At 43.3% G+C, this 72,089-nt stretch overlaps 2 protein-coding genes across 3 annotated transcripts; both read right to left on the bottom strand.

Annotated features, from left to right (window-relative positions):
• Nucleotides 1-55,556: 55,556 nt before the first annotated feature.
• On the bottom strand, nucleotides 55,557-60,690 carry LOC127316909 (phosphoribosylglycinamide formyltransferase, chloroplastic). The gene is made up of 5 exons (XM_051347385.2): nucleotides 60,227-60,690; nucleotides 60,014-60,125; nucleotides 59,381-59,557; nucleotides 55,936-56,062; nucleotides 55,557-55,800 (listed from the first exon to the last, which is right to left on the bottom strand). The coding sequence occupies exons 1-5, from the start codon at nucleotides 60,552-60,554 to the stop codon at nucleotides 55,687-55,689; spliced, it is 858 nt and encodes a 285-aa protein (XP_051203345.1). The 5' UTR covers nucleotides 60,555-60,690; the 3' UTR covers nucleotides 55,557-55,686.
• An 889-nt stretch (nucleotides 60,691-61,579) lies between these two features.
• LOC127316907 (uncharacterized) lies at nucleotides 61,580-65,832 on the bottom strand. Of its 2 annotated transcripts, none has more exons than XM_051347383.2 (10): nucleotides 65,571-65,832; nucleotides 64,686-64,932; nucleotides 64,353-64,565; nucleotides 63,760-63,840; nucleotides 63,578-63,664; nucleotides 63,384-63,479; nucleotides 63,221-63,274; nucleotides 62,125-63,126; nucleotides 61,994-62,033; nucleotides 61,580-61,916 (listed from the first exon to the last, which is right to left on the bottom strand). In XM_051347383.2, the coding sequence occupies exons 2-10, from the start codon at nucleotides 64,923-64,925 to the stop codon at nucleotides 61,768-61,770; spliced, it is 1,962 nt and encodes a 653-aa protein (XP_051203343.1). In that variant the 5' UTR covers nucleotides 64,926-64,932; nucleotides 65,571-65,832; the 3' UTR covers nucleotides 61,580-61,767. The 2 variants fall into 2 exon arrangements, with proteins under 2 accessions (XP_051203343.1, XP_051203344.1); XM_051347384.2 differs by having other exon boundaries at nucleotides 64,686-64,926.
• Between the last annotated feature and the right edge of the window lie 6,257 nt (nucleotides 65,833-72,089).

Below are 72,089 nucleotides of genomic sequence, written 5' to 3'. Positions count from 1 at the left end.
GGCCACCACACACTAGGGCCGCGCGGGCCCCTCCTGGGCCGCGCCGGCCTAGTGTGTGGGGCCCTCGTGCCCCCACCTGGCTTGCCCTTCTGGCTCCGCCAATATTCTGGGAAAATAGGACCTTCTGCATAAATTCCGAGGATTTTCCTGAAAGTTGGATTTCTGCACAAAAACGAGACACCAGAACAGCTTACGCTAAAAACAGCGTTAGTCCGTGTTAGTTGCATCCAAAATACACAAATTAGAGGCAAAACAATAGCAAAAGTGTTCAGGAAAGTAGATACGTTTTGGACGTATCAACTCCCCCCAAGCTTAGCTTATTGCTTGTCCTCAAGCAATTCAGTTAACAACTGAGCGATAAAAGAACTTTCACGAACACATTTGTTCATATGATGTAAATATTCTCATGCTATGGCTAATACTTAGGCAGTTCATAATAAGATACATGCAAATAAGATCATCTAATAGCTATGTCAATCATGGAAAGGTACCAACAATTAATAATAAGCATCATGAATCATGTATATAAGCAGGATTGCAATGTTCATAAAAGAGTATGATAGAGTGGTATCTCGCTTGCCCATATTTGATCAGCAAAACATAAATGCTCAGGCACCTCTGAAGTTCATAGAAAGACTAGAAATAGTGATTGTCAAAGATAAAAGCATCAAAGTTATACCACAATCAATCATATTTTGAGACAAGCATATTACACTAAGAATGACAGTTGTGCTCTCAAGAAAGTACTCAAAGAAAGGATGGAGACTCAATGTAAAAGTAAAAGATTGACCCTTCGCAGAGGGAAGCAGGGATTAACATGCGCTAGAGCTTTTCATTTTTATAAAGACAGAAGTATAATGGTTTTGAGAGGTGTTTGTTGTTGTCAATGAATGGTAATGGGCACTCTAACTACCTCATCAACCGGACTTTCAAGAGCGGCTCCCATAAAATTTTATTTTTGGGTGGCACTCCTTCCAACCTTGCTTTCACAAACCATGGCTAACCGAATCTTCGGGTGCCTGCCAACAATCTCATACCATGAAGGAGTGCCTTTTTATTTTAGTTTTATTTAGATGACACTCCTCCCCACCTTTGCTTTCTCAAGCCATGGCTAACCGAATCCTCGGATGCCAACCAACAATCACATACCGTGGAGGAGTGTCTATTTATAAATTTATGAAAGTTAGTTAATTGGGGCTGGGAACCCCGTTGCCAGCTCTTTTTGCAAATTTATTGGATAAGTGGATGTGCCACTAGTCCATTGGTGAAAGTCCGTCCGGAGTAAATGACAAGATCGACAGATAAACACCACATACTTCCTCATGAGCTATAAAACATTAACACAAATTGAGGAGCATTTTGAAGGTTTACAGGTAGCACATGAAAATTTACTTGGAATGGTTTGAAATGCCATGCATAGGTATTTATGGTGGACACTTTGGAACAACTTGGTTTTCATGTGTTTGGAGGCACGAGCAGCGTTCCCGCTCAGTACAAGTGAAGGCTAGCAAAAGACTAGGGAGCGACAAATCAAGAGAGCAGTAACTATCATAATCATGCTTGCGGCAAAATAAATTAACTGAGGCATAAGAGTGATACAAGAACTCTGAAGCAATGTAAATCATTGAGGCTTAATTGACTTTTGTTCAGTCATATGCATACGTGAGCATGTGCCAAGTTAATTCAAACGAATTATTCAGAGGAGGATACCACAATATCATACCTATTTATGAATAAAACAATGCAAGCAACATCCATGACATGCTACTCATATTAATAAATTGGAGCTTAACATCAGAGATCATGAACTACTAGACTTTCTTAAGTGACATATACCTCACATGAACCAACCAAGCATTCTCACATGGATGAGTATATGTACAAAAATGAAAACAAATAGAGTTCATACCAGCCTCTCACCACAATCAGATTGTCGTAGATCGTCATTATTGCCTTTTCACTTGTGTAGCTTGAATAATATGGAATGAAAACCACGCTCCAGCCACCGAAGACCATTGAACTCATAAAGAACTTTACAAAACCAAAGAAGAACAGCAAATATTTTTGGTGTTTTCGAATTTGAAACAAGAACAAAAGGAAACAAGCAAACAAAGCAAAATCTTTTTGGATTTTCTTATAGCAAACCAACGATAGCAAATAAAGCAAAATGAAAGCAAGAAACCAAAATAACAAATGGTAAAGAGAAACAACAGAAATATTTTTGGTCTTTTTGTGTTTTAGGAAAGAAACAAAATAAAAATAAGAGAATGAAGACTAGAAGAAACACATAAAAGCAGGATGACAGAAATCTGCCAAAACCTGACAGCAGTACAGAAATCGATTTTTACAAAAATCTTCCGTTGCTCAGATCGAAAAGTGTTCAACTAATGAAAGTTAGATAACAACCTGGGGAACATGCACAAAAATTGGCAGCTCAAAATAACGTTCTGGCTGTGCGCACGAATTTTTCTAGTAACAGTCCAGAATCTGTTTTCAGGCAGCACCTCCCCAAATATCATCTCCCTCTCATTAGAAAACCACTCAAAGAAACTAAACAAGTATATACAAGTATCCAGCAACCATAATATACAAAGAATGAGTGATGCCGGTATACCTCCCCCCAAGCTTAGGCTTTTGCCTAAGTGGAGATCAATCCCATGGTGCCCATGAAGTAGCACCTTCGTAGTACGACAAAGATGGATCATATTCCGGGTATGTGCTGGAAGAAGCACCCGGATATGTGACGGTGTAGTTATAAGAGGGCTCGGCATCCTCGGAGTCATGCTGCTGGTGGAAGCCTTGTATCTTCAATTGCTCATCCACCTCCTCCTTAGAGCGCGACCATGGTTTCCTGTCAATACTGAACAAATCTGGCTGCGGCAAAAGGATTTCCCTTTCTTCCCCATCAGCAAACAATATTCTATAGACAATGTTATCTAAACTAGAGTCGGCCGTAACAAATTGGTGACTCTTCATAGCAGCAATATCGAGCCTCACAGGGGTTATTTTTACATCAGTAGGGTCAAGAGGAAGCTCTAAATATGCTAAAATGCGCGAAGCAATAATTCCTCCAAATATAGGCCCCTTGTTAGACAAGCGGCGAGCAACAAGAGCACCAAGATGATAAGGTATGTCCCCAGTCAGTGCAGCAATTAAGAAACCAAGGTGATAGCTAGATATGTTACTAGTGTTCTCCCTACCAAGGATGTTAGTGCCAATGTAATAAGCAAAATATTTAATGGCGGGGAGTTGAATGTTTCTTATCTTGCCGCGCTGAATGGTGCGATAGTCATCATTGGTGATCCCTCGATAGAGCTCCAGCAATTCCTTGGGGTTGTCCTCGATCCTCCTTTTCTGAAATTTTTCAACAAACAATATAAAATCTGATTTGGTGACATAGAATTGAGGGAAACTACCATAGGAACTTGCTAGAGTACTAATCATGCATCAAAACTAGTTTCTATCATTTAGAACAAGCATGCAAGCTCACTAAACATGTTACCTACAGCAGCAAAATATTCAAGATATACTCCACCAAATAAAATTCTACTTGGATAATTGAAGGAGTCACATACCGGAGAGCAAATGTGCCAAATTTCAGACAGAAATCTAGGCTAAGCAAAGAGATCGAGAAATCTGGAGCTCTTGAGCAAAAACGCGAGTGAGAGGAACCTGGTGCGAGTTTTTTCGGGAGAGAAAAGAAAGTGGGAGGAAGGGATGATGAAGTGGGGCAAAGGGGGACCCACACACCAGGGTGGCGCGCCCCCCTTGCTGGACGCGTCGGCCTGTGGGGTGCCTCCCTGGGGTGCCCCACTGGTCATCCCCAGGTGCTCCCAGGTGCCTCGTCGAAAAATAGGACCAACAGTATAATTTTTGTGAATTTTTTGAAAACTTTGAAAAATGCACATTTCTGGGTATTAAGTTTATTATTACTGGCTAGGAAATTTTTTGAAATCTCTAACTAACTAAGGAACTTTACAAAACAAGAGTGCTACAGCAAGTAGAACAAGTGGAGGAAGAAAGAGATGTTGTTTACCTCCTCTATGCATATAAAAAGTATTTGTTAACAAGGTTGATCAAGTCTTGCCACCAAATAAATTTTACATAGCATAAGAAGAAATAAACCTCAAATCAATCATGTTACCTTGAATGGTATTGATATGGATCCAATCACAAGAGTTTGATATTCTTCTTTAGGCTCACATATAGGACAATCGATAGTTCCAACTTTGATAGTTCTCACATTTGAAATTGTATTAACTCCACATGCTTTCTCAATCCTCTTGGGAAAATAAACGGTATGCTCCTTGTCATCAACATTGAAAGTAACTTTTCCTTTATTGCAATCAATAACAGCCCCTGCGGTGTTAAGAAAAGGTCTCCCAAGAATAATAGACATATTATCATCTTCAGGCATTTCCAACACAACAAAATCAGTTAATATCAAGCAGTTATTAGTAACTTGAACAGGAACATCCTCACATATACCAACAGGAATAGCAGTAGATTTATCAGCTATTTGCAAAGATATATCAGTAGGTATCAACTTATCTAAGTAAAGTCTCTTATAAAGAGAAAAAGGCATAACACTAACACCGGCTCCCAAGTCACATAGAGCAGTTTTAACATAATTATTCTTAATAGAACAAGGAATAGTCGGAATACCTGGGTCGCCAAGCTTCTTTGGAACCTTACCATTGAAAGAGTAATTAGCAAGCATAGTGGAAATCTCCTCATTAGGAATTTTCCTTTTGTTAGACACAATATCTTTCATATACTTTGAATAAGGAGGCAATTTAATAGCATCAGTCAAAGGGATTTGCAAGAATAAAGGTTTCATCCAATCACAAAATTTATTATAGTGTTCCTCTTCCTTTGATTTTAGTTTCTTAGCAGGAAAAGGCATTTGCTTTTGAACCCAAGGTTCCCTTTCATTACCATGTTTCTTAGAAATAAAATCTTCTTTAGTATACTTTTTGTTTTTAACATGCTTTTCAGGTTCTTCTTCAACCTCTTCTTTATCAGGAGTATCATTCTTATCATTATCTTTATCATGTTCATTAGCACTTTCAGTTTCAGCATCAGAAATAGAAATACTATTAGGATCATTAACAGGTTCAGAGGATTCTACAACATTCTTATGTTTATTTTTCTTTATCTTAGATGGAGCACTAGTTTTAGTTCGTTGAGAATCTTGTTCAACTCTTTTGGGATGTCCTTCAGGATATAGTGGATCCTGGGTAGAAACACCACCTCTAGTTGTTACTTCATAAGCATGTTTTTCTTTAGAATTATTTCCCAACAAGTCATTTTGCACTTTAGTGAGTTGATCAATTTGAGTTTGAACCATATGAAAATGTTTAACAAGCATCTTAACATCATTGGAGGTTCTCTCCACAATACCATGCAATTCACTAATAGCTCGAGAATTTTCCATTAAATGATTCTCTACTCTCATATTAAAATTTTCTTGCTTAACAATATAATTATCAAACTCATCTAAGCATTGAGCAGGAGGTTTCGAATACAGAATATCTTCCCTAGTAAAGCGTTGAAGAGAGTGTACCTCAATCATGGATGAAGGGGGAGTTATCTTACATAAATCTTCTATAGGAGGTAAATTCTTCACATCTTCAGGTTTAATACCCTTCTCCTTAAGAGACTTCTTCGCTTCCCTCATATCTTCATCATTTAATTTAATCATACCCCTCTTCTTCAATATCGGTGTCGGGGTTGGTTCAGGTGTAGTCCAATCATCATGATTCCGGCCTATTTTAGCCAATAATTCTTCAAATATTGCCCTGGAGTTCTTTTCCTGAAAACACAACCAGCACAACTATCCAGGTATGCCCTAGACTCAATGGTTAGTCCACTATAAAATATATCAAGTAAATCATGCTTTTCCAAATCATGTTCAGGCCGAGCTCTAATAAGAGAGCAAAATCTCGCCCAAGCCTCAGGCAATTTCTCTCCATCTTCCTGGTCAAAATTATAAATTCTCTGCAAAGCAATATGTTGAGCACTAGCAGGAAAGTATTTCCGGAAGAAAACATCAAGCAATTCTTTTGGACTTTTAATAGAATCAGGTGGCAAACTATTATATCAAGTTTTAGCGTCATCCTTTAATGAGAATGGAAAGATTTTAGCAACAAAGTAAGTACGCTTCTTTACATCATCAGAAAACAAGCTACTCAGAGTAGATAACTCAATCATGTGTTCAACAGCACTTTCTTTTTCAAGACATTTTCACAAAAGGGTGTTTTCTCAACAATAGCTATATGAGATAGATCAAGAGAAAAATCATAATCCTTATCCTTAATGTTTATAGGAGATGTGGCAAATTTAGGATCAGAGACAGTTTATATCTAACAGCATGTTCTGCAAGCAACTTTTTAATTTTTCTTGCATCAGTAGTAGCATTGCATTTTTCAATAAAATCATCATCAAGTTCCACATAATCTTCATCAAGATCATCACTAGAATATTCAACAGACTCATGTGAATTAACAGGTGTAGCAGCATTTTCATTAGGAGTTTCAGTATTTTCAATTTGTCTAGACTTAGCAATTGTAGCATCTAGAAAAGATCCTAACGAACCATCATTATCAAGCACAGCAGAAGCATCATCAAAATTATAAGAGGAATTTTCAGATTCAGCAAGTATCAACATTTGAAGCATGTGGTGGTGAAACAAGTTTACTTATCACAGATGGTGAATCAAGAGCAGCAGAGGTACTCAGAGTTGTACCTTTTCTTGTAGTGGATGGTAATATGGCGACTTTAGTATCGCGAGGTTTACCCATGATGGAGAATTTGCAGCGAACAATACCAATCCAAGTGAACTTCCAAATAAAGCTATGCTCCCCGGCAACGGCGCCAGAAAACAGTCTTGATGACCCACAAGTATAGGGGATCGCAGCAGTCTTCGCGGGTAGTAAAACCCAATTTATTGATTCGACACAAGGGGAGACAAAGAATACTTGAAAGCCTTAACAGCGGAGTTGTCAATTCAGCTGCACCTGGAAACAGACTTGCTCGCAAGAGTTTATCAAGAGTAACGAGTTTATAGCGATGGCAAGAGTGAAATAACTGCAGCAGAGTAATAAAGACAGCAGCAGTGATTATAGTAAACAGCAGGATTAAAATACTGTAGGCACGGGGACGGATGAACGGGCGTTGCATGGATGAGAGAAACTCATGTAACAATCAAGCAGGGCATTTGCAGATAATAATAAAACGGTGTCTAAGTACAAAGCAATCAATAGGCATGTGTTCCAATTATAGTCGTACGTGCTCGCAATGAGAAACTTGCACAACATCTTTTGTCCTACCAGCCGGTGGCAGCCGGGGCTCAAGGGAATCTACTGGATATTAAGGTACTCCTTTTAATAGAGTACCGGAGCAAAGCATTAACACTCCGTGAACACATCTGATCCTCACATCACTACCATCCCCTCCGGGTGTCCCGATTTCTGTCACTTCGGGGCCATTGGTTCCGGACGTCGACATGTGTATACAACTTGCAGGTAAGACCATAAACAATGAATATCATGATGAAATAATAACATGTTCAGATCTGAGATCATGGCACTCGGGCCCTAGTGACAAGCATTAAGCATAACAAGTAGCAACAATATCATCAAAGTACCAATTACGGACACTAGGCACTATGCCCTAACAATCTTATACTATTACATGACCAATCTCATCCAATCCCTACCATCCCCTTCAGCCTACAGCGGGGGAATTACTCACACATGGATGGGGGAAACATGGCTGGTCGATGGAGAGGCGTCGGTGGTGATGATGGCGATGATCTCCTCCAATTCCCCGTCCCGGCGGAGTGCCAGAACGGAGACTTCTGGCTCCTGAGACGGAGTTTCGCGATGTGGCGGCGTTCTGGAGGGTTTCTGGCGACTTTGACTTCCTCCCGTGCGTTTTTAGGTCGAAGGCAATAAGTAGTCCGAAGGAGGGCGTCGGGGGCCAGCCGAGGCCACCACACACTAGGGCCGCGCGGGCCCCTCCTGGGCCGCGCCGGCCTAGTGTGTGGGGCCCTCGTGCCCCCACCTGGCTTGCCCTTCTGGCTCCACCAATATTCTGGGAAAATAGGACCTTCTGCATAAATTCCGAGGATTTTCCTGAAAGTTGGATTTCTGCACAAAAACGAGACACCAGAACAGTTCTGCTGAAAACAGCATTAGTCCGTGTTAGTTGCATCCAAAATACACAAATTAGAGGCAAAACAATAGCAAAAGTGTTCGGGAAAGTAGATACGTTTTGGACGTATCACGCGGGTGCCTCTAATAATGTGTGTGTGCACTCGATCGATGATCCCTAAACCTTAAACCCTAAAACCCTAATCCTTAAGCCCTAATTATACCCTAAACGTACACCCTAAACACCCTAAACACACTAAACCCTAAACCCTAGACCCTAAACCCTAAACACTACACCCTAAACCCTAAACACTAAACACTAAACCCAAAACCCTAACCCTAGACCCTAAACCCTAAACCCCAAACCCTAAACCCTAAACCCTAAACCCTAATTAACCCTAAGCCTAACGTACACCCTAAAACCCTAGCTAGATAACCCTAAACCCTAAATCCTAATTAAACCCTACATATATATAGGCCAACGACACTTCATTGCGCATCAAGCAGGCGACCAACTAATTAATTAGCGCTGATAAATTAATTAACTTGAATTTTGACAAGTTCTCTCGAATGAAAACACATTTGATTAATTAGTTGCCTCATAATATATATATACAATTAGTGTGCATGCATGCGCGCATGTCATACCTTGCACATATCATTCGTGCATATATTCCAATATATATCTGAACATATTCTTGGGGATATATATACATTTCAATCTCTCTCTCGATCTATATATCGTTGGTGGCCAAAATTAAACACACACTTATATACGCATGCACTTTATGCGCAAAGGCGCGGGTGCCTCTAATAATGTGTGTGTGCACTCGATCGATGATCCCTAAACCTTAAATCCTAACACCCTAATCCCTAATCCCTAATTATACCCTAAACATACACCCTAAACACCCTAAACACTAAACCCTAAACCCTAGACCCTAAACCCTAAACACTACACCCTAAACACTAAACACTAAACCCTAAACCCTAACCCTAGACCCTAAACCCTAAACCCCAAACCCTAAACCCTAGACCCTAAACCCTAATTAACCCTAACCCTAACCCTAAAACCCTAGCTAGATAACCCTAAACCCTAAACCCTAATTAAACCCTACATATATAGGCCAACCGACACTTCATTGCGCATCAAGCAGGCGACCAACTAATTATCGCTGATAAATTAATTAACCTGATTTTTGACAAGTTCTCTCGAATGAAAACACATTTGATTAAGTTGCCTCATAATATATATACAATTAGTGTGCATGTGCGCATGTCATACCTCGCACATATCATTCGTGCATATATTTCAATATATATCTGAACATATTCTTGGGGATATATATATATTTCAATCTCTCTCTCGATCTATATATCGTTGGTGGCCAAAAAACACACTTATATACGCATGCACTTAATTTATGCGCAAAGGCGCGGGTGCCTCTAATAATGTGTGTGTGCACTCGATCGATGATCCCTAAACCTTAAACCCTAAAACCCTAATCCACAATCCCTAATTATACCCTAAACGTACACCCTAAACACCCTAAACACTAAACCCTAAACCCTAGACCTAAACCCTAAACACTACACCCTAAACCCTAAACCCTAAACCCTAAAACCTAAAACTAAACCCCAAACCCTCAACCCTAAACCCTAAACCCTAATTAACTCTAACCCTAACCCTAAAACCCTAGCTAGATAACCCTAAACCCTAAACCCTAATAAACCCTACATATATATATATAGGCCAACGACACTTCATTGCGCATCAAGCAGGCGACCAACTAATTAGTGCTGATAAATTAATTAACTTGAATTTTGACAAGTTCTCTCGAATATATGAAAACACATTTGATTAAGTTGCCTCATAATATATATATACAATTAGTGTGTGCATGCGCGCATGTCATACCTTGCACATATCATTCGTGCATATATTTCAATATATATCTGAACATATTCTTGGGGATATATATTTTTTTAATCTCTCTCTCGATCTATATATCGTTGGTGGCCAAAACACACACTTTTATATACGCATGCACTTTATGCGCAAAGGCGCGGGTGCGTCTAATAATGTGTGTGTGCACTCGATCGATGATCCCTAAACCTTAAACCCTAAAACCCTAATATCCCTAATACCGAATTATACCCTAAACACCCTAAACACTAAACCCTAAACCCTAGACCCTAAACCCTAAACACTACACCCAAAACCCTTAACCCTAAACCCTAACCTGCACTTTGTGCGCGCAAAGGCATGTGCCTCTAATAATGTGTGCGCATTCGATCGATCTAGTTTTGATTAATCATAGCACACAAATAAAGAAGTTGTATTTGAATCCACACAACCCTAATCTAAAACACATAGCCCCTAACATGCATGGCCTAATTAATTGACCCCTTCTCTCTAGCTAATTAGTGGAAATTGCACAAAATCAAAAGGGGTCCCTCACTAATTATACATATATATCTAGATTGTGATAAACTTTTGCCCCTTATTTGGTGGATGGGTGCATCTTGGCATGTAAAACAATTAATGTTTGCAAATGGCGTTGTCAAAATTTATGTACAAATGATTTCTTTCCATCCAAAGTGCATAAAATGGGAGTTTCAATGAAGAAAGTACAAATAAAACAGCTCAACATGCCTCCACACCCCAATTTTCACACGAAGTAGAGCATATTTAAAGGACAATTCCAGAGTTTTACTATTTTTCAAGCAACTTTGCTAATTTCCACCCACTCACATGACTTTATGTTGATTTAACGAAAATAGGGCGAATTTAAACTACATGGGCGGGATAGTTTGAATTGTGCGCGCGGCAAAGGGAACCACCTATTCCTCAACCTTGTGCACGGCAAATTACACACGCAACTCCATTAAACACCACCTACCGGGCGGCCCGGCCGCATGACCCCCCACCCACCCCTACACAACTTATCCCCGTCCGTGCGAAGAGCTTCCCCTCCCCGTCCCGTCCGTGCGAAGAAGAAGCTTCCCCTCCCCGTCATTCTTCTCGAGACGCACCGGCGGTCAAGTTGATCCACGGTAGGGCTGCTATCTCTAGCTCAATCATGCATCGGGCAAGACGGCCTAACGATTTATATTTTCTTGATGCTGCTAAAAAAAATCGTCAGTATGCTCGAACTAATTGGCACTTTATAGTTTTCCGCTCGATTTGTCCTCGATCAATTTGTTCATTTGCGTGGGCATATAGAGTCGCTCTGCACTTCGATCCGTTAATTTGCTGAAATGCCATGGCAGAGTTTTGTACACGATCTGTTTGCTAAAATGTCGATGGGCATTTTTTGTTTTGTACTCGACATGATTGCTGAAATGCATAATCATGTAGTATAGTTTTGTACTCGATGGATATACATTTCCTACTTCGCCTTAAAAATTAATCACCAACCATTGTATCTCATAATTAAACAGATGGACAGAACTTGGATACTGCATGGACACTTGTGTTCCCCTTCATATATAAATGGTGTTCAACCCTTTATGGGGTTTATTAGAGCTCATGAAGGTCACAACCTGGACGTGTATGCCCGCGCTGCACATGTATGAATGGTGAGAAGAGGCCTCACCATGTAGTGGAAGATCATTTACACATTTTTGGGATGGACCGCACATATGTTAGGTGGGTTTATCATGGTGAACCATATAATGATCCTTCAGCGGGAGAAGCAGATCTTGCTCACACTGTACGTGTGCTGGCATATGTAGTTAATTATTTATATTGATGCTGCCGCTGTTTCGATCAATAGTTTGCATTGCTGTGCAAGGTTCTGTACTCAAATTTAACTTGTTGCAGATGGATGGACGGGAAGGAGAGAAAAAGCGCTTGCTTCAGGAAATGGGTTTCAGCTCTGGGACATGTGATGTGCCAGATGAGAAGGTAAATATGTAAAACGACATTTGTTCAGGTTGCATCCCTTAGATGTTTGTCTAATCTGTTGATGTACTAATTGCAGAAGCATAGAGTTGAAGAGGTCTCTCAGTTTGATGGGAGATTTGAAGATGAATCTTAGTTTGATGCACCTGTGGATGGTACTGATGACGAGCCTTTCATAGACGAAGGTCCTGCACCTGAGATTATCCAGCCTACAGAAGGAGGCCGTGGACCGAGTACACAGCTTTGCGTTGAAGTGGATGCACGCCCAGAGATCATCAGGGGCGTCCGGGTAGTCTCAAGACCACCCAGCCCTGATGCACCTGTGGATGGTACTGATGACGAGCCTTTCATAGACGAAGGTCCTGCACCTGAGATTATCCAGCCTACAGAAGGAGGCCGTGGACCGAGTACACAGTTTTGCGTTGAAGTGGATGCACGCCCGGAGATCATCAGGGGCGTCCCGGTAGTCTCAGGACCACCCAGCCCTGATGCAAACTGTTGAGCTACTTTATGATTCGTACTCTTATGTTCTGGTGCTGTAGTATGTACTATCTTTGTTATGATTTGTACGCCTTTGGCGCTAGAACTATAATTAAGCATTCAGTGGATGATCGCGTTGCAAAATTTGACACCCACACAATCAGTTCATCGTATGAGTAGTAGCACAATTACTTCTACAGCCAGTCCTGCCAGCGCATTAATTGGTAGCATGAAACACTTTCAGGCACTCCCCTCTGATTCATATTAATTGACTCAATTTTGTCTAGATATGGATGTATCTAGATGCATTTGTTAACTAGACTAACAAACTTGAGTCAGTTAATATGAATCGGTGTAAACCGCCCAAGTCCTCGAGCAGCTAGTTTATTGACTCTGGACTCCAAGCCTCTCGCGGCAAGCCATCGACGAAGCTTTGACCAGATCTTGGCCCGTTTTTTTTTTGCGAATAGCAAAGCTTTGACCAGTTCCTCTCGGGATACGGCACGCCGGTGAGCTTGCACGGTTGCCATGAGCACTTTCCGGCGGAACTTCCTCTGCAGCGCCCTCAAGCCGCCGCTGCGAGACAGCACGCAGTGCCTCGAGGTGGACGGAATGGACGAACTCGGGATCTCAGGGCGGGGGGTCTGCCTCGTCCCGGAACGATCTCCAGCGGGTTAACGAGGACATGCATGGTGGCCAGGGGATTTGGTTTTTTTTGTTGTTGTTTGAGCTTGGGATTTGGGGTTTTTTCGGATAGGGGAGGAGGAACCGAGGAAGAGGAAGGAACAGCCCGCGTGCTTGGCGCGTGGCAGTGTGCTTGAATTTCGAATTTTCGTGAAATGTTTCATTTCCCCGCTACAATTCGGGGGGTTTGTTGACGCGCCAATGTGTCCCGCCGGGGAGGTTCAAGTGAATTTGGGGTGCCACACTATGGGCCCCAGTTTCAGTGAGACATGTAATGACTAGTCACATCAGTAAGTTCACTGTGTAATAAAATATGTTACCCCTCCCCTTTATGTAGCCCCCCTTGTCTCTCCCGATCGAGTGCCGACAGCCGACGGATGCAAGCCGCTAGCTCGATCCCCTCCTTTCGCCTCCACCGTCCAGGCATCCAGCTTGGAGGGGCAAGCTGCATCTAGACCAAGCGGATTAGGTAGTACTCTACTAGTAATGTTCTATCCTTTCTCGATATCGGTTCCTTTTTCCTCACCTCGATATCTTGCGCATCTATTTCCTATTCTGGGCGAAGGGGTGTCTTTCTGGTCACCCTCGCGCTGGGAGTGATTGATGGGGATGGGGGTGGGGGCGGGGGCTACCTTTGCTTGGATTGGGGTGTTCTTCCTTTATTTGTCGACATTTGCAACCCTTGTAGTCTCTGCTGATCCTCAATGTATCTTTTGTCAGCTTGTACAGGAAAGGGAAGACCTCGATCGGTGGTGGTGGTGGTGGGGGGGCAATGGAGCGTAAGGCCACCACGCATGTGGGCAGGTTAGGTGAGCCTCAGGCTGCGTCCCCAGCCCCGCAAAGCAGGTACTCCGTTTGCTTATCCACTCTGTTTGTCTGCATCCTCAATCTGTTCCTGTTCTGGAAAATGCTTAAAGTAGCACATGTCTTCAGCTGTTTGTGCGTAAAGCCTCTGTGACACCATGCTCTATATTCTCTGTATCAGGTTGGTACCTCCAGGTTCCGTGCTGAGGCTATGGGGAACGATAGCGCCCCACCTGCTGTAGGAGCATGGCCAGATCTGCAGCACAAGAAGCGAAATGCCACTGCCGAGATGGGCAGGGACCGCCCAGGGGTAAATTTTTTTTAACCAACTTACCATGTAGTCTGAATCTGATACTCCCTCAGATCCAAATTAATTGACTCAACTATCTGTAGATACGGATGTATCTAGATGTGTTTTAGCTCTAGATACTACTACCTCCATCCCAAAGCTTAGGGCTTATATTATTTTTAGAAAGTCAAACTATACCATGTTTGACTAAGCTTTTACCAAAAATCATTAACATGCAAAATACAAAATTAATATCATTAAATATGTTGTGAAATATATTTTCCTACGGTATCTACATAATATTATATTTGTTGATAGAATGTTCTAAAATTTTGGTCAAACTTTACTTGTTTTGATTTCTCAAAAATAAATAAGCCTTAAGCTTTGGGATGGAGGTATCTAGACAAAGCTGAGTCAACTAGTTTTTTTTGTCTGTCCATATAGCTAGTGTTCATGGTGCAAAAGGCTAAGAGCATCCACTATATGCATCAGTCTATCTCATACAGTAATTCAATATCACTGCTGAGGTCTGCCTTTTGTTTTGCTATTCATATGCAGACTGAAACTTTAGGGCCTTTACTCAAAAGGAAGATCAAAACTGCGGCTGATCAGGCTGCCAGTATGTTGATGCCGCCCCCATCTTCTAAATGCCTCTACAAGCACAAGGCCACGCGTCAGCTGGGTGGTGATCTTTTAATGAATATGGTATATTTTCTTAATCCACAAAACATGCCATGATTTTTGTCTGTTTATTGTCGTTTTTTTCTAATGCTTGCCAAAAGTTTACAACAACAACAACTAAGCCTTTCAGTCCCAAACAAGTTGAGGTAGGCTAGAGTTGAAGCCCATAAGATCTCGAAGCCAAAAGTTTAGAAACACCAAATTCGTTTGCTTACAATCATCATACAGTAATGTTCATCTACTCTCCAGTTCCCCTAACCCAACAAAAAACGATGTTAATTACGATTTTTAGATTAAAAGAGCACCATTAGACGCTGTTAATTATGACTTTGAGATTAAAATGTCATTTACAATTGCTAATTACAATTTTGAGACAAATGATTAGTTTAACCTCGACCTGTTCTGCTCTCCATTTTTCCCAACCGAACAAAAATGTAACCATTTCATTCCTCTGAAATGGAGCCATTCCATTCCATTCCATTCCATGCTGTTTCAGAACCGAACACACCCTTGCATTATTGTGAACGGTTGTCCATACACAGCCATACCCATCCACTTACATCCAGCACTATGTGCATCAGTCTGTCTCAGAGTCATTCAATATCACTGCTGAGATCTGTTCCCATTCTTATGCAGGCTGAAACTGCTGCGCCTTTACTCAAGTGGATGCAAAATGAGGCTGCTGTGAGGACGATGGTGCCGGCACCATCATCCGAAAACCTCTACAAGCACGAGGCCATGGGCCAGCTGGGTGGTGACCTTTTAATGAACCTGGTATATTTTCTTAATCCACATACATGATTTTATTATTATCTGTTTAATTACTGCTGGCTTTGCCTAATGCTTACCAAAAGTTCAGAAACACTGCGTTTGCTTACAATCATCATGCACTAATTTTTCACTTTTCAGTCTGTCTCATCCAGTATATAAACTGTTCAGTTCCGTTGGCTTCTTTTGTAATCATTTGCATTGTTGTCAACTGTTGTCTATGCACAACCCTATTCTTCCACTTACATCCCGCACTATTTGCATCAGTCTATCTCATAGATTTATTAAATATCAATGATGAGTTCTGTTGCTATTCATATGCAGGATGAAGCTTCTGTGCCTCTACTCAAATTGAAAAAAAAATGATCCTGATGAGGCTGCTGTGAAGACGATGGTGCCGCTACCATCTTCTGAAAACCTCCTCAAGCACAAGGCCACAGGCTAGCTGGGTGGTATCCTTTTCAGTAAGCAGGTATATTTTCTTAATCCTCATACATGATTTGATTTGTCTATTTATTGCCGGCTTTGTCTAATGCTTACCAATAGTTCAGAAACACACACAACCCTATTCTTCCACTTACATCCAGCACTATATGCATCAGTGTCTCATAGATTCATTTTATATATCACTGCTGACGTCTGTTGCTCTTCAATTTTCATATGCAGACTGAAACTGCTAAGCCTTCATTGGTCAAAAGGATTGCAACTGCTGCTGATGAGGCATCTGCAGAGGCTGCCACCAAGTAACTGTCAGCCCCACCTTCTGGATGCTTATATAAGCTCAAGTCCAAGGACCAGCCGGGCCGTAACCATCCAAGGGTTCGGGTATATTTTCTTAAGCCACATTTACATGCCATGATTTATGTCTGATATTATCACCGGCTCTGTCTAATGCTTTTTGGAATTCGGAAACGCCAAATTAGCATGCTTATATTCATCATACACTAAATTTTGACTGTTCAGTTTGTAACATAGTGTTATGCACTCGCTTGTCAACATTTGCATTGCTCTGAACTATGCACTTTACACAACCTAATTCTTCCACTTACATTCAGCGCTACGCACCAGTAGTACCTCCCATGTTTCCTTCACCATCCCGATGCCGAGCTTGCGGGAATATGGCGGGCCCATGTACATACCCCGCATATAACACCTCCTATGGCTTTATCTACCTTTCTAATAACTCCTTCACAGAGTTACAGGTATGAATTCTCAGTGGTTTAGCATGAATTGGCATATAGTAAAGTCTTGTTTTTAGTCTTCCTGCTTCTTACATTAGTATCAATTTTCACCTGCAGACTGTACCTTGTGAACTTCGTCCAATGATTAACCAGATGTGTCCGCATGAAGGGTCTTTCACTATGCATGGCAATGGCAAATTGATGAACACCTACACGGTCTATGAGGTGTATGTCTACAAGACGCAGGCCATCACATATTTGTATGGACATGATTGGAGAAAGTTTGCTTTTGACTACGGTCTGAAGAAGGGCGACGAGCTGAGGATCAGAAACTCAAACGGGCAGATATACGTAACTGCTTACAGAGTTGGAGACACTTCGAAATATATATTATGTAACTTTTTTGTACTCATATCCTTTGATTACTGCATTCTGAGCAGTTGTTCTAAACCATTCCCTCTATTCTAGCTTGCTGGGTTTAACATGATGAAAGTTACAGATCCCCTGATGGAACAGGAGCAGATGTCACAAAGGGCACCCACACCAGCACCGGCACCGGCTTCCCACTCTCCTGCATCAGCACCGGTTCCTGTACCAGCTCCGTTTACTGCATCTACCCAGCAGGCTCCTGCATCAGCACTGGTTCCTCTAGCTGCACCGTTCTCGCACCTGCCCAACAGCCTCTCTGCATCAGCACCGGTTCCTATAGATGCACCGTTTATTGCACATGACAAGCAGTCTCCTGCATCAGCACCAGCTCGTGTACCAGCCTGTGCTCCCGCACTGCCCTAGATCACCGAGGTCTCGGCTCATTGTTGTGGCCACCCGTGTGGTGACCAGGGCGCATCTGAAGGCTATGTTCGTGAGTATATGACAGCATAACTGCTCTTATCTTGATGTCTTCTCTACTCAAAGTCTCACATGGTTCAGTCTTCGGTGCATTGGTGCCATTGACTAATTTTTGATGGTATCTCTTGCTTTGAATCAGAAATTGCCTAAAAGTATCTCCAAGGATCTCAATGCTGGCTGAAGGGGCAAGATTTCCCTCGTCATGGAGAGTGAAGGTCTCACCGTGGAGGGACGGTACTCCGTCAGTCCACGTATGGCCGCTTGGTCGTTACTTCTGTGGAAAAAGTTCATTGACGGTGCCAAACTTCGCATTGGATCAAAGTTGAAGGTCAAGATCTTTCGATGCCGCTGTGACATGCTGGTCATAAAGTTTGCGGTTGTCTAGTTCTGTTGTCCCATGAGCCCTTAGCAAATGCATTTGTAGTTATACTTATATAAGGTTATCTTATCTGAACTGCTAATTAATTGTATGGGTGGTAAAACTCTGGCAAGCTTTTGCTCTTAGCAAGTATGTATGTATGATCAGCTATTATGATAACTAATGTTTGTGTTCATCTTAATTTGCATTTCCGTTTTAGAAAAAAACTTAATTTCTATTTTGGCTGACCTGTTAGAGAACTATCAGATTGAATCCACAACATGATTCTGTTATCACCAGAATTTAACCAAGTCTGGAGATGGGCCGTGATTAAATGGGCTTAGAGGATATGCACGGAAAATATTCCCGAACCGGCCTTGTACAAGAAGTTTGGGCAAGATTGCCCGTGTATCTGTAAATTATAGTAGGATACGTGTCGGTTAGAATTAAGAGATAGAGTCTAGCCCGTACACGGGTTAGTTTATTCCCGCATTAGAAAGTCTACGGACTATAAATATGTATCTAGGGTTATTGAGAAAGAGGACGAACACGTTCACAACAAATCAATCTAGGCGCATCGCCACCCCTTGTTTCGAGGGTTTCTCCCGGGTAAGCAACATGCTGCCTAGAGCGCATCTTGCGATCTAGGCAGTATCAGTTTATTCGTTATTGGTGTTGCTCGTGCTGAAGCCTTTTTGATGGCGAGCAACACCCTTATCTTAGGTGTTTTGGGGTTGATCACAATGCTTTCACGATGCACTTGTTTAGCTACGCTACCCCTCGATATCTAGCTGCTCTTACACCTATTTTAGGTGTAGGGGCAGCATCTTGCTTGTTCTTTATTTAGTAGATCTAATCCGTTATAGTTGCTCCTTGTTCTTCAAGGATTGGTTTGATATCTGTATGGTTAGGCCTTATAAACGAGTTGAACGATTCTGTAGTGCGTAAGGTGTGGTTTATTAAGCTCTAGAGGGATTGTTCCGGGGATCAACTTCACGTTGGTTTTTAGGCCTCTTTAGGGCTGGTTTTCCATTATCTTGCGTATCTGTTAGGCTCAACTACGCATAGGATGTTCCGATTATACGGTGAAAACCCCAGACTATCGTAGATTAGTTTAGCTTGATATTGATAAAGCATGATCCCCATGTCCTTATAAATCTAACATGAACCATGGGGCAATCGGCTCTTTGAGCCGATCCACAGAACAATTTAAGAGCCAATTGGGGCTCGTATTTAATGTTTACGTGTTTGCCATGCAGGAAACTAGTCGAAGCAATCCATCACCTTCCTGACCAGGTATAGGTCAGGTGGCACGCCCTCGTAAGCACCAGGATGCGTGTGCCAGAAGGCATTGCGGGCCGTCGCCCGAGGGACCAGGGTCAGCCGCAATCCTGGGAGCCTCCCGGCTCTACTGTGTTGCCCGTCGCTGCTCGCCGGTGGGTTTCTGACCGCAACACATTCTGGCACGCCCGGTGGGACTCTCTACAGCAACCACTACGTCGACATCTGCAGCAACCATGTCAAAAGCCGCGGATGAGGTGGTGGGCGAACCAGTCACGTACGCAGATCTGCGGAAAGAACACAAGAAGAAGTACGATGAGATGAAAGCCATCTTAGAAGCCGATCTCATCGGCTCTTTCATGAAGACCCGTTCACATGGCATCAGATGGAAAGGGTTCTCCCCTGAAGGTGCCCTCGATGAAGTAGACCTCTCTACCTCTTCAGAGGAACGCACCAGAGCTCTACGCCAGGAGATTAATTACATGGTAGCTCATTCCCTACACCGCCATTCTGAGAGCTTGGTGAACGCTTTTGAGCGCGTTGCGGTCCGAGTGGTGCAAGAGATCATGAAACATCAGTACTCTCCGTCAGGACCTACCCTGGGAACTCACCAGGGAGAGATACCACTCCAGATTAGACCGCCGCTGCCATTCGCGCTCGCAGCACCAGAACCGCCGGGTTCACCGGCGTACGTTGTCTACAAGGTTGGAGGCGTACCTAGCGATTGCCAATTCCTATATGAGCCGCCCAAGGAGGTCCCACATGGATACGTGTGCACATACGTGCCGGACTGCAATGCCTTGGCGCGCACAAGCCAGATCGCACCAACAGGGATCTCTGGAGTAGATGCTGACAAACAAGCATGGCTGGCTAAATATGCTACTGGAACGAGTCATGAAGGCTCGGTCCCTACAGCTAATACCATGGAGCAGATCAGCACTATATTGAGAGACCAGTTCGGCATCTTGCCGAAGAGGAAAGCAATCGGCTATTCCAAGCCGTACCCTGACGAGTACGATCTGATCCCGCTGCCACCCAAGTATCGGCTCCCTGAATTCTCAAAATTCAATGGAGCAGAAGGAGCTAGCTCAATAGAGCACGTAAGCCGATATTTGGCACAGCTGGGCTTGATTTCAGTATCAGACCCTTTACGTGTGAGGTTTTTCGCACAATCTCTTACGGGATCAGCCTTTGGATGGTACACCTCGTTGCCACCAAACTCAGTCCGCACATGGAAGCAGCTAGAAGAGCAGTTCCACGTGCAATATCACTCAGAAGCTACCGAGGCTTGCATTGCCGATCTAACACAGGTGCGGCAGAAGCGGGGAGAAACAGTATCTGAATACATCCAACGTTTCAGGACTGTCAGGAACCGATGTTATTCGGTTCGTTTATCTGAGAAGGAAGCGATCGATCCGCAAGATCGGGTCTCGCAACGCCGATCAAGGACCTGACTTCCCAAGCAGAGTACAGTTCATTGTCGCACATGGTGCAGAAACTCACATCATATGAGCAGCGACACCCTGAATTGTACCAAGACAAGTTCAAGCGTCCGATAGGCCTGGTTGAGATGGAAGAAACTGAAGATCCTGCACCAGACCTAGAAGTAGCTATAGCTGAATGGGCTCGGGGGGCAAACCCCGTGTCCTGCAAATGGGTAAAACCGCAAGGGCCTGCAAAAGGGTTTGACTTCGATGTGAGCAAAGCTGAGCAGATTTTCGACCTATTGCTTAAGGAAAAACAGTTGAAGTTACCCGAAGGCCATAAAATCCCTACAGCGCAAGAACTGAACCGGAGGCCGTACTGCAAATGGCATCACTCGTTCACCCATACCACCAATGACTGCAAGGTATTTCGTCAGCAGATCCAAATGGCGATAGAACAAGGCCGATTGCTCTTCGGACAGTTTGCCATGAAAGTGGACACACATCTGTTCCCTGGCATCAACATGGTGGAACCTAACCACTCCGCGAGGCGTCGACTGGATTTCTCATTCGATGTTAACATGGCAGGGCCCGAACGCCACCATGGCAAGGATAAGCAGGAAAGCAGTCACTCCCGCAGCAAGGAAAAGGAGGAGGCCGATCCACGCGACCGGCCCCAATATGGTGACAAGCGGTACCTCACCAAGGAACAAGTGAGAAGCGTGCGATACCAAAAACCACTCTCCACGCATCTCCTCAACAAGTATGAATGTCAGTATGACCGACGTCGGCAGTACGACAGAAACGACGAGAGACACAATTGGTCTGACGAAGACAAAGGAAGGTACCGTCGGCATGACAGAGACGACGAAGGACGCGAGCACCGCGCTAAGGAGAGGTCAAGGGAGCAGGAAGACATGGATAGACACTGGGACTGTCCCTTCTTTAAACACTGCTGGGACTCAGGGATGAGCCGATTGCCTACGATCGACAACTGCCCGGAGTGTAGACGCCGGAAGGAGGATGCAGGGGAAGTTTCAGTTTTCAAGCGTCTAGGACCTCTCCCGCCACAGAACAAACGTGCTGAGTCCTCTCAAGATGAAGACTTTGAGGAGTCAGAAGATGAAGAGGAGGATAGGTACCACCGGCCAAGGTGGTGCCCCGATGGACTCAGCCACTCCCAAAAGCGTAGGGTTCAGCGGCTGCGTAGCTTGGAGCAAGCCGAAGCGCGATACTTGCACACGTTGAGGAAAGCGCGGCCCGACCTGGCCGTGAAAATTCAGCAGACTTTGGACGAAGAGAGTCGTCCACCAAAGAAGGTTTGGCGACCCAAGCAAGAAAAAGCCGATGTGGGAACATCGGCTGGCACAAACATGGTGTTCTTCCTTCCATCAGAGTTTCGTGCCCCAGGAACTGAAGAAGCGCCAATAGCACAGTTTGACTGCGGTCCACAACCCGTCATCTTCGAAAAGCCACGGGAGAAGGGATACAAACACATGAAGGCCCTGTACCTAAAGGGTTATATCAATGGGGAGCCCGTCGGCAGGATGTTGGTTGACACAGGAGCAGCGGTGAATATAATGCCATATTCCATGCTACGGCGTTTGGGACGCTCCAGTGCCGATCTGATCAAGACCAACGTCATGCTCAATGACTTCAACGGCCAAGCATCAGGGACGCAAGATGTCCTGAACGTGGATCTAACCATAGGCCAAAAGACGATCCCAACGACATTCTTCATCGTCGACAGCAAGAGCACCTACGCTGCCCTGCTAGGAAGGGATTGGATTCACACTAACTGCTGCATTCCATCTACGATGCACCAATGCCTGATACAGTGGGATGGAGACGACGTAGAAGTCGTGCATGCAGATGACTCAATCGACGTCTCGATAGCCGGCATGAATATTTGGGACTCGGCAGACCAAGAGCCACTCTCTGGACTCAGTTTGGACGGCTGTGATCGCATCGAGGTGTCAAAAAACGGGGTGAGGCTGGTCTTATCCACCGGCCTGATAGAGTAACAAGAGCAGCATCCATCGACATACGTGGCAAGGCCGATCCCTGTGATCGGCCCCAAAAAATAAAAGGCAAGGATCCTTCTTCAAACATGTCACGTAGTCGTGGTAAGGAGGCTTCCTCCTGCAAGGGAGCGCATACAAGTTGCAAACCTTCATTGAGCAACTCAATCAACATGGAGGCCGATTCCAGCAATCGGCCAAAATTATCCTCGCCATATGTTTTGCCTGTATTCAACGTCGATCTAACAGGCGACGGAAAGCGAGGGTATGGGTTTACGTCAGCTGATGAGCTAGAAGAGATTTACATTGGTCCGTAGGATAAGCTACGACCAACATGCATCAGCAAGAGCCGATATCTTCAATCACTTGAAAGATTCGGCTCGGGGGGCACATCATATGGAATAATGGACGATAACATATGTAGACCGATGCACGAAATCGGCCAGATTTTTTTTTTCTGCAGTTCTCAACTCTGGAGTACAAACTTGTCTCTCAGATTACACAGGGAGACTCTACTGAAGGAACATCTCAAGGGCATGGAGGGCATCAGCACGAACACGATCCACCTCGGCGATCTCGGCCTCATCATCTTCGTCTTTGCCTGCTACCAGCTGCTTGTTCAAGGCGCGGATTTCGGCCAGATCAGTCTTCAGTTCAGCTTTGAGACCTTCTGCTTCCTCGAGGGAGTGGGCGATAAGAGCTTCCTTAGCCTCAATGAGCTGTTTTGTTGCCCGAACCTTTTCTTCAAGGGCCTCCAATTCTTTGCGCAAGTTCGCCAGTTCAGCCGTGCTGTCGGATGTGTCAGTTATGGCGTCCAAGGCAGCCTTTTTCTCATTAAGTCGTTGGCATTTGTCTGCAATATCGGCTTTCAACGGGAGCTGGGCGTGGCGCAGGTCGATCCTCTGACGAGCCGATGCCACTCGTGACCTGTAGGCAGACAGAGTTACGACTGGCCAAAGTTTCACCTGCAGCGTCACCGGAAGATGAGGCTGGATATCTTCCAAAATGCTCTTCACTGCCTCGGAGTCTTCAACCAATGTCTCGATGGAGGAGGAGAGCAGGGCCTTGAGATGCTGGAGTTGACCATGTGTAGTGCTGGGTCCTGGCTCTTCGCTTGTTTTAGCAGTGGCCGGCTCGATGGATTCGGGGTCAAATGTTAGCAAGCTTGAAAGGTCATAACCCTGACAAACAACAAGGAAAACGTCAGGAGACAGCAAAGGAGTAAGGTAGAGCTAAGGGGAAGGATTGTACCTCTCCTAAGACCAGAGGAACAGCCGATGAAGAGGTGATCGGCTCTGGTGTTTCAGCTGTCGGTTTGGCCAAGCTGGCCACCTTGTCCGCTACACTCTTAGAAGTTGCTAGGTCCAGGGTGGCGGATGGCATTGGTACCTCCTCAACTTCCCCACTAGAGGTGTCATCAGTCTGCAAAGGGAATGGTTAGCCGTTGAGAACAACAATGGGCCAGCATGCAAAATGAGTGAAGGAGAGTATGGAGGGGATTACGTTTGATATCTCCTGGTTTGATGGAGAGGCTTGCGGTTCCTTGCGATCTCTCTTGATGCATCGGCTTTTTGTCCGTAGACTGCCCTGCCCTGCTTTGGTGGGAGGTTCGGTGTCATCAGGTTCAGGGGCTGATCTTTTCTTGGAAGCCGACGGTGGCAAGTCTGGCTGGCTCTGCGTGGGGGTCTTCTCAGAGTTGCCTGAGCTCGAGTCCCTTCGACTGGACTGTGTGCCCTCACTGGAGTTTTCTTCAGTGGAGGTCTGTAAAAGAAATACAAGTATGCTGCAGAAGCCTAGAAGAGTGAATGAAATCAGCCAAAGCATGGGTCAACTTACGTGCGAACTTTCTTGGGCCAGAGCAGGGCTTTGGCGCTTCAGAGTCTTCCTGGCAGCTACTTTCCTCACTGCAGTTCTCGCCTTGACTGAGGCTCGGGGGGCAGCTGACCTAGAAGACACTCTGCTTTTGGAAGCCGATGTTGGTGTCATCGGCTGGCTCTGCATCACAACCTTTTTCAAAGATGGTGAGTTTTTGCAGAAGAGGACCACCGGAGCTGGTGGGAGAAATCTGAAAGGGGAGCCGTCATCATCTACAGGATCCGGACCCTCTTGTTGCTGCAAGGAGGCAAAGCAATGTTATAAAAGGAAATCATTGCAAGCCACTTCAAAAGAAATTGTGAGTAGCGGTACCTGTTCTGCAGGGATGTCATATTCAGCGTCAAGTTGTTTCAGCAATGGTCCCAGAGCTCTCCTGAAGGCATGAGTCTTCCACATTGACCACCAAGTCTCAAAACCATCGGTTGATGAGGTAAAAGAGAGGTTGTGAGGAATTGGAGCGGCTAGAGAGTCGAAGAAGGAATAACACCTTTGACTGGTGAGGACATCAGGTAGATCAGCTCTGCTCTCTGTTAGGTGGTGCAGAAAGAAGTGACGAGATACCTGTCCAAGACCAAGTTGCCGGGCTGCCACGACCGGCTGATAGGACTCATAACCAGGTTTGATGATCCTGTTTGAGGTGCTCATGCCAACGGGAAGGAAGCAGGGACGGATCATGATGGAATACAACTGCCGAGTGTCAGCATCATCGGCAAAACTATCTAACCTGAAGGAGACTGGATTTTCAAAATTTTCAGACTCCGTATAAGGAAAGAAGAGAGGGTCGTCCAGGCCTTGGTAGAAAGTCCTGAACCACTCTGATGCTCCCTTAGAGGTCAGTTTGCTGCCTGGGAGGCTGTATAGAGCTTGGCCGTAGCTAGTGCATCGGATCTGCCTCCCGTTGGTATCCGGGAAGGTGCAAGTGGCCAAGGGTGGAAGGTTTGGGATCTGGTTTTGGAAGTACAGCTGAGCCCAGAGCTGAATAAACCACCAGGGACCTCCAGTTTTGACTGTCTTTTGGGAGAACAGTTTAGCAGACATCAGCTGGAGATATCTATAGACCTCTCCAACAAACAGTTTGCCAATGCCAAGCTGAGTGCCTCTGGCAAGTTCATAGGCCAGGGAAAGATAATTTTTGGTTGGAGCAAGTGAAGGACCACAAAATATGAAGTGTTCCAACCAGAAATTCAGGAAGGCCGTGTGTTCTTTTTCTGTTACTGGGCCTTTGTTTTTCATGTGGCGCCGAAGGTAAGCACCCCAGTTTGTGCACTCTGTCTTGGAAGAAAGCGCGAAGGGGACCTTTGGCAGCCTAAAGGCACATGGGCTTGGGGATGCAATGTCTAAGCCAGTGATCATGGCCACATCTAGTAAGGTTGGTGTCATGGGGCCATGACCAAACATGAAGCAATTCATGGCATCAGACCAAAAATAGCCGATGGTTTTCAGAAGGTTTTCATGTTTCTCAAGGGGAGACAGTGATAAAGCTAAAGCATCGGCTATTCCTGCGGTTTCCCAAGTGGCGTGGTGAGTTTTGGAGACTCTATTGTACCATGAAACCCAATCTTCAGGAGGATTAGGCCAGGCTCGTAAGCAGTCGGCCCAAGAAGTCAGATCTAGGTTTTTGTTCACGAAGGGAATTCTATTTGCCTCGCATGAAATCAGATGGGCAGGACTCTCGGTAGAACGAGGGCCAAGACAGAGAGAATTTGGAAGAGAAGGATGTGGCAGTAGAATGTCTGATACCTAGAAATTAATGGCGGAACGAAGCATTAATTCAGATGTTTGTTGTTAATTCTAGCACTATGTTCGGACAACGAGGAGCGGTTGAGGATTACCTTCAGGCCGAAGACCATAGCGTTGGCGTTGGATGATTCCGCCATTTGATCCGCTGCGGGTTCGAGCCTGCACGATTGGGATCTGAGGTTCGTATGGCCGTGAGTGGGATCTGTTCGAGCGGCGATTTGGGGATCTGAGTATTGCTCTTTCGGATAAGTTGCAGGTTACCGTTTGAGTAGGCAACAGAGCTGGCCTTGCTCGCGTTTTATGGCAAGGGCCGATGCGCTGCCATCGGCTCTTGGTGTGTTGACTTGCTTTGACAATCGACAAAACTGGTAAAAGGGCAAAATCGGCTTAGAAATGTTTTCTTCATTAATAAAAGGGCTTTTACAGAGAAGAGCCGATTGCTTAAGGAAGAAAGAACAAAAGCCGATTACTACTACTACTAGTCCTATACTAGTAGTCCCTAATCTAAGGGCCGTTGCTGCCCTCGTCGTCGTCATCGCTGCCGCCGGCGCAGCTGCTGGTGGGCTCCTCGTCGCTGCTCCCGTAGCCCTCTACGGGAGCCTCGTCCTCCTCGTCGCTGTCGTCGTCCGACCCGGCGCGGAAGCGCTTCACCGGGGGATATTCGTCGGAGGACTCGTCGTCCTCCTCTTCGTCCTCCTCGTCGGAGGAGGTGTAGCCGTCCCACGAGAAGCGATCGTCTTCGCTCCCCGCCTCCAGCTCCCCATCGACGAGGAACTGGAAGTCGTCCTCTCTGTCGGTCAAAGACTTGTCGTCCTCGGACCAGACGGAGGAATCATGGGACTCGATGTCCCACTCCTCCAGGGCGCGGCGGTTGTACGCCGCCACCGGGTCCCATTCCGGCGTGGGCTCACGGAAGGGAGAAGATACGTCGGAAAGACCTGATGAGGCGGAGGAGGGGGAGGAAGACATGGCTACAGAGGAAGGGGGTTTTTTGCCGATGGCTAGTACGGAGCAAGAGGGTGAAGAGGCGAACTGCTCGGCACGGTTAAATAAAGGGATATGGGGGAGAGTTAATGTTACAGCAGTTTCCGAGGAAGTGGTGCCAAAGAACTATCAAATCGTGCAGAGAAGTTGAGAAGGCAAGGCATCATGATGAAGGATACTGCGACGGTTCTGCTCTGCCACGACGTGACCCTACGAAGAGAGAAAAAACGGAGTGGTTTTGGAATTATCATTGCCAAAACCAGGGGGGCATGTGTTATCACCAGAATTTAACCAAGTCTGGAGATGGGCCGTGATTAAATGGGCTTAGAGGATATGCACGGAAAATATTCCCGAACCGGCCTTGTACAAGAAGTTTGGGCAAGATTGCCCGTGTATCTGTAAATTATAGTAGGATACGTGTCGGTTAGAATTAAGAGATAGAGTCTAGCCCGTACACGGGTTAGTTTATTCCCGCATTAGAAAGTCTACGGACTATAAATATGTATCTAGGGTTATTGAGAAAGAGGACGAACACGTTCACAACAAATCAATCTAGGCGCATCGCCACCCCTTGTTTCGAGGGTTTCTCCCGGGTAAGCAACATGCTGCCTAGATCGCATCTTGCGATCTAGGCAGTATCAGTTTATTCGTTATTGGTGTTGCTCGTGTTGAAGCCTTTTTGATGGCGAGCAACACCCTTATCTTAGGTGTTTTGGGGTTGATCACAATGCTTTCACGATGCACTTGTTTAGCTACGCTACCCCTCGATATCTAGCTGCTCTTACACCTATTTTAGGTGTAGGGGCAGCATCTTGCTTGTTCTTTATTTAGTGGATCTAATCCGTTATAGTTGCTCCTTGTTCTTCAAGGATTGGTTTGATATCTGTATGGTTAGGCCTTATAAACGAGTTGAACGATCCGGTAGTGCGTAAGGTGTGGTTTATTAAGCTCTAGAGGGATTGTTCCGGGGATCAACTTCACGTTGGTTTTTAGGCCTCTTTAGGGCTGGTTTTCCATTATCTTGCGTATCTGTTAGGCTCAACTACGCATAGGATATTCCGATTATACGGTGAAAACCCCAGACTATCGTAGATTAGTTTAGCTTGATATTGATAAAGCATGATCCCCATGTCCTTATAAATCTAACATGAACCATGGGGCAATCGGCTCTTTGAGCTGATCCACAGAACAATTTAAGAGCCGATTGGGGCTCGTATTTAATGTTTACGTGTTTGCCATGCAGGAAACTAGTCGAAGCAATCCATCACCTTCCTGACCAGGTATAGGTCAGGTGGCACGCCCTCGTAAGCACCAGGACGCGTGTGCCAGAAGGCATTGCGGGCCGTCGCCCAAGGGACCAGGGTCAGCCGCAATCCTGGGAGCCTCCCGGCTCTACTGTGTTGCCCATCGCTGCTCGCCGGTGGGTTTCTGACTGCAACTGATTCAAATAGATTCATTACACCGAGCCACATGTCTTGACCTTGCTATACACTAGTTCCATTAATCAGTGCAAGAAGGCTTACCTGAGCTGCCTGAACCACGGCAGATTCGAATCCACCTTAGCTATCTAGCTAGAAATACAACCTTTGCAGAAAGAGGATTTGCAGTATGGGAAGGCTGACATTGGGGACCCATGAGGCAGCAGCGTTGTCAACGTTTTAAAGGCGGCAGGAGATCGAAACAAAAAAAATAAGCCAAAAATCAGTTGGTAAACAAAATCCAAGAAATGAAACATTTACCTTTCTGAGAGGATGACATGCGGGACCCATGAGGCAGCAGCATCCTCAACTATTCCAAGGCGGAAGGGGATCAAAATAAAAAAAAGAAAATAGCCAGAAATTAATTAGGGTCAAAAATAAATCTATCAAAGGAAACCTTTATTGTTCATAGAGGATGACATGTGGGACCGACCTGCCAGCTGCGCCGTCATCATTTCAAAGGGGGCAGGGGATCAAAAGAAAAAGGCAAATAGCCAGAAATTAGGGGTAAAAAATAAATCCAACAAAGGAAACTTTTATTGTTCACAGAGGATGACATGCGGGACCCATGAGCCAGCAGCTTCCTCAACATTTCAAAGTCGGCATGAGATTGAAAGAAAAAGGAAAGTGACCAAATATCAGGAGCCAAAAAAAATCCAAGAAAAAAAAATTTATTGTACATAGAGGATGACATGCGGGTCCCATTTTGCAGCAGCGATCTCAACGTTTTCAAGGTGGCACAGGACCAAAAGAAAAATGAAGTAGCCAGAAATCAGGGGGTGAAAAAAATCCAAAAAAAGAAAGATTTCAATTGGGCTGCATCTGGACATCTGGGCCTTCGAACTATCCTGCTGGGCCTTTTGACTCGTACAATTTCAGCCCACTCCAAAACAGGAAAGTTCAGATTTTTCTAAAAAAAAACAGGAAAGTCCTATGCTTCCCAAAAACACAAAACAAGGAGATTCAACATATAAGTTTGTTTATGTAAAAATAAAGATTTAATTTATCCGTTTGCAATAGCTCAGAGCGAAATACACTGTTTATTGTCTGCAAAATAATCAAGATATCACATGTTTCTTGTACGAGGAGGTGACATCGGGACCTATGAGCCGGCGGCGTCGTCAACGTTTTAAAGGCGGCAGGGGATGGAAAGAAAAAATAAACCAAAAATCTGTTGGTAAAAAATCCAAGAAAAGAAACATTTTCGTTCTGAGAGGATGACATGCGGGACCCATGAGGCAGCAGCATCCTCAGCGTTTATTGTTCATAGAGGTTGACATGTGGGACCCGTGAGCCAGCAGCGTACTCAACGTTTTAAAGGCTGCAGGTGATCGAAAGAAAAAATAAGCCAAAAATCGTTTGGTCCACAAAATCCAAGAAAATAAACATTTACCGTTCTGAGAGGATGACATGCGGGACCCATGAGGCAGCAGAATCCTCAACGATTCCAAGGCGGCAGGGGAAATATCCAGAAATTAATTAGGGGTTCAAAATAAATCCATCAAAGGAAACTTTTATTGTTCATAGAGGATGACATGTGGGACCGACCTGCCATGACGTCCTCGTCGTTTCAGAGGGGGCAGGAGATCAAAAGAAAAAGGCAAATAGCCAGAAATTAGGGGTCAAAAATAACTCCAAGAAAGAAAACTTTTATTGTTCGTAGAGGATGACATGCGGGACCCATGAGCCAGCAGCTTACTCAACGTTTCAAAGGCGGCATGAGATCGAAAGAGAAAGGCAAGTGACAAAATATCAGGAGCCAAAGATAATCCAAGAAAAGAAACTTTATTGTACATAGAGGATGACATGCGGGTCCCATTTAGCAGCAGCGGTCTCAATGTTTCAAATGCGGCTTGAGATCAAAAGAAAAAGAAAGTTGATTGTACATAGAGGATGACATGCGGGTCCCATGGGCCAGCAGCGTTTCAAACGTGGCATGAGATCGAAAGAAAAAGGCAAGTGACCAAATATCAGGATCCAAAAATAATTCAAGAAAAGAAACTTGATTGTACATAGAGGCTGACATGTGGGACCTATGAGCCAGCAGAGTCCTCAACGTTTCAAAGGCGGAAGGGGATCAAAATAAAAAGGAAATAGCAAAAAATCAGAGTGTGAAAAAACCAAGAAAATGAACTTTTATAGTACATAGAGGATGACATGCGGGTCCCATGAGCCAGCAGGTTCCTCAACGTTTCAAACGTGGCATGAGATCGAAAGGAAAAGGCAAGTGACCAAATATGAGGAGCCAAAAATAATTCAAGAAAAGAAAGTTTTATAGTACATAGAAGATGACATGCGGGTCCCATTTAGCAGCAGCGGTATCACCGTTTGAGAGGCTGCACGGGATCGAAAGGAAAAGGCAAGTGACCAAATATGAGGAGCCAAAAATAATTCAAGAAAAGAAAGTTTTATAGTACATAGAGGATGACATGCGGGTCCCATTTAGCAGCAGCGGTATCACCGTTTGAGAGGCGGGTGATACGTCTCCAACGTATCTATAATTTCCGATGTTCCATGCTTGTTTTATGACAATACCAACATGTTTTGTTCACACTTTATATCATTTTCATGCATTTTCCGGAACTAACCTATTAACAAGATGCCACAAAGGCTAGCTCCTCGTCTCAGCTTTTGGTTCCGTAAAGGTCTGTTCGGGCAATATTCTCGGAATTGGACGAAATCAACGCCAAACCTCCTATTTTTCCCGGAAGCGTCCAGAACACCGAAGAAGAGTCGGAGAGGGGCCAGGGGCCACCACACCACATGGCGGCGCGGGCCAGGCCTAGGCCGCGCCGGCCTAGGGTGTGGCGCCCCCAGGTGCCCCCCTGCGCCGCCTCTTCGCCTATAAAAGCCCTTTCGACCTAAAAACGCAGTACCGATTGACGAAACTCCAGAAAGACTCCAGGGGCGCCGCCACCGTCGCGAAACTCCAATTCGGGGGACAGAACTCTCTGTTCCGGCACCCTGCCGGACGGGGAATTGCCCCCGGAGCCATCTCCACCGCCGTCTTCACCGCCATCTTCACCGCCATCGCTGCCTCCATGATGAGGAGGGAGTAATCCACCCCCGAGGCTGAGGGCTCCGCTGTAGCTATGTGGTTCATCTCTCTCCCATGTACCTCAATACAATAATCTCATGAGCTGCTTTACATGATTGAGATTCATATGAGTTTGTATCACAATTTATCTATGTGCTACTCTAGCAAAGTTATTAAAGTAGTTCTATTCCTCCTACATATGCATGAAGGTGACAGTGTGCATGCTATGTTAGTACTTGGTTTAGTCTTTTGATCTATCTTACACTATAAGGTTACTTAAATATGAACAAATTGTGGAGCTTGTTAACTCCGGCATTGAGGGTTCGTGTAATCCTACGCAATGCGTTCATCATCCAACGAAAGTGTAGAGTATGCATTTATCTATTCTGTTATGTGATCAATGTTGAGAGTGTCCACTAGTGAAAGTGTAATCCCTAGGCCTTGTTCCTAAATACTGCTATCGCTGCTTGTTTACTGTTTTACTGCGTTACTACTGCTGCAATACTACCACCATCAACTACACGCCAGCAAGCTATTTTCTGGCACCGTTGCTACTGCTCATATATATTCATACCACCTATATTTCACTATCTCTTCGCCGAACTAGTGCACCTATTAGGTGTGTTGGGGACACAAGAGACTTCTTGCTTTGTGGTTGCAGGGTTGCATGAGAGGGATATCTTTGACCTCTTCCTCCCTGAGTTCGATAAACCTTGGGTGATCCACTTAAGGGAAAACTTGCTGCTGTTCTACAAACCTCTGCTCTTGGAGGCCCAACACTGTCTACAGGAAAGGAGGGGGAACGTAGACATCAAGCACTTTTCTGGCGCCGTTGCCGGGGAGGAAAGGTAAAAGGTACTCACACTCCGGATCCCGGCTACTAAGCTATTTCCCGCCATTGTAAGTACTCGAAGCTATTTCCTTTAGATCCTGCAATTGCAACTTTTTGTTTCTTGTTTACACTAGTTAGGCATAATGGAAAACAACAAAAAAATTGGTGAGCTTTTTAATCTTTTTCCTGATTTAGAATTGTTTGATGCGAAAATTAAAAAACCTAAGGAACCTTATTTGCATGTTAGTAGCGATGTTATTAGTATGAATGCAATTACTGCTAATGCTATGAAGAAGTCTAAGCTTGGGGAAGCTAGTTTTTGTGGTCTTTTTAGCTTCCCATCTTTAGGGGAGAAAATTTGTTCTGATAATGCTTTATCTTCCATATGCGATAACTCTAATGATGCTCCTGATATTTTGAATCCACCTGCTGAAAGTATTCCGTATAAAATACCTATGAAAATTATTGAACGTGTTATGGATAATCACTATAAAGGGGATGGAACTGTCCATCCTAGAGATCATTTACTGTTTTTGCACGAATTATGTGGGTTATTCAAGTGTGCAGGTATCTCTATGGATGAAGTGAAGAAGAAGCTATTCTCCGTTTCGCTGTCTGGTAAAGCGGCGCATTGGTATAAATTGTTGGAGAATAGGCATTCTCTTGGTTGGGAGGAAATTGCATCTCTCTTTTATTCTAAATTTTATCCTCCTATGAAGTGCATATTGATAGGAATTATATTTATAACTTTTATCCTCGTGATGGAGAGAGTATTTCTCAAGCGTGGGGGAGATTGAAATCTCTAATGCTCAAATGTCCCATTCATGAGCTCCCCCGTAATGTTATTGTTAATAATTTTTATGCGAGGCTTTCAGGACAACACAAGGACTATCTGGACGCGTGTTCGGAGGGATCTTTCACAAGCAAGGAGGTTGAAGCTAGGTGGGATCTTCTTGATCGGATTGAGGACAACGCTGAAGGATGGGAGAACGACAAAGGTAAAGAGTCAGGTATAAATTATGATTATGAATGCATTGAAGCTTTTATGGATACCGATAAATTTCGAAATATGAGTGCTACTTATGGTCTTGACTCTCAAGTTGCTGCAAATCTTTATAAAGCCTTTGCTTCTCATTTTGAATTGCCTAAAAATAATTTTGATAAGTATCATGAACCTTTTAAAGAGGCTTGCATGAAGAATGAAATTGTTGTTAATTATTGCAATAAGCATGCTCAAACTCCTAAAAATGCTATTTCTTATAAGCATGTTAATTTTTGTGGAATGCATAGACCTTGTGGAATTAATCAAGTCAAAGATGAATATTGCATCCATCATATTAATGAAAAAACTAGGAAGTGGCTTAGGGCTCTAGATGATCTTGGTAAAAAAGTTTGTGCCCTCTATCCTTTTATTTGTGAAGTTTGCCATGAAGTGGGTCATTTTAATTTTCAATGCTCCTCCAATGATAATTTGAACCCAATGAGTGCTGCAAATTTGTATTGTGATGATGAAATTACTCCTAATCAGCATGATGAACTTACTTTATTTTTGGGGTGTGAAGAACTGTCGAGAAAAATCTCTTTGTTACATATGAGTGATCTTGATATTGATGATGTCCTGCATGGGTGTTTTTCTTATTGCATTGATAATAGCCATACAAATACTTACATACAAAATATTTTAGAAGATGACACCTTGCCAAAATATGATAGGACCGCTGTGTGTTTTCAACTAATTAATGAAAAGGAGGGATCCTCCCAAGTTTCTTCTATTGTTTCTGAAAGTAAATCAGGTTATGCGGACGAGCCACCCTTCAAGCCTCTTCCTCCTAAAGAAGGGAACGAGGAGAAGGAAGAGAAGAAGAAGAAGAAGAAGGGAACGAAGAAGAAGAAGAAGGAGAATAAAAAGAAAGAGGTAACGGCGTATCCCCGCGTGAATGAGATAACGCTAGGTAACCGTAAGTATGTTGCTCCTAATGATTATTGTGATAATGAATCTGAATATGATGATCTTCCTATGCCCTTTACATACATTAGAAATCATGATTTGAATGAGCACACTACTTTTGATATTGCAAATCTCTGGGAAATTAATTCTGAAAATGATGATGATAATAATTGCCATAGTGTCAGTGCTATCCATGCTTCCTCCCATAATGATATAGAAAGCTCTAAGCTTGGGGAAGAGGTGTTTGAAAATCCTTTAGCTACTGGTCATTATGTTCTTGATACATCTCCTTCCAATAACAATGATGGTATGGATACAGATAAACCGACTGTGAAAGATAACTATTTTATTTCCTATGATGACAATGTGCCTCCGATCTCTGATGATTATTACAAAGATTGCTATGATATAGGTTCTAACTATCCTTATGAAACTTGTCATAGTCATGATTGGATTACCAAAAACAATTCTTTTAATAGGCAACTTGTTTACCATGTTCAAATTCTTGATAATAATCTTGCTCCAATTACTATTAATGAGAATAACTCTTCTTATGCCAAAATTAATGATACTTCTATGCATATGAACCATGATAAGAATGTTTTAAGTGATGGGTATATTGTGGATTTCATCAATGATGCTACTGAAAGTTATTATGAGAGAGGGAAATATGGTTATATGCATCTTAATAATATTAAGTTTCCCCTCTTTATGTTGAGAATCTTGAAGTTACTCGTGTTTTATCCTCTTATGCTTGTCACTTTGTTCTTCATGAATTCATTTGTGTACAAGATTCCTCTTCATAGGAAGCATGTTAGACTTAAATTTGTTTTGAATTTGCCTCTTGAAGCTCTCTTTTGCTTCAAATACTATTTCCCGCGAATGGATTATTAAAACTGCTGAGCCCATCTTAATGGCTATAAAGAAAGAACTTCTTGAGAGATAACCCATGTGTTATTTTGCTACAGTACTTTGTTTTATATTTGTGTCTTGGAAGTTGTTTACTACTGTAGCAACCTCTCCTTATCTTAGTTTTGTGTTTTGTTGTGCCAAGTAAAGCCGTTGATAGAAAAGTAAGTACTAGATTTGGATTACTGCGCAGTTTCAGATTTCTTTGCTGTCACGAATCTGGGTCCACCTCCCTGTAGGTAACTCATAAAATTAAGCCAATTTACGTGCATGATCCTCAGATATGTACGCAACTTTCATTCAATTTGAGCATTTTCATTTGAGCAAGTCTGGTGCCATTTTAAAATTCGTCAATACGAACTGTTCTGTTTTGACAGATTCTGCCTTTTATTTCGCATTGCCTCTTTTGCTATGTTGGATGAATTTCTTTGATCCATTAATGTCCAGTAGCATTATGCAATGTCCAGAAGTGTTAAGAATGAGTGTGTCACCTCTGAACATGTTAATTTTTATTGTGCACTAACCCTCTAATGAGTTTGTTTCGAGTTTGGTGTGAAGGAAGTTTTCAAGGGTCAAGAGAGGAGGATGATATACTATGATCAAGGAGAGTGAAAGCTCTAAGCTTGGGGATGCCCCGGTGGTTCATCCCTGCATATTTCAAGAAGACTCAAGCGTCTAAGCTTGGGGATGCCCAAGGCATCCCCTTCTTCATCGACAAATTATCAGGTTCCTTCTCTTGAAACTATATTTTTATTCGGTCACATCTTATGTGCTTTACTTGGAGCGTCTGTATGCTTTTGTTTTTGTTTGTGTTTGAATAAATGCTTGTGTGGGAGAGAGACACGCTCCGCTGGTTGGTATGAACACATGTGTTCTTAGCTCATAATATTCATGGCGAAGGTTGAAACTGCTTCGTTAAATTATTATATGGTTGGAATTGGAAAATGCTACATGTAGATATTGGTGTGATGTCTTGAATAATGTGATACTTGGCAATTGTTGTGCTCTTGTTTAAGCTCTTGTATCATATACCTTGCACCCATTAGTGAGGAAATACATAGAGCTTGTTAAAATTTGGGTTTGCATGAGTGGTTTCTCTAGAGTCTAGATATTTTCTAGTAAGATGTTTGAACAACAAGGAAGACGATGTATAGTTTTATAATGCTTGTAATATGTCTTTTATGTGAGTTTTGCTGTACTAGTTCGTGCTTGTGTTTGCTTCAAACAACCTTGCTAGCCTAAACCTTGTATCGAGAGGGAATACTTCTCATGCATCCAAATCCTTGAGCCAAACAACACTATGCCATTTGTGTCCACCATACCTACCTACTACATGGTATTTTCCGCCATTCCAAAGTAAATTGCTTGAGTGCTACCTTTAAAATTCCATCATTCACCTTTGCAATATATAGCTCATGGGACAAATAGCTTAAAAACTATTGTGGTATTGAATATGTAATTATGCACTTTATCTCTTATTAAGTTGCTTGTTGTGCGATAACCATGTTCACTGGGGACGCCATCAACTATTCATTGTTGAATTTCATGTGAGTTGCTATGCATATCCGTCTTGTCTGAAGTAAGAGAGATCTACCACCCTATGGTTAAGCATGCATATTGTTAGAGAAGAACATTGGGCCGCTAACTAAAGCCATGATCCATGGTGGAAGTTTCAGTTTTGGACATATATCCTCAATCTCATATGAGAAAATTATTAATTGTTGTTACATGCTTATGCATAAAAGAGGAGTCCATTATCTGTTGTCTATGTTGTCCCGGTATGGATGTCTAAGTTGAGAATAATCAATAGCGAGAAATCCAATGCGAGCTTTCTCCTTAGACCTTTGTACAGGCGGCATAGAGGTACCCCTTTGTGACACTTGGTTAAAACATGTGCATTGTGATGATCCGGTAGTCCAAGCTAATTAGGACAAGGTGCGGGCACTATTAGTATACTATGCATGAGGCTTGCAACTTGTAAGATATAATTTACATGATACATATGCTTTATTATTACCGTTGACAAAATTGTTTCATGTTTTCAAAATAAAAGCTCTAGCACAAATATAGCAATCGATGCTTTCCTCTTTGAAGGACCATTCTTTTACTTTTATTGTTGAGTCAGTTCACCTATCTTTCTCCACCTCAAGAAGCAAACATTTGTGTGAACTGTGCATTGATTCTTATATACTTGCTTATTGCATTTGTTATATTGCTTTGCATTGACAACTATCCATGAGATATACATGTTACAAGTTGAAAGCAACCGCTGAAACTTAATCTTCCATTGTGTTGCTTCAATGTCTCTATTATGAATTTATTGCTTTATGAGTAACTCTTATGCAAGTCTTATTGATGCTTGTCTCGAAAGTACTATTCATGAAAAGTCTTTGCTATATGATTCACTTGTTTACTCGTTGCATTTACATTGTTTCGAATCGCTGCATTCATCTCATATGCTTTACAATGGTATGATTAAGATTATGTTGGTAGCATGTCACCTCAGAAATTATCTTTTATCGTTTACCTACTCGAGGACGAGTAGGAACTAAGCTTGGGGATGCTGATACGTCTCCAACGTATCTATAATTTCCGATGTTCCATGCTTGTTTTATGACAATACCAACATGTTTTGTTCACACTTTATATCATTTTCATGCATTTTCCGGAACTAACCTATTAACAAGATGCCACAGTGCAGTTCTGTTTCTTGCTGTTTTTGGTTCCAGAAAGGCTGTTCGGGCAATATTCTCGGAATTGGACGAAATCAACGCCAAACCTCCTATTTTTCCCGGAAGCGTCCAGAACACCGAAGAAGAGTCGGAGAGGGGCCAGGGGGCCACCACACCACATGGCGGCGCGGGCCAGGCCTAGGCCGCGCTGGCCTAGGGTGTGGCGCCCCCAGGTGCCCCCCTGCGCCGCCTCTTCGCCTATAAAAGCCCTTTCGACCTAAAAACGCAGTACCGATTGACGAAACTCCAGAAAGACTCCAGGGGCGCCGCCACCGTCGCGAAACTCCAATTCGGGGGACAGAACTCTCTGTTCCGGCACCCTGCCGGACGGGGAATTGCCCCCGGAGCCATCTCCACCGCCGTCTTCACCGCCATCTTCACCGCCATCGCTGCCTCCATGATGAGGAGGGAGTAATCCACCCCCGAGGCTGAGGGCTCCGCTGTAGCTATGTGGTTCATCTCTCTCCCATGTACCTCAATACAATAATCTCATGAGCTGCTTTACATGATTGAGATTCATATGAGTTTGTATCACAATTTATCTATGTGCTACTCTAGCAAAGTTATTAAAGTAGTTCTATTCCTCCTACATATGCATGAAGGTGACAGTGTGCATGCTATGTTAGTACTTGGTTTAGTCTTTTGATCTATCTTACACTATAAGGTTACTTAAATGTGAACAAATTGTGGAGCTTGTTAACTCCGGCATTGAGGGTTCATGTAATCCTACGCAATGCGTTCATCATCCAACGAAAGTGTAGAGTATGCATTTATCTATTCTGTTATGTGATCAATGTTGAGAGTGTCCACTAGTGAAAGTGTAATCCCTAGGCCTTGTTCCTAAATACTGCTATCGCTGCTTGTTTACTGTTTTATCACAAGCGTTACTACTGCTGCAATACTACCACCATCAACTACACGCCAGCAAGCTATTTTCTGGCACCGTTGCTACTGCTCATATATATTCATACCACCTATATTTCACTATCTCTTCGCCGAACTAGTGCACCTATTAGGTGTGTTGGGGACACAAGAGACTTCTTGCTTTGTGGTTGCAGGGTTGCATGAGAGGGATATCTTTGACCTCTTCCTCCCTGAGTTCGATAAACCTTGGGTGATCCACTTAAGGGAAAACTTGCTGCTGTTCTACAAACCTCTGCTCTTGGAGGCCCAACACTGTCTACAGGAAAGGAGGGGGAACGTAGACATCAGCGGGACGGGATCGAAAGAAAAAGGCAAGTGACCAAATATGAGGTGCCAAAAATAATTCAAGAAAAGAAAGTTTTACAATACATAGAGGATGACATGCGGGTCCCATTTAGCAGCAGCGGTATCACCGTTTGAGAGGCGGCAGGGGATCGAAAGAAAAAGGCAAGTGACCAAATATGAGGTGCCAAAAAAAAACTCCAAGAAAAGAAAGTTGATTGCACATAGAGGATGACATGCGGGTCCCATTTAGCAGCAGCGGTCTCAACGTTTCCAAGGCGGCAAGGGATCAAAAGAAAAAGGAAGTAGCCAGTAAATCGTGGGGTCAAAAAAATCCAAGAATAGAAAGAATTTTGGTTCATAGAGGATGACATGCGGGACCCATGATCCTGCATCGTAAACGGCTCGATCGGAGAGCGTTGAACGAGATGGCGCGATCGAGAAAAAAAACAATGCCAGAGAGGCTGCCATCTGGGCCCTACATCCCTCGGCGGTGCAGATTTGCGTTGACTCGGCCGGCGAACCCGAGATTTCGAGATGCACCACGTCCCGGGCCACCATACGCCACGTTTTGGCCGTTTTCGTCGGGCTAGGTGGCCTCAAAAACGAGAAAAAAACGTTTTGACATGCACAACGGAGAGACCAAAAATCGTCGGCCATGGTCACCAGCAACCACGGCGCGACTTCAACTTCGTCGGCCATGGCAAATTTTCTTGTAGTGACCCGCGCCTTTGAGCATAAAGTGCATGCGTATATATAAGTGTGTTTTTTGGCCACCAACGATATATATATATAAATCAAGAGAGAAAGATTGAAATATATATATTTATCCCCAAGAATATGTTCAGATATATATTGAAATATATGCACGAATGATATGTGCAAGGTATGCCATGCGCGCATGCACACTAATTTTATATATATTATGAGGTAACTTGATCAAATGTGTTTTCATTCGAGAGAACTTGTCAAGATTCAACAAGTTAATTAATTTATCAGCGCTAATTAGTTGGTCGCCTGCTTGATGCGCAATTTAGTGTCGTTGGCCTATAAATATATGTAGGGTTTAATTAGGGTTTAGGGTTTAGGATTAGCTAGCTAGGGTTTTAGGGTTAGGGTTAGGATTAAGGTTAATTAAATAGGGTTTAGGGTCTAGGGTTTAGGGTTTAGGGTTTGGGGTTTGGGGTTTAGTGTTTAATTAGGGTTTAGGGTCTAGGGTTAGGGTTTAGGGTTTAGGGTGTAGTGTTTAGGGTTTAGGGTCTAGGATTTAGGGTTTAGTGTTTAGGGTGTTTAGGGTGTACGTTTAGGGTATAATTAGGGATTAGGGTTTTAGGGTTTAAGGTTTAGGGATCATCGATCGAGTGCACACACACATTATTAGAGGCACCCGCGCCTTTGCGCATAAAGTGCATGCGTATATATAAGTGTGTTTTTTGGCCACCAACGATATATATATATATATATATATCGAGAGAGAGAAAGATTGAAATATATATATTTATCCCCAAGAATATGTTCAGATATATATTGAAATATATGCACAAATGATATGTGCAAGGTATGCCATGCGCGCATGCACAGTAATTGTATATATATTATGAGGCAACTTAATCAAATGTGTTTTCATTCGAGAGAACTTGTCAAGATTCAAGTTAATTAATTTATCAGCGCTAATTAGTTGGTCGCCTGCTTGATGCGCAATTAAGTGTCGTTGGCCTATATATATATGTAGGGTTTAATTAGGGTTTAGGGTTTAGGATTAGCTAGCTAGGGTTTTAGGGTTAGGGTTAGGGTTAAGGTTAATTAATTAGGGTTTAGGGTCTAGGGTTTAGGGTTTAGGGTTTGGGGTTTGGGGTTTAGTGTTTAGGGTTTAGGGTCTAGGGTTAGCTAGGGTTTAGGGTTTAGGGTGTAGTGTTTAGGGTTTAGGGTCTAGGGTTTAGGGTTTAGTGTTTAGGGTGTTTAGGGTGTACGTTTAGGGTATAATTAGGGATTAGGGATTAGGGTTTTAGGGTTTAAGGTTTAGGGATCATCGATCGAGTGCACACACACATTATTAGAGGCACCCGCGCCTTTGAGCATAAAGTGCATGCGAATATATAAGTGTGTTTTTTGGCCACCAACGATACATATATAGATCAAGAGAGAAAGATTGAAATATATATATATTTATCCCCAAGAATATGTTCAGATATATATTGAAATATATGCACGAATGATATGTGCAAGGTATGCCATGCGCGCATGCACACTAATTGTATATATATTATGAGGCAACTTAATCAAATGTGTTTTCATTCGAGAGAACTTGTCAAGATTCAACAAGTTAATTAATTTATCAGCGCTAATTAGTTGGTCGCCTGCTTGATGCGCAATTTAGTGTCGTTGGCCTATATATATATATGTAGGGTTTAATTAGGGTTTAGGATTTAGGATTAGCTAGCTAGGGTTTTTGGGGTAGGGTTAGGGTTAAGGTTAATTAATTAGGGTTTAGGGTTTAGGGTTTAGGGTTTAGGGTTTGGGGTTTAGTGTTTAGGGTTTAGGGTCTAGGGTTAGGGTTTAGGGTTTAGTGTTTAGGGTTTAGGGTCTAAGGTTTAGGGTTTAGTGTTTAGGGTGTTTAGGTTGTACGTTTAGGGTATAATTAGGGATTAGGGTTTAAGGTTTAGGGATCATCGATCGAGTGCACATACACACATTATTAGAGGCACCCGCGCCAATTTGTGCATAAAGTGCATGCGTATATATATAAGTGTGTTTCTTGGCCACCAACGATATATAGATCTAGAGAGAGATTGAAATATATTTAGGGTTTAGGGTCGTTTAGGGTCTAGGGTTAGGGTTTAGGGTTTAGTGTTTAGGGTTTAGGGGGGTTTAGGGTCTAGGGTTTATGGTTTAGTGTTTAGGGTGTTTAGGGTGTCCGTTTAGGGTATAATCAGGGATCAAGGATTAGGGTTTTAGGGTTTAAGGTTTAGGGATATCATCGATCGAGCTAGTGCACACACACATTATTAGAGGCACCCGCGCCTTTGCGCATAAAGTACATGTGTATATATATAAGTGTGTTTCTTGGCCACCAACGATATATAGATCTAGAGAGAGATTGAAATATATTTAGGGTTTAGGGTTTAGGGTTTAGGGTTTATTAGGGTCTAGGGTTAGGGTTTAGTGTTTAGTGTTTAGGGTTTAGGGCTTAGGGTCTAGGGTTTAGGGTTTAGTGTTTAGGGTGTACGTTTAAGGTATAATTAGGGATCATGGATTAGGGCTTTAGGGTTTAAGGTTTAGGGATCATCGATCGAGCTAGTGCACACACACATTATTAGAGGCACCCGCGCCTTTGCGCATAAAGTGCATGCGTATATATATAATAAGTGTGTTTCTTGGCCACCAACGATATATATAGATCGAGAGAGAGATTGAAATATATATATATATATCCCCAAGAATATGTTTAGATATATATTGAGATATATATATGCGCGAATGATATGTTCATGGTATGCCATGCGCGCATGCACACTAATTGTATATATATTATGAGGCAACTTAATCAAATGTGTTTTCATTCGAGAGAACTTGTCAAGATTCAAGTTAATTAATTTATCAGCGCTAATTATTTGGTCGCCTGCTTGATGCACAATTAAGTGTCGTTGGCCTATATATATATATATGTAGTGTTTAATTAGGGTTTAGGTTTTAGGGTTGGCTAGCTAGGGTTTTAGGGTTAGGGTTAGGGTTAAAATCCCCTAACGATAGATCGAGAGAGATAGATAGATTGAAATCCCCAAGAATTAGAGGACCCCTTGCACAAGTGTTGGCCATCTATATATAATATGAATCCCAATAATGTTCATACATGATAGGGCATATGTGTGAAGCAATTTTTTTCGAGAACTTGTAAAGATTCAAATTTATCAGTGCTAATGGAAACTAGTGCACATTAGAGGACCCCCTCTTACACGTGTTGGCCATCTATGTATAGTTTGAATCCAAATAATGTTCATACATGATAGGCTATATGTGAATCAATTTTTTCTTCCAAGAACTTGTCAAGATTCAAATTTATCGGTGCTAATGGAAACTAGTGCGCACTAGACGAGCCCCTTGCGCAAGTGCTGGCCATTACATATAGTTTAAAACTCAAGAATGTTCATACATGATAGGCCATATGTGCAAAGGAATTTTTTTTCCCGTGAACTTGTCAAAATTCAAGTTTATCGGTGCAAATGGAAACTAGTCCAAAAAATTACATAGAGGTCCAAGAGAACTAGACAATAACTAATAGGACCTGCAACTTTACAAAAAGGACCCCAAAACATATAGAAGAAAATCAATTGAGTCCTTCTGGACCGCACATCAGATCTCTGCTCCGCATCCTTTCCAGCAACTCCGTCGCCGGGGACGCACCACTTGGGACGGTGTCGCCGGTAGTCGCCAGGACGAAGGAGAAGAAGGGCCTCAGCAACGGCACATTGGCTCTGAGAAGGGCCGCTGAAAGGCCAAGATGTTCACGGGCAAGACGGATGACGCCGTCGTATGCCCCGAGCTTGTGAATGTTAGCAGCTTGACTTCCCCATTGGCCAGATCTGAAGCACTGACCAAAGCAAGCCTCACCGTTAGCGCCATCACCTTGATGGCACCAGATCGGGGTTTGGCCGGCAAGATCCGCCAGATTCACCGTAGGCCAGATCTGAAGCCGATGACGAGATCCCCGACTCCATTGCGCCATTCTGCTCATGGGAAACACTGGATCTAAGCTTACAACAACATGAACTCCCTCGGATCCAAATTAACTGACTCAACTTTGCTTATCTGTATCCACACATGTTTTTACTCGAGATACATACACGTCTAAGGAAAGTTGAATCAATTAATTTAGTTCGGAGGGTGTACGATATACAGAGAGAAGTCGGCCTCGTCTCCGACCGGCGAGGCTGCCGGAGAGAAGCGGGAGAGGAGCCAGGGGAGTGGGAGAGACTCGAGAGAGAAAGAGAAGAGGAAGAAATGAGAGCTCCCTGGGGAAGAACATTATTTTTGTCGTTCTGCTCGTAGCTTGAAACTGAAAATTTCGGCCGCGCCCCAAATCATCCCGCCGCATCCATTCGAAAATTCCGTGACCAGTTTTACCCTTTTAACCCTGGTCCGGAAGCTACAACCCACCGACCATGGAGGGCTCATTCGGTAACAATGAAATATCTTGCCTAGATCCCGAACCCTCCCCACAGGCCCACACCCACCCACCAACCATTCGCCCCATTAGCTCAAAAATACTCTCACAAGCCAAAGCTCTGACTCTCTACAGTACTAGATCTGCTTCGCCGCCGGCATACTCCTCCACAGCGTAGCCTTGATCGTGTTGGCTGTCCACCCACCTGATCCGCTCCCCCGCCGCCCTCTCCACCGACGGATCTGCTTCACCGCCGACCTCGCCACCGACGGATCTGCTTCACCGCGGACCTCATCCACAGCGTAGCAATCAACGCCTTTCCTGTCGACGCACCGGATCCTCTCCAACGGAACCGTGTCTACTTCACCCCCCTCCACGTGCCGATCTATTCCACCGACTACCTCGGCGCAGCGGCTGTATCAACTTCACCGAATCCCTTGCCGCCCAACCAGAATCGCTTCACTAACGCCCGCTTCTATCAAACAGGGTCGACTCATCGTCTCCCGCGTTCGCCGCCGGAATGCAAGTTGCCGCTCCCGTCCACCCCCCCGCAGCTTGGTTAGTACGCAGGCCCGATCGCTCGCGGTGTCTCTATAGCCATGTTGTGTGGAGGTAGTTGCCGATCACATCTGCCATTCACGGGCTTGATGTGTTACTTCGCATGAAGTTCGTTTAAATATTGTACAAGCATCAAAGCATTATCCGGTCGCTACCATCCTGTTCATTCTATCGACACTGTGTGCATCCACATATTTATAGGGGACCCATTCATTTGCTGCCAACTGTTTTTGTACTGCATGCTATTCCTTTTATAGTCATGCTATGGGCATTTCCAATCTGGTTGTTCTTATACCACGTCATTAGCTCACCGCTAGCCGCTAGCTGTTTTCTCGTGTCTACTATTCTTTTACTGCTTTTATAATCATGCTATGTGCATTTCCAATCTGCTTGCTCTTATACCTCGTCTTTAGCTTATAGCTATTTTTTTCCATGAATGCTCCTGTCGCATGCCTTGTATAGTTATTGTGCGTGCATGTCTGGTCTTTGTATTATCGTTGTCTAACTTGTCAGTGTTATTTTTCCTAGGGATTGATCATGCGAACCACTTATTAGAATATCCAACATTACCAGCGGGGACGCTAGGGAAGGTTGGAATCTGAGTTCTTGGTTGGTAACTTTGGCGCTTACTTCCGTTATTATCTATAACCTATATGCATTGTTCCTTATGCAAGAGATAAACACTTGGAACCCTGCCATAGCAATGTCATCCATGCTTTACTATGTTTCGCCTATTTGATATGCTTGTCTTGGAGCAAGCGAAGGTGATTTGAACTCGACATTTGGTCATTCTTAATGCCGCTTTACTTTATGTGGAAAACCTTGGCATTACCCTACTCTAAATCTGAATGTCTGAAATTCGTATCTCATGCAAAGCAACATCTAGTTGGTTTTAATCTGATATCTGGTAAATATTGGCTTATTCATTTGGCAGCTCAAGTTTTTTGTTATTTGAAACCAGCTGACTTGGTCTTAAATGTGATATCTAAACACAGATTAAGGACAATGGAGCAGGAGGATTAGCATTTCACTTGATGGCTGAACCTAAAATGACAGGCATGTCGACCACGACTAGTGCACGCAAGAGAAGGACCTGCAATGAGCCAAGATGTTCTGCTACATGCTGTTATCTGATCTCTACATTGCGTAATACATGTTTGAATAGTTAATTGTTGTAACTATTTTTGCAATATTACCAGAATGCAGTTTTAGTGAAGCACTCATCATTAGAAGATAGTCGCCAAAGCGACCCTGTGCAACATTATGATGTAAGTCTGCTTAGTACAAGTTCCATACATTGTCTTATTTATGCAACTTGTTATTATCTTATATCTACATTGCATAATAAATGTTTCAATAGTTCACTGTTGTAACTATGTTTGCAATATTACTAGAATGCAGTTGTAATGAAGAAGTCCTTAGTAGAAGATAGAGCGCAAAAAAGGTTCCGGCGTGAGCCTATGCAACGATATAATGTAAGTCTGCGCTTAGTACTTGTGACTATCTCATATCGACAATGCTTAATACATGTTTGCATAGTTCATCGTTTAACTCTTTTTCCATTATTACCAGAATGTAGTTCTGATGAAGCAATCTTCATTAGAAGAGAGGCCCACAAAAAGTTCTGATCTTTGTTCTGATGCATCCTCTCATAGCCGTCAACCTAGACCATTCTTTTCATCAAACAGTGAACATCTCAAGGCTGTACTTTATAAAAGACATGGTATTGCTGCTTTAAGGTCCATGAGTCGATATGTTGACCAAGAGTACACAAGATTCAATCAAGGCGATTGCCAAATGTCAACGTGTTATTGATGATGCTAATAGAAGTCCTCAATGATTCTATGTAATTTTTTTATTTGGGCACATTAATTGCCTTGTAATTTTCCTAGTTATTTTAATTGTGTATGTAATTGTGTGTATCATTGATATCAGATTTTAGGCTCATGAAATTTAATGCAAGTTGACTAGTCAAACAACCAGGGCCCTATAACAGATTGGGCCGGCCCATTAACAGTAGTGTGGGACCCACTTTCATTTTGGGCCGGCTCACTTACTTGGCCGGCCCGTTAACAGGAAAGTGGGACCCACCTGTGCTTTTGGCCCGGCCCACTGTCTTGTTGGGCCGGCCCACTTGCTACATGATGGACCCCACATACTAAATGGGCCGGCCCTTTAAGAGGAAAGTGGGACCCACCTGCGTTTTGGCCCGGCCCACTAGCGTGTTGGGCCGGCCCACTAGCGTGTTGGGCCGGCCCACTTGCTATATGGTGGACCCCACATACTAAATGGGCCGGCCATTTAACTGGAAAGTGGGACCCACCTGTGCTTTTGGCCCGGCCCACTATCTTGTTGGGCACGGCCCTTTAACTGGAAAGTGGGACCCACCTGTGCTTCTGGCCCGGCCCACTATCTTGTTGGGCCGGCCCACTTGCTATATGGTGGACCCCACATACTAAATGGGCCGGCCCTTTAACTGGAAAGTGGGACCCACCTGTGTTTTTGGCCCGGCCCACTATCTTGTTGAGCCGGCCCACTTGCTATATGGTGGACCCCACATACTAAATGGGCTGGCCCATTAACAGGAAAGTGGGACCCACCTGTGCTTTTGGCCCGGCCCACTGGCTTGTTGGGCCGGCCCATTTGATCTAATGTGGACACCACGCACTAAATGTGCCGACCCGATAGCAAGAAAGTGGGACCCACATGCTAATTGGGCCAGCCCAATAACTTCTTGGGCCGGCCCACTTGCTTTAAGGTGGACCCCACTTGGTAAATGGGCCGGCCCGATAACATGAAATGGGTCCCACATGTTTTGTGGGCCGGCCCTTTTGCCTGTTGACCGGTCAAACGAGTGCATTCGGCCCGGCCCACATGCTTAGTGGGCCGGCCCATTAATCTTTTGACCAGTCAACCTTAGAGGTTAGGCTCGGCCCACGTAACTAATGGACCAGCCCAGCTATATAGTTTACCGGTCAAACTAATTCAGCTGGCCCGGCCCGCAAACTTAATGGGCCGGCCCGCTTAAGACGTGGCAGGCCTCGTGTGGGCCTACCATCTACCACGGGGTTTCAGCGGTTAACGCCGTTAATCGCGATTAACAGCGTACGCCACGTGTCGGTTGCATGACGTCGGCGATCAACGGGCTCCGGAAACACTTCAGCAACGGTGCGATTTTCCGTGGCGGAAGGGCGCCCAAGCGCGTCCGACCGAAAAAATCGTAGTAGTACTTTGCTCGACGTGATTTCGACAACAGAACCCATATCGTCGGGTTAGGCCCATAGGCGACGAAAAATACCCCTTAGCGGACGATTTTGAGACGTTGTCTATCAGAACTTTTCTTGTAGTGCATGATGATTGGACTACACCTGAGCCAACTCCAACGCCAATATTGAAGAAGAGGGGTATGCTTAAATTAAATGATGAAGATATGAGGGAAGCCAAGAAATCTCTTAAGGAGAAAGGTATTAAATCTGAAGATGTGAAGAATTTACCTCCCATGGAAGATTTATGTAAGATAACTCCCCCTTCATCCATGATTGAGGTACATTCTCTTCAACGCTTTAGTAGGGAAGATATTTCGTACTCAAAACCTCCTGATCAATGTTTAGATGAGTTTGATAATTATATTGTTAAGCAAGATAACTTTAATATGAGAGTAGAGAATCATTTAATGGAAAATTCTCGAGCTATTAGTAAATTGCATGATATTGTGGAGAGAACCTCCAATGATGTTAAGATGCTTGTTAAACATTTTCATATGGTTCAAACTCAAATTGATCAACTCACTAAAGTGCAAAATGACTTGTTAAAAAATAGTTCTAAAGAAAAACATGCTTATGAAGTAACAACTAGAGGTGGTGTTTCTACTCAGGATCCTCTATACACTGAGGGGCATCCCAAAAGAGTTGAACAAGATTCTCAACGAACTAAAGAAATTAGTGCTCCTTCTAAGAAAAAGAAGAAGAAACATAAAACTGTTGTAGAATCCTCTGAGCCTGTTAATGATCCTAATAGTATTTCTATTTCTGATGCTGAAACTGAAAGTGGTAATGAACATGATAAAGATAATGATAAGAATGATGCTTCTGATAAAGAAGAGGTTGAAGATGAACCTGAAAAGCATGCTAAAAATAAAAAGTACACTCAAGAAGATTTTATTGCTAAGAAACATGGTAATGAAAGAGAACCTTGGGTTCAAAAGCAAATGCCTTTTCCTGCTAAGAAACTAAAATCAAAGGAAGAAGAACACTATAATAAATTTTGTGATTGGATGAAACCTTTGTTCTTGCAAATCCCTTTGACTGATGCTATTAAATTGCCTCCTTATTCAAAGTATATGAAAGATATTGTCTCTAACAAAAGGAAAATTCCTAATGAGGAGATTTCCACTATGCTTGCTAATTACTCTTTCAATGGCAAAGTTCCAAAGAAGCTGGGCGACCCAGGTATACCGACTATTCCTTGTTCCATCAAGAATAATTATGTTAGAACTGCTCTATGTGATTTGGGAGCAGGAGTTAGTGTTATGCCTTTTTCTCTTTACAAGAGACTTGATTTAGATAAATTGATACCAACTGATATATCTTTGCAAATGGCTGATAAATCTACTGATGTTCCTGTTGGTGTATGTGAGGATGTTCCTGTTCAAGTTACTCAAAATTGCTTAATATTAACTGATTTTGTTGTGTTGGAAATGCCTGAAGATGATAATATGTCTATTATTCTTGGAAGACCTTTTCTTAACACTGCAGGGGCTGTTATTGATTGCAATAAAGGAAAAGTTACTTTCAATGTTGATGACAAGGAACATACTGTTTATTTTCCCAAGAGGATTGATAAAGTATATGGAGTTAATACAATTTCTAATTTGAGATCTATCAAGGTGGGGGATATTGATTGTCCAATATATGAGCCTAAAGAAGAATATCAAACTCTTGTGATTGGATCCATAGCAATACAATATAAGGTAACATGATTGATTTGAGGTTTATTTCTTCTTATGACATGTAAAAATTATTTGGTGGCAAGACTTGATCAACCTTGTTAACAAGTATATTTTATATGCATAGAAGAGCTAAACAACATTTCTTTCTTCCTCCACTTGTTTTACTTGCTGTAGCACTACTTGTTTTGCAAGATGCTTTAGTTGTTTAGAAGTTTGAATATCTTTTTCTGGCCTGAATTAGTAATTTTAACACCCAGAAATGTGCGTTTTTCGAAGTTCTCAAAAATTTACAAAATTATACCGTTGGTCTTATTTTTCGAAGAGCAACCTGGGAGTGCCTGGGGCTGACCAGTGGGGCACCCCAGGGCTGCCCCCCATGAGCCGGCGCGGCCAAGGAGGGGGGCGCGCCACCCTGTGGTGTGGGCCCCTCCTTGCCCCACTAAGTCATCTCTTCCTCCCATTCTACTCTCTCTCCCGAAAAAACTCGTACCAACTTTCTCTCACTCGCGTTTTTGCTCAAGAGCTCAGGATTCTTCGATCTCTTTGCTCAGCTCAGATTTCTGTCTGAAATTTGGCACATTTGCTCTCTGGTATGTGACTCCTCCGATTATCCAAATAGAATTTTGTTTGGTTAAGTATATCATGAGTATTTTGCTGCTGTAGGTAACATGTTAAGTGAGCTTGCATGCTTGTTCTATGTTGTAAAAATTAGTTTTGATGCATGTTTAGTACTCTACCAAGTTCCTATAGTAGTTTCCCTCATTTATATGTCTCCAAATCAACTTTTATAATGTTTGTTGAAAAATTTCAGAAAAAGAAGATGCATAACCATACCTTTGGAGAAGTGTTCGAAAGAGAGACGACAAGCACGGGGAGGCCCTCAAGGGCAGCCACTCGAATAAACGTTCCTATAATGAGGATGTCATCGCACCGAGCTTCGAAGTTGAAGAGGATAATGGAGTTCCTAATGTTTCATCCTTTCCATGCTATGACTTTTTGCGTAATGCAGGGCTGCTTGATGACTTCTTGTTCCTCATCAATAATGTGGGCTTATCTACCTATATGGAAGATGAGAGGAGTCAATACTACATGCTAACTAAAATCTTTGTTGAAAGCTTTAAGTTCAACAACACACACTTCACACCATCAGTTTCATTTAGGATTTATGATAGGCCTATTACTATGAAGTTGAAGGATTTTTGTGTTGCATTGGATATTACTCCTGTAGGTACAGCGAAGAAGATCGAGAAAAGCCCCAAAGCTTTGACGGAGCTCTATCGAGAAGTTACCAATGATGATGGCCGTGCCATTCAGCGCGGCAAGATAAGAAACATTCAACTCCCTGCCATTAGATATTTCGCTTACTATCTTGCTACTAGCATTCTTGGTAGGGAGAACACTAGCAACATTTCTAGTTATCATCTTGCTTTTCTAGTTGCTGCACTTACTGGAAATACACCTTATCATCTAGGTGCTCTTGTTGCTCGTTGTTTATCCAATAAGGGGCCTATTTTTGGAGGAATTGTTGCCTCACGTATTTTGGCATATCTAGATCTTCCTCTTGATCCTACTGATGAGAAATTAACTCCTATAAGGCTTGATATTACTGCTATGAAGAGTCACCAATTTGTCACAACTGACTCTATCTTAGAAAATATTGTCTATAAAATGTTGTTTATTGACGGGGATGAGAGGGAAATCCCTTTGACGCAGGCCGATTTGTTCAGTGTTCACAGGAAACCGTGGTCGCGCTCTAAGGAGGAGGTGGATGAGCAGCTGAGGATACATGGTTTCCACCAGCAGCATGACTCCGAGGACGCCGAGCCCTTCTATGGGTACACCGTCACGTATCCTGGTGCGTCTTCCAACACATACCCAGAACAGGATCCTTCTTCGTCATACTACGGAGGTGCCACTTCATGGGCACCATGGGGTTGATCTCCACTTAGGCCAAAAGCCTAACCTTGGGGGGAGGTATACCGGCATCACTCATTCATTGCATATTACAATTGCCGGATACTTGTATATACTTGTTTAGGTTCTTAAGGTGGTTTCTAATAAGAGGGAGATGATATTTGGGGAAGTGCTGTTTAAAAATAGATTCTGGACTGATACCAAAAAAATTCCCAAAAACAGCCAAAACGTTATTTTGCGAAGCCAATTTTTTTGCATGTTCCCCAGGTTATTATCTAACTTTCATTAGTTGAGTACTTTTCGAGTTGAGTAGCGGAAGATTTTCGTAAAAATAGATTACTGTACTGCTGCCAAGTTTGACGAATTTCTGCTACTTTGTGTTTATGTGACTCTTTTAGTTTTCATTTTCTTGTTTTTGCTTTGTTTCTTTCCTAAAACACAAAAAGACCAAAAATATTTCTGTTGTTTCTCTTTACCATTTGTTTATTTTGGTTTCTTGTTCCTATTTTGCTTTATTTGCTATCGTTGGTTTGCTATGAGAAAATCCAAAAAGATTTTGCTTTGTTTGCCTGTTTCCTTTTGTTCTTGTTTCCAATTCGAAAACACCAAAAATATTTGTTGTTCTTCTTTGGTTTTGTAAAGTTCATTATGGAGTTCAGCGGTCTCCGGTGGTTGGAGCTTGGTTTTCACTTCATATTATTCAAGCTACACAAGTGAAAGGCAATAATGACGATCTACGACAACTCGACTGTGGTGAGAGGCTGGTATGAACTCTATTTGTTTTCATTTTTGTACATATACTCATCCATGTGAGCATGCTTAGTTGGTTCATGTGAGGTATATGTCATTTAATGAAAGTCTAGTAGTTCATGATCTCTCATGTTTAGCTCCAATTTATTAATATGAGTAGCATGTCATAAATATTTGCTTGCATTGTTTTATTCATAGATAGGTATGACATTGTGGTATCCTCCTCTGAATAACTCGTTTGAATTGACTTGGCACATGCTCACGCATGCATATGACTATACAAAAAGTCAATTAAGCCTCGATGATTTACTTTGCTTCAGAGTTCTTGTATCACTCTTATGCCTCCGTTAATTTTATTTTGTCGCAAGCATGATTATGACAGTTATTGCTCTCTTGATTGTCGCTTCCCAGTCTATTGCTAGCCTTCACTTGTACTGATCGGAAACGCTGCTCGTGCTTCCAAACCCCTGAAAACCAAGTTATTCCAAAGTGTCCACAATAAATACCTATGCATGGCATTTCAAACCATCCCAAGTAAATTCTCATGTGCTACCTTTAAACCTTCAAAGTACTTCTCAATTTGTGTTAATGTTTTATAGCTCATGAGGAAGTATGTGGTGTTTTATCTTTCAACCTTGTCATTTACTCCTGACGGACTTTCACCAATGGACTAGTGGCACATCCGCTTATCCAATAATTTTGCAAAAAGAGCTGGCAACGGGGTTCCCAGCCCCAATTAATTAACTTTCATCAATAATTCTCTTCACATGCTTTGCCCTGATTTATCAGTAAGCAACTTAATTTGCAAATAGACACTCCTCCATGGTATGAGAATGTTGGAAGGCACCCGAGGATTCGGTTAGCCATGGCTTGTGTAAGCAATGGTTGGGGGGAGTGTCATCCATAATAAAACTAAAGTACGTGTGTAAACAAAAGAGAAGAGGGATGATTTACCTTGCTGGTAAAGATAACGTCCTTCATGGGAGCCGCTCTTGAAAGTCTGGTTGACGAGGTAGTTAGAGTACCCACTATCATTCGTTCACAACAACAAACACCTCTCAAAACAATTTTACTTCTGTCTTTAGAAAAATGAAAAGCTCTAGCACATGTTAATCCCTGCTTCCCTCTGCGAAGGGTCAATCTTTTACTTTTATGCTGAGTCACCATCCTTTCTTTGAGTACTTTCTTGAGAGCACAACTGTCATTCTTAGTATAATATGCTTGTCCCAAAATATGATCAGCTGTGGTATAACTTTGATGCTTTTATCTTTGATAATCTCTACTTCCAGTCTTTCCATGAACTTCGAAGGTGCCCGGGAATTTATGTTTTGTTGTACAAATACGGGCAAGCGAGATACCACTTTATCATATCCTTTTATGAACATTGCAATCTTGCTGATAGACATGATTCATGATGCTTATTATTAATTTGTTGGTACCTTTTCCATGATTGACGTAGCTATTAGATGACTTTATTTGCATGTATCTTATTATGAATTGCCTAAGTACTTGTCCATATCATGAGAATATTTACATCATATGAACAAATGTGTTCGTGAAAGTTCTTTTATCGCACTCAGTTGTTAACTGAATTGCTTGAGGACAAGCAATAAGCTAAGTTTGGGGGAGTTGATACGTCCAAAACGTATCTACTTTCCCAAACACTTTTGCTATTGTTTTGCCTCTAATTTGTGTATTTTGGATACAAATAACACGGACTAACGTTGTTTTCAGCAGAATTGCCCTGGTGTCTTGTTTTTGTGCAGAAACTCAACTTTCAGGAAAATCCCCGGGATTAATTCCAATGGGCCTATTTTCACAGAAGATTAACGGAGCCAGAAGACCAGAAGGAGGGGGGCCACGAGGAGCCCACCCCACAAGGTGGCGCGGTGGGCCCCTGGGCTGCGCCGGCCTATGGTGGCGGCGCCTCGGCCAGCCTCTGACGCCCCCCTTTCGACTACTTAAGGGTTTCGACCTAAAAACGCACGGGGGTTAGACGAAATTGCCAGAAGACATCCAGAACACCGCCGCCATCGCGAAACTCCGTCTCGGGACCAGAAACTCCGTTCTGGCTCCCTGCCGGGACGGGGAATTGGAGGAGATCATCACCACCGACGCCTCTCCATCAACCAGCCATGCTTCCCCCATCCATGTGTGAGTAATTCCCCCGCTGTAGGCCGAAGGGGATGGTAGGGATTGGATGAGATTGATCATGTAAGTCATAAGATTGTTAGGGCATAGTGCCTAGTATCCGTTGTTGGTATGTTTATGATATTGTTGCAACTTGTTATGCTTAATGCTTGTCACTAGGGCCCGAGTGCCATGATCTCAGATCTGAACATGTTATCAATTCATGATGATATTCATTGCTTTATGATCTTACCTGCAAGTTGTATACACATATTGCTGTCCAGAACCCGAGGCCCCAAAGTGACAGAAATTGGGACAACCGGAGGGGAAGGCGGTGATATGAGGATCACATGTGTTCACGGAGTGTTAATGCTTTGCTCTGGTGCTCTATTAAAAGGAGTACCTTAATTACCAGTAGATTCCCTAGAGGCCCGGCTGCCACCGGCTGGTAGGACAGAAGATGTTGTACGATATTATGTTTATCAGACATGTTATTTCACTCAGTCAGACTAACAGTACGAATTAACTCCAAGCCCTGGGGGAAAATGACACTTGGCAGAGGGCTACAAATTTCAGTAGCGTTCAGGAGACATGTCACGAATTAGGTAAACGCATTGGGGTTTGTACGACTTCTGATAAGTGGGACACCATCTTCCCGCCACACTATCCGGTCCTCACACAAGGCAGCAACTGCCTCAACATAAACTTGGTGCTCCTGGAATGTTGGTTAATAAATCGACATAAAGAATATCTAAAGTCAGTGGTAAATTGGCAGTCAGAAATCTTAAATAACCCTAATAATGTAGTGTGCAGCTACAGGGGGGACACCTCAGCAGCACATAAGACGCACCTCATGAAGAACCCTTGCAGCCAATTGCTCTGGCGTATCATTGGCTAAAACAGGCACAACTCTTTGGGCTAAGGTTCTTCCCGTGTCAAACTGCTCATCCACAAAGTGAACAGTTGGTCCTGAGTATCTGCATGGTTGGAAAATATCATCAAATAAAACAGGTAATTACATAATGGAAGATAACATGGTTAATAGTGTAGAAACCAATGCATTCATCAAACAAATCGACTTGACAAGGGAAGCAAGGTGCCGCTTCCTTTGCTGGTCATGGCCAAGGACTACGACCAAGTTGAGAGATGCTATCTTCAGAAAGTCATGCTGAAGCTGGAATTCCAAGAGCGGTGGTGGGTCAGTCTGACCCTGAAACATGTCCAGTCTGTGGCTTTCTCCATTAGAATGAATGGACGCAGGGGATCAGGCAAGGGGATCCTATCTCCCCCTATATGTTTCGTCTTTGTGTTGAGGACTTCTGCCATGTTGAATTCATCAGGGCCTCTATTCCTCAGCCGTGTCATCCATGTTGGGATCCACGTCCCATGGGTGTCACATCTGTTATTTGCTGACGATTGTTTGGTGTTCCCTAAGGCTAACTCCAGAAGGGCAGGTCGACTAAAAGAATCCTCGAAGATAGTAAGACTGGGTCTGGGCAGCGAGTCAACTTAGCAAAGTCTGCAGTCTTTTTCAGCCAAAACTGTGACAGCTCCACCAAAACTGAGGTGCACTGGGGATCTCGTATTCTTACTGAAGCTTTGGGTGAGAAGTACCTAGGTCTTCCCACTGCCTTGGGAAGTTCAACTGATGAAGCTTTTGAACATCTCCCATTGACAATCAAGAAGCTGGGGGGCAGCTAGTGTGAGAGGACTCTTGGTGCTGCGGGAAGGGAGGTTCTTATAAAGTCTGTTGCTCAAGCAATCTCAACTTACTTGACAAAAGGACGACCAAAATGATGAAGCCTTCCTTTTGTCCTTCTATCCCTACATGTCCCCATATCTCTGTACGCAGAGGTAAAATGCATTTAGTTAGACTACTATTGTATAAAAATAATTTGATCATTCGTTTTATTTCATGTTTTCCCGCCTGATGCTTTCTTATTATTTTAATCATATTGTTTTGATCTTCAATCTTACTATCATGTAATGCATTTCCCGTTGTGATTAAATTTAAAAATCAGCAACTTGCATTCATCTATATATAATATGATAGATCCATTGGTTATAAACTTATAATCAAAACTTTGGTCGTGAACTAATTTGTGCAGCTTACTACTCTGCTAAGAAGTATGGTCACGTTTGGAGCTAAAGTGCTAAACTGATGTTCCGTTGTTACCGAGAGATTTGAGGTACGATCTTGATACTTAAATTCAAAGCACTTAGCTAATATTGATATTGCTCTCTTTATATTCCAGTTTTCTGAGAAATTCAAATAATGATAAAAGGGAGATACTCTGTACACCTAGGAAAAATTACTGGCCATGGAAACCAAATAAATATGCTGGCATTTCCTCTTATTTATGTATTTATTTTGTTGTTTAAGAGCTGAAATAATATAATTACTCAACTAGGCTTCTTTAGACTAAAGTATGAAATGCACTAGATAGCAAGAATGCCAACACCCAAAAGTTATGTTTCTTCTCAAAACATGTCAGATAGCAAGAAAATATGCAACTACACATCTATATAATGTTAAGTTTCTTCTCAAAACTCTGTCATTTAAAGTTTCTTTGCCATAGCAGGTACTACTATAGAATGTCGGACACAGAACATTTATATTCCCTCTTGAAACGTGTCAGATATAAGAGCATGTGGTACTAGACATCCATGAAATTCCAAGAAACCATTTTGGTCGGTCCCATTTTGATAATGAAATAATTTGATATGATGTTTAATGTAATTAGAAATATTTTGTCTCCTAAATTCTTAAATCTGAGTTTCTGTCTGTTAAAGTTTAACTGCTAGAACAGTTCTGTACAGAAGGAGAAGATTTTGCCATTTTTGTTTCACATGAAGCATCTTTAATGTTGGTAACTCTCAAAGCCGAAACCGTTTAAAGGGTAAAATTGCATGACTAAATCAATGTTGGATTAAGCAATAACGGTTACGACTTCAAATATCTATTGGAATGTAGTGTCTACATTCAAATTTTGTTAACTTAAAGTAACATATATATTTGCATCAGGATATTATTATGATTTTGGGAAACGTAGAGACTAATCTTACGCTAATGCCAAACAAATGTTATTGTGTTACTCTGTACTACCGAAGCGGGTAAATAACAGGAAAATCTCTGGCCCGTGCAAGGTGCATGGGTTGATGACTAGTGGAAGAAAATAAGGAAGCTGAAATTTCCCACGAGGGTCAAGTTCTTCTGGTGGACAGTGATCAACAATTTTGTCCCCACTACAGCTGAGATGCAGGGCCGCCATGTGGAAAGTATCAGTAATTGTTGAGGTATGTAGCTTTGAAGAGTAAACCCTTTTCCACATCTTCTTTGCTTGTTCTTGGGCTAAACTGTTCTGCGAGGCGATGAAGGCATTAACTGGGTTCAAAATGCCAGCTCTGCACCCGCATTCTTGGTCCCTCGATATCATTGATGGAAAAAGAGTTGGAGAGGAGAACACCCCAAGTATCCTCTGTGGGTTATGGTGTGTGTGGACTGACTGAAATGGCAGGTCTCATCACTCATGGCAATGTTCCTAGGAGTTTTGTGCAGTGGGCGAGAGACACAGCCTTTCATTTGCTTCAAGCTGCTAGCAAACCTCCACACTCTATACCAACTGCTGCACAGGCAGGCAATGTTCAGTGACAACAACCGAAACTGGGCTTTGTCACGGTGAATTTTGATGCCTCTTACATCTCCTCTAATGGTTCTGGAGCTTCAGGGGTTCTTATTAGGGATGCTGATGGTGCCTCTTAGTAGCCCGTGCCCTATGGTTGACCATTTGGCATCTATGCTGGCTGCGGAGGCTACAGCAGCTACAGATTGTCTCCAGCTAGTTCTGTCTGGGAGGCACCACAAGGCCATCCTCAAGAGCGATTCGACTCTGGCGAAAGCAAGACTTTCTCCTATCTAAAATCTCGCCATTCATAAGGAGATCAAGGAGGTCAGTAGCAGCTTACTTTCTATTGAATTTGTGTATGCTAAACATTGCTGTAATGAAGCTGCACACCTATGTGCTAAAGAGCATCAGGGGAACACCATCTGAACTACTGGGTTAGCAAGGTGTGCCGGCTTTCCTCTCTGTTTTGCCTGATTGACGATTGTATGCTACTACCTGATTAATTATCCGAGCTCATGTTTGCCGGAAAATAAATCAACTTGAGCAGTTATCACCAGACGACAAATAATAATGTTTACAAGGCAGTTTTCTTTGAATACTCATTTTCTTTCAGTTGAGTACAGATGGGAATGCAAGATGTTGGAAGATGCTAGACAGAATGTAAAGTACCTGGCTCCAGATGCAATAACTGCTTTATGCACTTTCGAACCATAATAACCCTTCCCACCAAATGCCGGGAGGAGTGAAGGATGTATATTCAGCATGGATCTGGGATATGCCTGAACTAGCTCACCAGGTATGAGCTTCAAGTAACCAGCAAGCAGAACAAAGTCTACCTTCAGATCCCTGTTTCACAATAGGAATAAACGATGAGTTAAGACATCCTGCATGTGTCATGAAATACAACCTTAACAGTTGGCAAACCGAAGCCCATGAGTGCATTTCGGGGGGGGGGGGGATTATATAACCAGCTTGTAGACAGTGGGTTTCAGCCAGAATATTCACGCTGAAGCAGAACTTATTAACACAAATTCATGCCGCTACAAGAGAGTAACATATCACAGCTGTAAGGTTTTATGTTCACTAGCAGCATCAGAGCATGATAGACAGATATGCGAGCTATAGAATAAAGAAAGCTCATCCTAAATCAGAAATTACATGTGTGCATTTTACAATCAGACTAAAATTGAAAGCATGAAGAGGTCATCATATACTCATATCATGATATTTTCCTTGCACAACTAAAAGTATAAACTACAAAATAATAAATCACAGCCATTAGATGGGATCGACAGAACCGACCTCAGAACATTCAAAAGTTCATCCGTCGACACCCCCTCCGGCGCTGATTTCGACTTTGGGAACACAACCACCGGTATGCCATTGCACCTTGCATACTCCGCACCACCGCAGCCTGCAGCATCCCATTGCTCCGCATCAGCAAACCACCAATCCACAGCACAGCATTTCACCTCACAGTCCAAAGCTTGCAGGAGGCAACCAGAGCATCCTCACCTGGCTTATCCGTGACGAGCACAGCCACGTCCCCGTTCACCTTTCCACCCAGAGCGGCCTCGTGGATCGACCGGAAGTTCGAGCCCCCGCCGGACACGAACACCGCGAGCCTCTTCCTGCTGACCCCGGGGTACCCAGCTCCGCTATCTATCGCCGCCGTGTTTGCGCGAGCGCTCGGAGGAAGCAGCAACCGCCTGGAGGTGGCGGCACATGGCTGCCGCTTGGTCGTCGTGAAGCGCACCCCTGCGCTTATCCTCTGCGGGTTCCGGACAGGGTTAACCGAGCAGCGCAGCCCGGTGCCGGAGGAAGCGACGGAGGCCGCCTCCATCGGTTGATTCCGCTGGCCGGTGCTTCGCTTGAGCACTTGCCGCCGCCGGCGCCGCCGCAGCAGCAGCAGTCGCTACGCTAGGGATGTGCGGTTGTGGGCTGTGGGGCGTGACCGCGTGGGCTGGCTGTGAGCTGTATGGGCCAAATGTGCACATGAATTTTGTACAAGGGTATTCAAACGAATGCAAGCCCCTGCTGCCGCCAATGCTCGGGAACGAGTTTCCACGAAAATGGAAAACAAACCGAAATCCAACACAAACTAATTACTAAAATCCGCCTAAAAATAAGTGTCTTAATTTTATCAGATTTCGATATGTATAGATACATTTTAATTATAGATGCATCAAAAATTAAAAAATAATAATCTGCTTTGCCTCGAGATTGCAGATCGGTGTGCCCTTAAATGGAGGCGGTGGTGGGGAGAACTATAGTCGGCGTCGACGGTCGGACTCGTCCTCGACATGGACTCCCGCTCGTATAACGGGCCAGACTAGATTGGATGCCGTATGAAATTGGGAACGGGATCCTCTGACGTGAAGAAGGCAAGTCAGGGAAAATAAGGTTGGGAAGCATAATCACCCTGTTTTGCAATGTGATTAATTACTAAAGGTAATTACTGTAGATATTTAAAAAATTAAACTAAATTTTATTACACCATAATTTTATTTGTATGTAATTACTTCAAATGCATAACATTAATTTGTATTATGCAAACTAAATTAATTTATTTGGATTTTAATCATATGGTTCGAAAGAAGGAAAGTTAGAGTACTGTAGCTTCTCTAACTTTGCACCTCTCTAACTTTGCACATGCAAGTTAGAGGATCCAGCTCCATGAAATTGGCGACTTGCACGGGAAGGGCTGCCATCTACATGGAGGGAGTATTTATTTGTATGAACTCGCTACATGTGTGATATTTATATGCCAGTTCTCCCCTAAAAGGGGCAAGAGACATCTGTGATGCTCAACCTACATGAGAGCATCAATTTCTAGCAATCTACACATATGATGTTTACGACTCCATCTGCAATCACATGTATTTGATATATGAACAGCACAAAGAATTTGATGTTCTCATTCTCATATACAACTTCAGTATAATTCCTTTCTGAGAGAGCACACCAAACCAGTTCCGCAGCATATACTCACTGAAGGGAATGAACTTTCATGAACTACAGGTATAGTCAACAGGGTATATATAGGTAGAAGTTTTTCAACCCATTGATACTTCAAGAGATGACTTTGCAAGCCACAGCAATCCAGGATCGTTCCTTCTCAATACCAGGTAGGTCTCCGCACGCCCGATCTCATCCGACACGACATCCTCGCAGAAGCCGATCAACTCGAGGACCTCCATGGCGGCTGAGGAAAGGAAAGAAAACAGTTAGTTTACAGCACATTTTGAGGACTGGGGTGGCAGTTTGCAGAGGTAGATGTACCTTTGTAATTTGCCACACTCCTTTGGAAATGAGGATTGGACTACAAATTTGGAAAAAAAAATTAAGGATTAGTAAACATCAGTTTCAGTAGATAAGAAAAACACGCCAAAACATAGAGAAACCAAGCATACCTTACGCAGTCTCTTATATCGAATGTCATTTGGGTTTTCTATCACATTCTTTATGATTTTGAAGAGTGTTTGAAGCACAGAAGCTGCCTCTGAAGGTGTTGCTTGTGACCGAAGCATTTCAATAGCCTTCTGGAGACGCGAACAAAGGGCTGCCACTGGCTCTTCTATCCTTTGCAACTCGTTGCTGCTCAAATCAGTAGCATCATCAGGATCAGGTTCAGAATTCAAGATTGACAGGTTTCTGCTCTGTTCAATCTCCGCTTGAATATTATTTCCAGATTCCATAGCATCGGGATCAGGTTCTCCCATGTGCCTCCCATCAATGCTCACCTCCTCCTGGTTCAGTAGGGACTTACAGGAGTCATCGGGATCAGGTTCAGACTTCAAAACTGTGGTGTTAGTTTTCAGCTCTGTCTCCACTTCCATCTTGTCTCTAGATTCCTGGACAAATCCACTGGTGCCATCATCAGGATCAGGTTCTTTGTCATTCTCACTGTCGATCTCCATCTCCTTGTTAAGGGTGCCAGCATCTAATGAATCATCAGGATCAGGTTCTACAAAATCAACGGAGTTTTTCTCGGCATCAGGCTCAGGCTCAGAATAACCTTTGGTGTTCTGGGCTGTAAATGATACAAAATCTGGTGACCCTGACGTCACAATTGCCATGACATCGTTATCATCTGGGTCTAGTTCCACCTTCACATTTCTCTGAACAAAATCTTGACCAGCATCATCTGGATCAGGTTTCTTCACTGATGTAGCAACTCTATTGTGGGAACTCTCCAATTCTGTTGATGATGCATTCAACAGACGCTGATAAGCAGCTACCCCTGACAACACACGGGCACTTGCCCGTGAGCTTGATCCTCCCCCAAGCTTGTGACCAACAACATCACCTTCTGGTTCAAGAAATTCATCTTCATAGGAATCAAGGACTTTGCGACCACTCAGCACATGACCACTTGACTTGGTCCAGTCCAAGGAAGCAGCTTCGTCATTCAACTGAATAGAAAAAGTAATTGTATGTTGAGGATCAGGTGAATTCAAAGTTAACAACAGGTAACCAAACATCACAAGGGTATCAAGAAAAAATAACCTGCTTATTTAGAGCAAAAAAGTGGGCATCATGCTCAGAATGCACCATATGCGCCTGAAATCAATAAAAATACAGGTGAAAATGTAAAAGCCCGTAACTATAGTGAAAAGGTGGTCTGCATAAGTGAAATAATTTTATGGAAAAACAGAACCTAAAAACTTACGAGTTCATGGAGTAGAGTTTTCTTGATACTTTCGTATTTCCGAAATCCTTTCAAGTCGTCAGTTCGTAGGCGAAGGGATATCTCCTCTCCCATGTTCTATATGAATGCCAGTCAAAATGATATATTCTAAGATAACAAATTTTCTACATAATAAAATTTTATGCATGTGTTGAATGAAAATAGCTCGTATTCACCTTATTGAAGCCTAGAATGCATTTCGGACTAACACCTACATATCCCACTGGTGCCATTTCAGTCATAATTCCCACTCGCCATCTATGCTGAAAAAACAACAAATAACTGTGTAAGAATGATAGTACACAGGGAAATAGACTTGTGTAAAAATGAAACTACGCAAAAAAAAGGTTAGAATTACCTTGTTCATGATCGCAACTATGCCAGGGTCACATGCGAGCATGTGCATTCTTTTCAGAGCTTCGGAAGGTGGTGGATTCAGCTGGCACCCAACAAAAGGTAAATAAGCACAACTTTTTGATTTGAGATGACATTATTGGCCTATCCAACATTATACATATGAGACAGGTATTTGCTACTACTAGCAACCATTTATTTAACAAGAGGTAGTAGAGGAAACAGGGTTTCTTCAGCTAACGCCTAAGACGACCTAGGAGTATTACATTCTAGTAAATTAGTAGTATGAAATGCAAAAGGATCGCAATTCATATATTTTGGACGAAATAATTAAGTTAGCACACGATATCATTTGACTTCTTCATATGAAACACACACTACTGACTGCTCAAATGGACCAAGGGAAGAGGGCGGACTTAATCCTAGTAAAAAGACTGGAAACTTATAGGTACAAAGGAGCATGGGGCAAAGTAATATTTATGATAGCAGGACATATAGGAGCACCAAAAGGAGAAAAATAATGGAGTCATAATTGTTATTCAGGGGATCTATTTCTTATCAACAGAAAAAAAAATATTGGAGCAACATTTGACTAACCTCAACCCCGGGAAGGTGAAGTGTCCGAAAATCACAGAAGATGTATTGCCCCTGTGGAAGTTTTAGTGAACCCTGGGGCCTGCCTGATGATCGTTGCCTCAGCCGCCGTTCTTCTTCATCGAATCCAATTATGCGCAGATCTGGTCTTTTGCCATTATCTGATACTTCCTCAATTTCATCTTCAAAGACACCCATCATTCTAATAGGCTTACCCTGTTGCGTGAAAAGTAAAGAAGGTGCATATCAATGATATTATTCGCAATTGCATTATCAACTACCTAACAGCATGTTGTATTCTTCATTAGTATGTACAGTGCATGCACCGCATCTCACCTCATCGATAGCAGCTTCTTTCAGTGTTATGCTTGAATGGGAATCCGAGAATGGAGTGATCAGCTTGGAACCTTTATTTGCCGATTGTGGAACTATGAGCTTCAGCGTCTCTGGTTTAACATTAGTCAAATCCTGGAGCAGTTGCCCAAATTCTTTCACTGTACAGCTTGGGTCCGCGTCAACATCAAGTTGCCTGGTTCTCCAAGTGACCGATATTCGAGCTATTTTCTTCTCATCCATTCTGTTCCTGACAAAACCCACCTTATGCTGTCAGCTTAATGTATTTGACAAAATAATATGCTAAACACCTACTACCAGAATATCATAGTCTCGCTAATCAAGTTATCAATGAGAAGGAAGCATGAAAATTAGCCATACAAATAGGCTCAATGTCCATCCAATAATCTATAAGCACTATGGAGTCCATCCTGAACCCAAATGTCCAAGCCAGATTGAAATTCACAGTGACAGCATGATTGGGGTATCAGAGTAATACTACTTCCAATTTCCGATATCCAGTCAGAAGAAAAACAACATAGGAATTGGAGCCTTCATAGATTATTCGCGTAAACAAAGTGCATAAATTGCTTCCTCAATACATCCATATGATCTTTACCAAATCTATAGCAACTAGACTTACAGGTTAAAACTTATTGGCATCAGTTTAACACCTAGAAAACACATGTATGAGGAATTGAGGATTCATCCGTCATCCCAGGTTAAAGAACCTGAGATTGGGGTATCCCAGGTTAAAGATTATCGCCCCAAATTCGTCACCTAACCGCAAACCCTCCGGGCTAAATCGCTGGAAACAGCCCGCTGATCCAGGCAAAACGAGCAACGAAGGATCCTGCGGCGTAGAGGTGATAGAGGTACGGTACGCACCAACACGGACGGCTCTTGCCGCCGTCGAGCCGAGCGCCGCGGATTGATCAGCCGATGGAGGAGCGCGAGGCGACGGGAAGGTTTTGCTTCTGGATGCGGGGAACTGATGGGCCGACCCGCGAGGTGGATTATTTGGAGGAGGCGAGCGGAACGTTCGAGAACAGGGAGACGACCATGGCGTCGCGGTGGGTTAGAAGATACCGTCACGACTCCCGTCGCTCGCGTCACCGCTGACGAGCCGAGGAGAAAGAAGAGGCTTTACGTGTTCGTTTCTACGGAAAGACGCCTTCTCTGCCTGGTTGTGTAGTTTGTCGTGGCCAAGTTATATTTTGCTCCGACAAGGAGGCGGCTTTATTACTCGATTTTATGCATACCCGTTTGGTTACATCCCAATTTGTAAATAGCGAAGGTGTTTGATCATGGCTTGTGTTTCTTTCGGGAGTGGTGTTTTGGAACATGGGAGCATATTGCTCCCTATATTTTGAAATGCATCTTACACATATTTCAAATTTTAAAAAAATTGAAACAAAAAATTCGCACGTACATCTTCACATGCTACGCGCTCACAAAGTCGTTTCATAAAAAATGAACTTATCACGTGACGTGTGTAAAAAAGACAAAATTCAGTGCTAAAAACAATGCTTTTCACGGGATAAGTTTTCTCTTTTTTACATAGGCCACAAAAAATATTATTTTTTCGTGAAACTTGACGCATACACATATATTATGGGGATGTACATGTAGAATTTTTTGTCAAAATTTTTTCACACTTCGAAATATGTTTTGTTGGTAGAGGGAGCATACGCACCCGGGAGCCGAATTGAATTTCCGGTTTCTTGTGTGCTATTATAGTATACTCCATTCGTTTAAACTCAAACACAACAGAGGCATTCATTCCATTGAGGGGCATTCGCTAAGGGGTATATTTTAGAGTATCTTCACCGGCAGTCCCGATAGTAATTTGGGAGTCGGGAGCGAAACTGGGCTTGCAGCGCGACCTAAACGGCGCCGGCCAATTTTGAAACCCAATATAATCGCTGGCAATCCCGTGTCAGCCCCTTCGCCAAGGGCGCGAATCGGGCGCGTCGGCGCCTCGCAGAACGACGGTTTTCATCGGAAACGACGCGGGGAGGTTGATCATCGGCGTTAATGGCCTCATGCGCGGAACCAAAACAGCGAGGGCGGCGACTGGACACGTGGCGTCTGCCTACCTTACCCACGTGCCTTCAATGCGCGTCCGCCGCCTCCCATAAAACCCCATCGGCGCGCACTTCTCTCTTTTCCCCGTCGTCCAACCCTAGTCATCGTCGTCATCAACTTCCGCGCAAACCACCACCCACACGCACCCCGCCGACGAGATGGCGCACAACGATCAGGCCGGCGGCAGCGGCGGCGGCATGCTCCGCTCGACGCAGCTGACGTTCGACGAGGCCGACGTGCTGTACTGGCACCGCATCCCCGTGACAGTACATTACAAGTTGCCACACGGCTGGCACGTCTCCAATGGCGGCTTCGCCGTGCCGCCGCCGCGAGGACCGCATACGCGGGCCCTCGCCAAGGAACGGCGGGCCGAGATGACGCCGGAGGAGAGGAGCCTGCCGGAGAACACCGTCGACAACCCGTCCTGGGCAGGGCGCTTCGAGGACGAGCGCGCCGTCGAGATCACACGGACGGACAACCCCTCGGGCGGCCGCTTCAACAACGTCGGCTGTCGTGTCTGGTGGTATGGCTGCTCCGTCGACGACACGCTCCGCGAGTACGGCATCCGGCCACGCATCCGCGGGCAACGGGAGCCGGTATATTTCCCGCAGGCGGCGAACATGGCGCCGCCTACCACGCAGAGGGCGCCGGAACGGACCGCGGCATCCGGAACCTCACGCAACGGATCGTCTGCCGTCGCGCGCACGCGCTCGGCCGCGCCCGCGCCTCCTTCCGGAGGCGTCGTCATCCGCGACGACGCGAGGCGCGCTTCCTCGGCTCCGGCTCGTCGGACGACGGGGTTGGGCCGCCGCTCCCGCGTCAAGGAGGAGGACGCCTCGCCACCACTTCCGCCGGCGAAGAAGAAATGGTGGGTGATGACCCACAAGTATAGGGGGTTGATGTCTACTTCCCCCTCCTTTTCCTGTAGACAGTGTTGGGCCTCCAAGAGCAGAGGTTTGTAGAACAGCAGCAAGTTTTCCCTTAAGTGGATCACCCAAGGTTTATCGAACTCAGGGAGGAAGAGGTCAAAGATATCCCTCTCATGCAACCCTGCGACCACAAAGCAAGAAGTCTCTTGTGTCCCCAACACACCTAATAGGTGCACTAGTTCGGCGAAGAGATAGTGAAATACAGGTGGTATGAATATATATGAGCCGTAGCAACGGTGCGGAAAATAGCTTGCTGGCGTGTAGTTGATGGTGGTAGTATTGCAGCAGTAGTAACGCGATAAAACGATGAAACAAGCAGCGATAGCAGTATTTAAGAACAAGGCCTAGGGATTACACTTTCACTAGTGGACACTCTCAACATTGATCACATAACAGAATAGATAAATGCATACTCTACACTCTTGTTGGATGATGAACACATTGCGTAGGATTACACGAACCCTCAATGCCGGAGTTAACAAGCTCCACAATTAATGTTCATATTTTAGTAATCTTATAGTGCAAGATAGATCAACATAACCAAATAGATCACATCAATACCATCATAGTTAACTTCACAATCCACAAGAGATCATGATCATAGCCTACGACAAGAACCACATGGTGCACACACTAGTCACCTTTACACCATGCAGGAGGAATAGAATACTTTAATAACATCACTAGAGTAGCACATAGATGAATTGTGATACAAAACTCATATGAATCTCAATCATGTAAAGCAGCTCATGAGATTATTGTATTGAGGTACATGAGAGAGAGATGAACCACATAGCTACAGCGAAGCCCTCGGCCCTCGGGGTGGATTACTCCCTCCTCATCATGGAGGCAGCGATGGCGGTGAAGATGGCGGTGAAGACGGCGGTGGAGATGGCTCCGGGGGCAATTCCCCGTCCCGGCAGGGTGCCGGAACAGAGACTTCTGTCCCCCGAATTGGAGTTTCGCGATGTGGCGGCGTCCCTGGAGTCTTTCTGGAGTTTCGTCAAGCGGTGTCGAAGTTTTAGATCACGACGGCTTAAATAGGCGAAGAATCGGAGTCGGAGGGGCCACGGGCTGCCCAAACCATAGGGGGGCGCCCCCCCCCCCTTGGGCCGCGCCGCCCTAGGGTGTGGGGCCCTCCTGGCACCCCTCTGGCCTTTCTCCGGTGCTCTGGAAGCTTCGCGTATTTCTAAGACTTTCGGTGTTGATTTCGTCCGATTCCGAAAATATTTCCTTACTAGGATTTCTGAAACCAAAAACAGCAGAACAAAGAAGCGGCCTTTCGGCATCTCGTCAATAGGTTAGTTCCGGAAAACGCATAAAAATGATATAAAGTGTGAACAAAACATGTTGGTATTGTCATAAAACAAGCATGGAACATCGGAAATTATAGATACGTTGGAGACGTATCAGCATCCCCAAGCTTAGTTCCTACTCGTCCTCGAGTAGGTAAACGATAAAAGATAATTTCTGAGGTGACATGCTACCAACATAATCTTAATCATACCATTGTAAAGCATATGAGATGAATGCAGCGATTCGAAACAATGTAAATGCAATGAGTAAACAATTGAATCATATAGCAAAGACTTTTCATGAATAGTACTTTCGAGACAAGCATCAATAAGTCTTGCATAAGAGTTACTCATAAAGCAATAAATTCATAGTAGAGACATTGAAGCAACACAATGGAAGATTAAGTTTCAGCGGTTGCTTTCAACTTGTAACATGTATATCTCATGGATAATTGTCAACATAGAGTAATATAATAAGTGCAATAAGCAAATATGTAGGAATCAATGCACAGTTCACAAGTGTTTGCTTCTTGAGGTGGAGAGAAATAGGTGAACTGACTCAATAATGAAAGTAAAAGAATGGTCCTCCATAGAGGAAAATCATCGATTGCTATATTTGTGCTAGAGCTTTGATTTTGAAAACATGAAACAATTTTGTCAACGGTAGTAATAAAGCATATGTATCATGTAAATTATATCTTATAAGTTGCAAGCCCCATGCATAGTGTACTAATAGTGCCCGCACCTTGTCCTAATTAGCTTGGACTACCGGATCATCACAATGCACATGTTTTAACCAAGTGTCACAAAGGGGTACCTCTATGCCGCCTGTACAAAGGTCTAAGGAGAAAGCTCGCATTGGATTTCTCACTATTGATTATTCTCAACTTAGACATCCATACCGGGACAACATAGACAACAGATAATGGACTCCTCTTTTATGCATAAGCATGTAACAACAATTAATAATTTTCTCATTTGAGATTGAGGATATTTGTCCAAAACTGAAACTTCCACCATGGATCATGGCTTTAGTTAGCGGCCCAATGTTCTTCTCTAACAATATGCATGCTTAACCATAAGGTGGTAGATCTCTCTTACTTCAGACAAGACGAACATGCATAGCAACTCACATGAAATTCAACAAAGAGTAGTTGATGGCGTCCCCAGTGAACATGGTTATCGCACAACAAGCAACTTAATAAGAGATAAAGTGCATAATTACATATTCAATACCACAATAGTTTTTAAGCTATTTGTCCCATGAGCTATATATTGCAAAGGTGAATGATGGAATTTTAAAGGTAGCACTCAAGCAATTTACTTTGGAATGGCGGAGAAATACCATGTAGTAGGTAGGTATGGTGGACACAAATGGCATAGTGTTGTTTGGCTCAAGGATTTGGATGCATGAGAAGTATTCCCTCTCGATACAAGGTTTAGGCTAGCAAGGTTGTTTGAAGCAAACACAAGCACGAACTAGTACAGCAAAACTCACATAAAAGACATATTACAAGCATTATAAAACTATACATCGTCTTCCTTGTTGTTCAAACATCTTACTAGAAAATATCTAGACTCTAGAGAAACCACTCATGCAAACCAAATTTTAACAAGCTCTATGTATTTCTTCACTAATAGGTGCAAGGTATATGATGCAAGAGCTTAAACAAGAGCACAACAATTGCCAAATATCAAGTTATTCAAGACATCATACCAATTACTACATGTAGCATTTTCCGTTTCCAACCATATAATAATTAACGAAGCAGTTTCAACCTTCGCCATGAAAATTAAAAGCTAAGAACACATGTGTTCATATGAACCAGCGGAGCGTGTCTCTCTCCCACACAAGCATTTATTCAAACAAAAACAAAAACAAGAAACATACAGACGCTCCAAGTAAAGTGCATAAGATGTGACGGAATAAAAATATAGTTTCAGGGGAGGAACACGATAATGTTGTCGATGAAGAAGGGGATGCCTTGGGCATCCCCAAGCTTAGACGCTTGAGTCTTCTTGATATATGCAGGGGTGAACCACCGGGGCATCCCCAAGCTTAGAGCTTTCACTCTTCTTGATCATAGTATATCATCCTCCTCTCTTGACCCTTGAAAACTTCCTTCACACCAAACTTCTCATAAACTTCATTAGAGGGGTTAGTACATAATCAAAAACTCACATGTTCAGAGGTGACACAATCATTCTTGACACTTCTGGACATTGCTCAAAGCTACTGGAAGGTAATGGAACAAAGAAATCCACCCAACACAGCGAAAGAAGCAATGCGAAATAAAAGGCAGAATCTGTCAAAACAGAACAGTCCGTAAAGACGAATTTCTAATAAATACTTCCGTTGCTCAGATCAGAAAACTCAAAACTAATGAAAGTTGCGTACATATCTGAGGAACACGCACGTAAATTGGCATATTTTTCTGTTTTTTCTACAGAGAAAACAGCCCAGATTCGTGACAGATAGAAATCTGTTTCTGCGCAGAAATCCAAATCTAGTATCAACCTTCGATTAGAGGCTTCACTTGGCACAACAAAACACAAAACTAAGATAAGGAGAGGTTGCTACAGTAGTAAACAACTTCCAAGACACAAAATAAAAACAAAGTACTGTAGCAAAATAACACATGGGTTATCTCCCAAGAAGTTCTTTCTTTATAGCCATTAAGATGGGCTCAGCAGTTTTAATGATGCACTCGCAAGAAATAATATTTGAAGCAAAAGAGAGCATCAAGAGGCAAATTCAAAACAAATTTAAGCCTAACATGCTTCCTATGCATAGGAATCTTGTAAATAAACAAATTCATGAAGCATAATGCAACAAGCATAGAAAGATAAAACAAGTGTAGCTTGAAAAATTTCAGCACATAGAGAGGTGTTTTAGTAACATGAAAATTTCTACAACCATATTTTCCTCTCTCATAATAACTTTCAGTAGCAACATGAGCAAACTCAACAATATAACTATCACATAAAGCATTCTTATCATGAGTCTCATGCATAAAATTATTACTCTCCACATAAGCATAATCAATTTTATTAGTAGTTGTAGTGGGAGCAAATTCAACAAAGTAGCTATCATC

The sequence above is a fragment of the Lolium perenne genome, chromosome 7 (assembly GCF_019359855.2).
Source record: "Lolium perenne isolate Kyuss_39 chromosome 7, Kyuss_2.0, whole genome shotgun sequence".
Taxonomy (NCBI): Eukaryota; Viridiplantae; Streptophyta; class Magnoliopsida; order Poales; family Poaceae; genus Lolium; species Lolium perenne.
Note: the sequence above shows the minus strand (reverse complement) of the source record. Positions and strands in the feature narration are given on the sequence as shown.

Bases quoted from the DNA above. Each gene is read 5' to 3' on its own strand.
- LOC127316909 (XM_051347385.2), bottom strand. From the start codon at position 60,554: ATGGAGGCGGCCTCCGTCGCTTCCTCCGGCACCGGGCTGCGCTGCTCG. The intron at 60,126-60,226 runs GTGAGGATGCTC...GGGATGCTGCAG, and splicing joins GCTCGTCACGGATAAGCCAG to GCTGCGGTGGTGCGGAGTAT. The intron at 56,063-59,380 runs GTACTTTACATT...CCAACCATGCAG, and splicing joins GTTATTGCATCTGGAGCCAG to ATACTCAGGACCAACTGTTC.
- LOC127316907 (XM_051347383.2), bottom strand. From the start codon at position 64,925: ATGGATGAGAAGAAAATAGCTCGAATATCGGTCACTTGGAGAACCAGG. The intron at 64,566-64,685 runs GTGAGATGCGGT...TTCACGCAACAG, and splicing joins AAGAAGCTGCTATCGATGAG to GGTAAGCCTATTAGAATGAT. The intron at 63,127-63,220 runs GTTATTTTTTCT...TTTTCTATTCAG, and splicing joins TTTTTGCTCTAAATAAGCAG to TTGAATGACGAAGCTGCTTC.